Source organism: Oncorhynchus keta, chromosome 19, assembly GCF_023373465.1.
Source record: "Oncorhynchus keta strain PuntledgeMale-10-30-2019 chromosome 19, Oket_V2, whole genome shotgun sequence".
Classification (NCBI taxonomy): domain Eukaryota; kingdom Metazoa; phylum Chordata; class Actinopteri; order Salmoniformes; family Salmonidae; genus Oncorhynchus; species Oncorhynchus keta.
In genome coordinates, this window is record NC_068439.1 from 69914425 (window position 1) to 69986513 (window position 72089).

Below are 72089 nucleotides of genomic sequence, written 5' to 3' on the forward strand. Positions count from 1 at the left end.
ACATAATATGACATTTGAAATGTCTTTATTCTTTTGAAACTTTTGTGAGTGTAATGTTTTTTTAGTTCATTTCACTTGCTTTGGCAATGTAAACATATGTTTCCCATGCCAATAAAGCTGTCACGCTTGCTCCCGCTCCCCCTCTCTGGCGCTTGAGGGCACCAGGCTGCCCATCATTACGCACACCTGCCACCATCAAAATGTCCATCAGCGCTCATTGGACTCACCTGGACTCCTTCACTTTGTTGATTGCCCCTGTATATCTGTCTATTTCCCAGTTGGTTCCCCGTGTCAGCATTGTTGTCGTCATGTCGTTGTGTTCCCCCTGTCTAGATGCTGTTCTTGTTTTGTTATATGTCCGTTGTTTCATTAAATGTTCACTCCCTGTACTTGCTTCTCGTCTCCAGCGTCAGTCCTTACAGAATGCTGACGCTACTATTTGAAACATCAGGGAGTTTGTGTTCTCGGTGGTGACTGTGGTGTCCGGGTGTCACCACGGATGGAACCGGGGGTTCCTCAGCTGGCTCATCGGGCTTCCACGCCTTAGCTGGCTCGAGAGGTTTCCTTGGCTCGGCAGGCTCCCATCCCACGTCATGCCTCAGCTGGCTCATCGGGCTTCCACGCCTTAGCTGGCTCGAGAGGTTTCCTTGGCTCGGCAGGCTCCCATCCCACGTCATGCCTCAGCTGGATCATCGGGCTTCCACGCCTTAGCTGGCTCGAGAGGTTTCCTTGGCTCGGCAGGCTCCCATCCCACGTCATGCCTCAGCTGGCTCATCGGGCTTCCACACCTTAGCTGGCTCGAGAGGTTTCCTTGGCTCGGCAGACTCCCATCCCACGTCATGCCTCAGATGGCTCGTCGAGCTCTGACACCTCAGCCGGCTCTTTGATACGTTGACTAGAGTGAAAGAGTGTTCCACTAGAGTGTTCCGTTTCTAGAAGGGTAAGAAAATAACCACACAGGTTGCTGACCATAAAAAGACAAAGAAGTGTTTCCAAATTTCGTTATTTTCACAAGAAATCTATGATTAAACTTGTTTGACGCTTTGCTTGTCATTCTGTGTCAGTTTTTCCAATGAATGTTCACTTTTAGCCATGTTATGGAGGGAAGGCACTAATAAAATGCTCATAAAAAGTGAAATATGTTATAAATATGCTCGTTATAAGACCATGGGAATGTGGTTTGGGTTCACCAGCTTGTGAGTGGAGTGGAAGAGGTCAAGCTTGATGTGTTTACATATCGACTGCAGTCACTTGAGCTCTCTGACTGCCCTCAACAACAGCTGCAGGGAAGGTGAATGCCATGTCTCTGGAACGGCTTTCCTCTGACCTAACTGGCTCCAGAAACATGGTATTTGAAAAGTATTGCTCAAGTCCTTCAGCCTACCAAAACAACAAGGATGAAAAATGATTACACACAAACAAACATTGACGTGTAATACAACCCAGGCGAGACGGAGAGAGGTCCTTTGAAGAAGTTTAACAAGAACAAGATTTGTGTGTTAGAGTCACAGATGTATCAGCTGAAATAACTAACAACTTCAATTGATACTCCAATTAGGAGAAAAGAGAAATTGCTTTCGCTGACCTCTAAGTTTATTGAAGTAAAGTGAAACTTTTCATCTGTTCTGTACATTGACCAGAACCATCTTGCGGACGGCGTCTGAGGCCACAGAGGAGATGGGGATCTCCCCCAGGACCAGTGGCCTGATGGGAAATAGGACAGAGGTTCCGTTCTGACTCCCCACAGACACTGTGTGTGTACTGGCTTTAGAGAGATCCTCATTGTCCGGTAAGACAAACTTAAATGAGTGAATCTGAGCAAATATCACCATGACCGAGCAGAACATAAGAAAAAGCAAGGAGAAAAATAAAGAGACGAGAGGGAAGTCACCCAGATTAAAATACATGGAATGTATGGACAGACAAATGTAATTGTTCTTTACCCCATATGATAAAAACAACATGACGTGTCGCAACAATATTACAGATTAGAACTATGATAAAATGACTGTCTCGTGTCCTGCTCCACATAGTGGTGATAGTGCTGGGATAAATCCATGTTGGATTAATGGGCTCAATGCTTAGATACCTCTAGCACGACCCAAGAGGTGTTTAGTGCCGGTGATCATTATAAAGATAATACAAACTGACCAAAAAGGGTTCATTCTAGTTCTGAATGCTTCTCCACTACAGGAGGATAACATTTGTGAATATGTTACAGTAAATAATATCAAAGTGGCTATGCCAGACAGACATCTGAGAGCGACATTGACTACAGTGAAGGCAGCAACCTCAAGCTCCTCTTCCAGGTAGTTGAAGAAGGTGACCTCCACAAGCAGCAGCTTGCCTCGGATTATGAACACAGGTAGATTCAAGGACAGGAAGATGTCCTGGAACATGTTGAGCTGAAAACACAAAAAAGAGTACATAGAGTAGAGTAGAAACAGTGACTTTACAGGGTGCCAATGATGCAGATGCGTGTGTGTGTGATGACCTCAGCAGGGATCTCAGTGATGCCCATGCCCAGGTCAGCAGACATGATGAAGGCAGTGGCTACACAGGAAGTGATGCAGTCTGGAACAGTTAGAGGGAACTCAGCCGTGGCAGAATCTCTGTTGAAAAGACAAAGTGAGGCATGTAGTCGGTAAACGTAGGATTAATGCATGTACAGTATGTTAAAATGACTCATTCACATGTCTCTTTGTCCCCTTGCTACAGGAGTGTGTCCACCCCGGGTGTATGTGTTATAGAACATGGCTCCTGTCCATCACCCTGTGTTGCTGTCTAGCCACAGTCATGTCTCGGGGAAGTCCCTGCGTTCCCGAGGCTCCTGGTCCTGGTCCATATCATCAACCTCACCACCAAAGAGTTAGTGAAATCCACTAAGCCCTGCACAGCCAAGACAAGTACTGTATTAAAACAAGAAGCAAACAGTATATTACTGATTTACACTACCGTTCAAAAGTTTGGGGTCACCTATACGTTTCCTTGTTTTTGAAAGAAAAGCATTTTTTTGTCCATTAAAATAACATCAAATTGATCAGAAATACAGTGTAGACATTGTAAATAATAATAATAATGTTGTAATTGACTATTGTAGCTGGAAACAGCAGATTTCTTGAGGGAAAATCTACATAGGCGTACAGAGGCCCATTATCAGCAACCATCACTCCTGTGGTCCAATGGCACGTTGTGTTAGCTAATCCAAGTTTATAATTTTAAAAGGCTAATTGATCATTAGAAAACCCTTTTGCAATTATGTTAGCACAGCTGAAAACTATTGTTCTGATTAAAGAAGCAATGAAACTGATGGACCAGACTTGTGGAGGTCTACCTTAGTATCTGGAGCATCAGCATTTGTGGGTTCGATTACAGGCTCCAAATGACCAGAAACAAAGAACTTTCTTCTGAAACTCGTCAGTCTATTCATGTTCTGAGAAATGAAGGCTATTCCATGCGAGAAATTGCCAAGAAACTTGTCATACAACGCTGTGTACTACTCCCTTCACAAAACAGCGCAAACTGGCCCTAACCAGAATAGAAAGAGGAGTGGGAGGCCCCGGTGCAATACTGAGCAAGAGGACAAGTACATTAGTGTCTAGTTTGAGAAACAGATGCCTCACAAGTCCTCAACTGGCAGCTTCATTAAGTAGCACCCGCAAAACACCAGTCTCAACGTCAACAGTGAAGATGGAGACTCCTCTGTCCAGTGTCTGTGTTATTTTGCCCCTCTTAATCTTTTCTTTTTATTGGCCAGTCTGAGATATGGCTTTTTCTTTGCAACTCTGCCTAGAAGGCCAGCATCCCGGACTCACATCTTCACTGTTGATGTTGAGACTGGTGTTTTGCGGGTACTAGTTAATGAAGTTGCCAAACTTTTGAACGGTAGTGTCTGTGGCAGTCACTTTCACTCCTGTTTTTAATGCTGTTTTTTTGGTGATGTCATGGTGTGAGTGTGGCCAGTGTGGCCTTATTCACCACCAAGATCCCCATCAGCGACCCGAGCTCAGCCACAGACACCTTGAGGGACACCTCATCAGCAGGCCCTCTCCTCACTCCAGCTCAGAGACACCTGACAGACAGAGGTCACAGGTCATACTATCACACCTCAACATACTGGGACAGGATAGCAAAGTAAGGATAATGAATGACTATGCCAGAAGAGGACTGGCCACCCCACATAGCCTGGTTCCTCTCTAGGTTTCTTCCTAGGTTTTGGCCTTTCTAGGGAGTTTTTCCTAGCCACCGTGCTTCTACACCTGCATTGCTTGCCGTTTGGGGTTTTAGGCTGTGTTTCTGTACAGCACTTTGAGATGGGCTGTTTACAGATGGGCTATGTACAGGTGCAGTGATCTGTGAGCTGCTCTGACAGCTGGTGCTTAAAGCTAGTGAGGGAGATGTGTCTCCAGCTTCAGAGATTTTTGCAGTTCGTTCCAGTCATGGGCAGCAGAGAACTGGAAGGAAAGACGACCAAAGGAGGAATTGGCTTTGGGGGTGACCAGTGAGATATACCTGCTGGAGTGCGTGCTACGAGTGAGTGCTGCTATGGTGACCAGTGAGCTGAGATAAGGGGGGGCGTTACCTAGCAGAGACTTGTAGATAACCTGTAGCCAGTGGGTTTGGCGACGAGTATGAAGTAAGGGTCAACCAACGAGAGCGTACAGGTCGCAATGGTGGGTAGTGTATGGGGCATTGGTGACAAAACGGATGGCACTGTGATAGACTGCATCCAGTTTGTTGAGTAGAGTGTTGGAGGCTATTTCATAGATAACATCAACGAAGTCAAGGATCGGTAGGATGGCCAGTTTTACGAGGGTATGTTTGGCAGCACGAGTTAAGGATGCTGTGTTGCGATATAGGAAGCCGATTCTAGATATAATTTTGGATTGGAGATGCTTAATGTGAGTCTGGAAGGAGAGTTTACAGTCTAACCAGACACCCAGGTATTTGTAGTTGCCCACGTATTCTAAGCCGTCCAGAGTAGTGATGCTGGACGGGCGAGCAGGTGCAGGCAGTGATCGATTGAATAGCATGCATTTAGTTTTACTTGCATTTAAGAGCAGTTGGAGGCCACGTAAGGAGAGTGGTGTTTATACTTGCGTACTATTGTTTGTACAGATATAACATGGTACCTTCAGGCGTTTGTAAATTGTTCCCAAGGATGAACCAGACTTGTGGAGGTCTACAATGTTTTTTCTGAGGTCTTGGCAGACTTCTTTTGATTTTCCCATGATGTCAAGCAAAAAGGCACTGAGTTTAAAGGTAGGCCTTGAAATACATCCACAGGTACACCTCCAATTGACTCAAATGATGCCAATTAGCCTATCAGAAGCTTCTAAAGCCATGACATAATTTTCTGGAATTTTCCAAGCTGTTTAAAGGCACAGTCAACTTAGTATATGTAAACTTCTGACCCACTGGAATTGTGATACAGTGAATTATAAGTTAAATAATCTGTCTGTAAACAAATTGTTGGAAAAATGACTTGTGTCGTGCACAAAGTAGATGTCCTAACCGACTTGCCAAAACTATAGTTTGTTTACAAGATATTTGTGGGTTTGTTAAAAAACTAGTTTTAATGACTCCAACCGAAGTGTATGTAAACCTCCGACCTCAACTTTGGGTAGGGGTAAGGTGACTAGATAATAAATAGCGAGTAGCAGCAGAGTAAAAACAAGCTTTCCAAAAGTGTATTTTCTTTCAAGGTCTATGGAAGTACACAATCTGTATAGGCTATACAGTTCAATCACAGCATATTTAGTTACAGTCTAAATGTACCAAATTGACTGTGTTTGGTTTGTGTAAATAAATAAATGAACAAAATGTCAGGGGAAAGAGTTCACCTGTAGTCCAAATGAGGCTGAATAACAACCAGGTCCATGGTAGAGATGTCAGTGAGTGTCCTCTGGTGGGTCCTCTAACTACAGTTGAAGTTGGAAGTTTACATACACTTAGGTTGCAGTCATTAAAAATAGTTTTTCAACCACTCTAAATCGACGTAACCTGAAAGGCCGCTCAGCAAGGAAGAAGCCACTGCTCCAAAACTGCCATAAAAAAAAAGCCAGACTACAGTTTGCAACTGCACATTGGGACAAAGATTGTACTTTTTGGAGAAATGTCCTATGGTCTGATTAAACAAAAATAGAACTGTTTGGCCAAAATGACCATCTTATGTTTGGAGGAAAAAGGGGGAGGCTTGCAAGCCGAAGAACACATTTTCAACCGTGAAGCACAGGGGTGGCAGCATCATGTTGTGGGGGTGCTTTGCTGCAGGAGGGACTGGTGCAATTCACAGAATAGATGGCATCATGAGGTAGGAAAATTATGTGGATATATTGAAGAAACATCTCAAGACATCAGTCAGGAAGTTAAAGCTTGGTCGCAAATGGGTCTTCCAAATGGACAATGACCCCAAGCATACTTCAAAAGTTGTGGCAAAATGGCTTAAGGACAACAAGATATTTGAGTGGCTATCACAAAGCCTTGACCTCAATCCTATAGAGAATTTGTGGGCAGATCTGAAAAAGCATGTGCGAGCAAGGAGGCCTTCAAACCTGACTCAGTTACACCAGCTCTGTCAGGAGGAATGGGCCAAAATTCACCCAACTTATTGTGGGAAATGTGTGGAAGGCTACCCAAAATGTTTGACTCAAGTTAAACAATTTAAAGGCAATGTTACCAAATAGTAATTGAGTGTATTTAAACTTCTGACCCACTGAGAATGTGATGGAAGAAATAAAAGTTGAAATAAATCATTCTTTCTGCTATTATTCGGACATTTCACATTCTTAAAATAATGTGGTGATCCTAACTGACCTTAGACAGTGATTTTTTACTAGGATTAAATTGAATTGTGAAAAACTGAGTTTAAATGTATTTGGCTAAGGTGTAAACAGAGATGCTTGTTCTAGGTCCCAAGAAACAAAGAGATCTTCTGTTGAATCTGATAATTAACCTTAATGGTTGTACAGTCGTCTCAAATAAAACTGTGAAGGATCTCGGCGTTACACTGGACCCTGATCTCTCTTTTGAAGAACATATCAAGTTTGTTTCAAGGACAGCTTTTTTTCCATCTACGTAACATTGCAAAAATCTGAACATTTCTGTCCAAAAATGATGCAGAAAAATTAATACATGCTTTTGTTACTTCTCGGTTAGACTACTGCAATGCTCTACTTTCCGGCTACCAAGATAAAGCACTAAATAATCTTCAGTTAGTGCTAAATACGGCTGCTAGAATCCTGACTACAACCAAAAAAATTGATGATATTACTCCAGTGCTAGCCTCCCTACAATGGCTTCCTGTCAAGGTAAGGGCTGATTTCAAGGTTTTACTGCTAACCTACAAAGTATTACATGGGCTTGCTCCTACTTATTGCTCTGATTTGGTCCTGCCGTACATACCTACACGTACGCTACGGTCACAAGACGCAGGTCTCCTAATTTTCTAAGCAAACAGCTGGAGGCAGGGCTTTCTCCTACAGAGCTCCATTTTTATGGAATGGTCTGCCTACCCATGTGAGAGACGCAAACTCGGTCTCAACCTTTAAGTCTTTACTGAAGACTTCAAGTGGGTCATATGATTGAGTGTAGTCTGGCCCAGGAGTGTGAAGGTGAACAGAAAGGCTCTGGAGCAACGAACCGTCCTTGCTGTCTCTGCCTGGCCGGTTCCCCTTTCTCCACTAGGATTCTCTGCTTCTAATCCTATTACAGGGGCTGAGTCACTGGCTTACTGGTGCTCTTTCATGCCGTCCCTAGGAGGGGTGCGTCACTTGAGTGGGTTGAGTCACTGATGTGATCTTCCTGTCTGGGTTGGCGCCCCCCCCCTGGGTTGTGCCGTGGTGGAGATCTTTGTGGGCTATACTCGGCCTTGTCTCAGGATGGTAAGTTGGTGGTTGAAGATATCCCTCTAGTGGTGTGGGGGCTGTGCTTTGGCAAAGTGTGTGGGGTTATATCCTTCCTGTTTGGCCCTGTCTGGGGGTGGCCTCGGATGGGGCCACAGTGTCTCCTGACCCCTCCTGTCTCAGCCTCCAGTATTTATGCTGCAGTAGTTTGTGTCGGGGGGCTAGGGTCAGTTTGTTATATCTGGAGTACTTCTCCTGTCCTATCCAGTGTCCTGTGTGAATTTAAGTATGCTCTCTCTAATTCTCTTTCTTTCTCTCTCTCGGAGGACCTGAGCCCACGGACCATGCCTCAGGACTACCTGGCATGATGACTCCTTGCTGTCCCCAGTCCACCTGGCCGTGCTGCTGCTCCAGTTTAAACTGTTCTGTCTGTGATTATTATTATTTGACCATGCTGGTCCTTTATGAACATTTGAACATCTTGGCCATGTTCTGTTATAATCTCCATCCAGCACAGCCAGAAGAGGACTGGCCACCCCACATTGCCTGGTTCCTCTCTAGGTTTCTTCCTAGGTTTTGGCCTTTCTAGGGAGTTTTTCCTAGCCACCGTACTTCTACACCTGCATTGCTTGCTGTTTGGGGTTTTAGGCTGGGTTTCTGTACAGCACTTTGAGATGTCAGCTGATGTAAGAAGGGCAATATAAATAAATTTGATTTGATTTATGTAAACTTCAGACTTCAACTGTATCTTATGAAGAATATAGGGAGGAATCAGAACTTAGGGAAAAGGTCAAGGCGCCTTAACTATCATTTAACATTGATGAAAGCCCCCTTACCATTGTGATCCACATGGAATTGCTTTTCACTCACAAGTTCCCGTAACACAGAGAGACAATGCGAGGGATAACCACATTTCAGCACACTGACAAATCAACTCTGGTTATTGTTTTTTTCTGCCCCTTCGACAGTAAGACTTAAAACTGCTGGACAGTTTGCGTTTGGTTTTAGTTATCTACTCTATAATGATTAAAACAACAAAAGAAGACACGTTTCACAGTAGACGATTTTAAATAACACTAATTCATAGTTAGTTTTAGTGTCAATTCTTCCTAATGATGAAAACATTTCCAGACAAAAAAACACATTCAAACCCCAAGGCTATCTGTGAACAATGGTTTGTAGAATTGTCCAGATGAAATGTAGCCAGCATCATCCTGAAAAACTTTAATGAAGATATAATAGCAACTCAATGTGTTTTTAAGCAGAAATATGTTGGCATGGTCCTTTCAAATTTAATAGGAGTCACATTGATGGAAGTCACAATGGTCCACTTGCCAAGGGGTGGATATTCAGACAGCTGCTGAAACTCTTTGGACAAAAGCCCCAGAACTCTGCCCTATGACATCCACTGCCAGATTATGTTTGCCTTGGGATCCTGGCTCGCGCAATTTTAAAAGGAAATGAGAATTATCAAATGTCCATCACAGTTCCATTTCCCAAGGTTCATTCATCTGGCTGCTATCACTTCCACACTGAATGTTCATGCAATACCCCCTTGGTATGTTACCTTGTAACATACACCTTAATGATAATATTGTACTTTTATTCTTATTTACAATGACAGCCTACACCGGCCTAGTTAAATAAAGGTAAAAAAATATATACATATTGTGTTCTACTAAAGTTAGTCTGCTATTTTCTCAGTCCAACAGCAGATGGCAGTAAACAGTCAATGACACCTCCCTGCCGAAGGAGGGCGTCATTGTTCTTGTTGATGCTAAAGTTGAAGGGTCGCAGACACTTTTGCCATGTTCGTGTACTAGTTGGAACTCAGACATTTCCGACTAGTTATAAGTGTTTGTAATATAGTTATACACGTGCCGGAAGTGCAATATTTCCGAGAGTCCTTGTTCCAACTAGGATTGAACGCGGCAACTGTACAGGCAAAATGACAACATTACGAGCTTTCACATGCGATGATTTGTTCAAATTCAACAACATGTGAGTTAATTTCGATATTTTTGTATAATAATGTTGAATTAGGTTACCCATCTAGCTACACCGTCATTATGTTTTAATGAACAATAGCAATTGTTTGTTGGCTAGTTGCAAGTATAGCTAGCTAGCCAGAAGTTAATTATCATACAGTGCGATGCATAGTTTGAGACTATCTGCTAACGTTAGCTGGTTTACACTAGTCAACTCTTGATTATAAGATACATTATTTGGTATATTTCATGGACCATAATAGCTCACTAGCTAGCTACGCAAGATTTCCAAGATTAGCTGGCTAACTAGAGCCAGCTAGCTAACAGTTAGATCGATAACGTTGGGCGTAACGACATCTGATTCAACTGTGTAGTCTGCTGCACCTCATAGGGGCATTGCATTGAATGCACGAAACATCTCAGTATTTGTTTGTCTCTTCACAGAAACCTGGATCCATTGACAGAGACTGTATCCTTTCAGTACAAATTGTTCCCCAGCATTGTAATAACATACCACCGTCATGCACAGACACCCCAGATAGTGCAACGTTAGCCTTTGTCTTGTTATCAGGAGAAGACAAGCTTTCCTTAACTTTCTTTCACAGTACGGAATCCCATTTTACCTACAGTACCTAGCCCACTGGCCAGAGTACTTCATTGTTGCAGAGGCCCCTGGTGGTGAATTGATGGGTTACAGTGAGTAGGCCTACATGTCATACACACCTAGCAATGTGATGATTGCTTTAGAGAAAATGCAATAGCAAACATAATTGCAATAGCAAAGGCATACACTCTGTGTAGCTTCCATCAAAATGACACTTCTGACTATCCTCAGTCATGGGGAAGGCAGAGGGATCAGTGGCGCGAGAAGAGTGGCATGGCCACGTCACAGCTCTCTCTGTGGCCCCAGAGTTCAGAAGACTGGGACTGGCAGCCAAGCTTATGGAGATGCTGGAGGAGATCTCAGAAAGGTGGGGCTGACTTCTAATGCTTCAGGTTACTAAGATCAGGGTTGTGTTCATTTGGCAATTTATTTATTTTTGAACTGAAACAGAGGTAGTACTTCAGCGTTTCCCAAACTCTGTCTTGGGGCCCCGACTCAGTGCACTTTTGGGGTTTTGCACTAGTACTAACTACACAGCTGATTCCACAAATCAAAGCTTGATGATGAGTTTGTCATTTGAATCAGCTGTGTCGTACCAGAGCAAAAAACAAAATGTGCACCCCTTGGGGTCCCCAGGACGGAGTTGGGGAAACACTGGACTACCTGGTCCAATAAGAAACCCTTTGAGTTCTTGTACCCTACTGAACAATAACCATGTTAGAGTAGAGCTGGGCGACATGGACAAAAATCCATATTGTGCTAAATTGCCTGAATCGATGTGATGACGATAAATATAACGATAGTTTTATAACACTAATGTGCACCGCTTTTTTAAATATTATCCTTTAAACTACTACTAATAATTTGATGGTTGTAGCCATCAATTGTCCCATTAACAATCCCCCATATTAGCAAACATATTTAATTTAAAGCTTCACATTTCTCTAGTATAGACTACTTCTCGTAATGAACGATATCAACAAAATGTCTGCGGTAAGTGATCGGTGTTGATCATTTTCAGTTTGTCGTACCAGCAAAGATCTACTTCTTTGCCTCACTGTTGTTTAGGAAGGGTGGGTTCTTTGTTGATCTGTTTGTGCGAGTCTCCAATCAAGTGGCGGTGAACATGTACAAACAGCTAGGCTACAGCGTTTACAGGACCGTGATAGAGTACTATTCTGCTAGCAATGGAGAACCGGATGAAGACGCCTATGGTAATATGAACCCCTTCAAATCAATGTAAACATTACTGTAACTCAGACAATCATTATGTGGATACGTACTCACTCTTTGTCCTTTTCTGCAGATATGAGGAAAGCCTTGTCAAGAGACACCGAGAGGAAGTCCATCATTCCTATACCACATCCTGTCAGACCAGAAGATATAGAATAACAGTAGACGGTGGCTCTGACACTTTTGAAAACAAATACATTTATATTTCTCAGTTATCTCTAGTTACCACAGCCACAAAGTCAAAATTGGCTATGGTAAAAATTAATGACAACATACATTTGCTTTTTGGTCTTAATTTGAGGTTATGGTTAGGCAGGGTTAAGAAATGGTAAAAATCAGTAGGGTTTACGATATTTCCACACAGTCTACATTAGAAAATTAAGTGAGAAAAGTGTCATTAGGACTTGTTTTATTTTTAGGGTGTGATGTGTGAAAGCTTAGAGAATATCATTGTACATAATATTGGCAGATCTAAGTTATCCTTTGTGAAACTATGATTTTTGATGACAATGAGTCAGTCACTGTTTGATGTGAAATTTGAAATGCAATATAGAATTGAAAGGACTTTAATCCAAATTCAATAAATGATTACTTACCCGGGTAATGATACTGTATCTGCTGCTTTGTTACAACAGTCAGTTCTATGGTTGAAATAAATAAAAAGTTGGATAAGTGTTTTTTTTTTTATTTACACTGTCATTGCACCACAGTAAATTAATAAAACAAAGACATGGAAAAATAATCACTTTCTTTTTAAGCAATAGAAATTACCCGATGAGGTCCACAACTTGTCCCTATCTGTAATGAGTAAAACATTTTTTTTTTCTCCAGACAAGCTAATCTTTCACTGAGTCCTTATTGCTCTTCCTTGGCTGTTTCTCACCACCATCATTGTCGCTGCTGCTGCTGCTGCTGCTGCTTCCATTACTGCTTTCATCAGAAACATCTCTGTCATCGTATGTGCTCTCCTTGAGGACTTTTTCAGGCACAGGCTCACTGACTATAGGCTTTTCTGATGATGGTGATGCTAAATCTTCTGTCATTTCTTTGTCTATTCCTCTCTCCCCTCTTCCGTTTTCTTCTCCCTCCATTTCTTTGCCCCTGACTTCTTCCACTTTACCCCTATCCAGTTCTCCATTGTTTTCTTCCTCATCCTCTTCATCGTCTTCTTCATCATCTTCTTCATCATCTTCTTCTTCTTCTTCTTGTTGCTGCCTCTTCCACATCTTGGCCATGGCAAGCAGCTTGAGGTTGGGCTGGTTCGCTGCATCCTCAGGGAAGATGTAGTCGTAGTACTCCTCCCACCCTGCATCTGACTGATGGATCAAAATGAAAAGTAAATTAGTGATCAGCCGAACCACAACACATAAACAAGGGTAATGAATTGATGTTGGATTGGTATGATAAGACGAAGAGAAACACTACTTACCCCGTCCTCTGCCGTGAGCTTTCTCCTCTTCTTCACCTTCTCCGGCAGCAGTTTCTTCACCCTTTCCCTGGTTGTGTCTGAGCCAAACTCCTGCTCAAACTCCTTCCAAGACTCCAGCAGCATCAGACGCTCCTCCTTCTCCTCACAGCTCCTCAGGCCCTTGTTGGCCTCCTCAAAGATCCCCCTACACCTCTGCAGCCGGTCAGAGGTATCTATGGACAGCTCATACTGGGCATAGCTGATCCAGACCTGCAGGGTAACACATTTGACAAAATGATCAAATATTGTTTGATGAGTTACTGCGCCACAGTGAGTATTAGGCAGGTGAGTAATGTAGTATGGGACCGTTGGTAGCAAGACAGTTACTAAGGTTAAAGGGACAGCTCTCACCTTGACGTGCTGTGTGCGCTGCAACAGTCTCTTGTAGAGACCTCTGGTGTTGTCATACTCTTCCTGCTCGATTTCAAAGTCGATGTAGGACTTCCACAACACCTAAGATGTTAAAATAAAACATTTGAAAGTAAAATACTGTTCAGTGGTATTTCAATTAGTTTTCACTACAATACTTTTCACGTGAAGGGTGTCTTCAGACATGCTGAAAGTAGAAAGCCAATACAGTGCGTAAATAAATGCCCAGGGTGAACGTTTTTGAGCCTGACCTCTGGCATGTCCAGTCGTGGCTGTCCGATGGCCAGCTCGAAGATGGCCCGGGCTCTCTCTGTGTCTCCCAGGATGGTCTCCAGCTCAGAGAACTTGATCCAGGTGGTGCAGTTCTCGGAGGCAAACTCCAGGTACTTCTCATAAAGCTTCCTACATCGGTCAAACTCTCTGAGCTGCAGTTCCAGTTCAATGTAGCCCTTAAACAGCTTGTTCTTTGGACATTTACCAATGGCTGTGCCCTGGGGAGAGGGACAAGGCCAAATGACAGAACATTTCAAGTTTGAAGTATCACAATGAAAAACATAAATCATCAACAGTAGGAACCTTACCAAGCCTTGTCTAGCAGCTTGGAGGTTCTTCTGGCGGATTTCAAACTGTCCGTAGAGTAGCCACATCTTGGCAAACGTGAACTATGAGGAAAGAAACAAAGTAATAAGTTTGATGATTTGTTGATGAATGTTTTTTTGTTCCATATCAAATGTTTTATTAAACCCCATTTCAGAAACAGAGGTGCCATTGATCGTAAACATTGAAAACTACCGATACCTTTTTGTGAGGGATGAGATCCAGACATGCCAGGTACACCTGCCTTGTTCTCTCTGGGTCCTGCCAATCAACACAATAAGCACTGAAATCCACTGGCTATGCACAATGTCACACTTAGCAATGTGAGAATCACAACCAATAGGGATGTGCATCTTTCCCTTTCAAGAGGATTCGATACGTATCTAGGTACAGGAATGATACGTTTTCGTTTGAAACAATTTGGTTTGAATAGAGAACGAATTGATGTGATTCGGTTGGATGCACTATCATTTGTTGCATAAACACATTCATTTTCCATTCTAAATTCATATCTGCTGCTGATGAAGCTCATGAGCTGGGCATATCTGAGCTGACTTCTCTGTGTGTGTAAATGATGTATGTCCACAGTCTATACTAGTATGTAGGCACCTGATCTGAGCCATAAGGGAGACTAGGCATCAACCACCCCACTACCACTATCGGATTGGGGTCATAAAAGAGACCAGACATCAACCACCTATCGGATTGGGGTCATAAAAGAGACCAGACATCAACCACCTATCAGATTGGGATCATAAAAGAGACCAGACATCAACCACCTATCAGATTGCGGTCATAAAAGAGACCAGACATCAACCACTTATCAGATTGGGGTCATAAAAGAGACCAGACATCAACCACCTATCAGATTGGGGTCATAAAAGAGACCAGACATCTACCACCTATCAGATTGGGGTCATAAAAGAGACCAGACATCTACCACCTATCAGATTGGGGTCATAAAAGAGACCAGACATCTACCACCTATCAGATTGGGGTCATAAAAGAGACCAGACATCTACCACCTATCAGATTGGGGTCATAAAAGAGACTAGACATCTACCACTATCAGATTAGGGCCATAAGGGAGACTAGACATCTACCATCTACCAATGCCAAGTGTTGGCTGGAGTGGTGTAAAGCTCGCTGCCATTTGACTCTGGAGCAGTGGAAACATGTTACACGTTCTCTGGAGTGATGAATCACGCTTCACCATCTGGCAGTTTGACGGACAAATCTGGGTTTGGCGGATGATAGGTAGGGAAATCTTAACGCTGCAGCACACAATGACATTCTAGACGATTCTGTGCTTCCAACTTTGTGGCAATAGTTTGGAGAAGGCCCTTTCCTTTTTCAGCATGACAATGCCCCCGTGCACAAAGAGTGGTCCATACAAATATGGTATGTCGAGATCAGACTCTGACCTCAACCCTATCAAATACCTTCGGGATTAATTGGAATGCTGACTGTGAGCCAGGCCTAATCGCCCAACATCAGTGCCCGACCTCACTAATACTCTTGTCGTTGAATGTAAGCAAATCCCAGCAGCAATGTTCCAACATCTAGTGGAAAGCCTTCCCAGAAAAGTAGAGGCTGTTATAGCAGCAATGGGGGACCTCTCCATATTAATGCCCATGATCTTGGAATGAGATGTTCGATGAGCAGGTGTCCACATACTTTTAGTCATGTGTATTTTTGGAAGGTAGAAAGAAAGTTATATGAGAGAAAAAACTGTTAATGAATCAGTGATTCGTAACTTTTAGATTGATTTTCTGACCGATGCATGCTACATTTGGATCGGGACCGATGCATACTGGTGAATCGTTACATCCCTAATAGCCATTATTTAAACACAGAGGATGCAATGTAGGTCTACCTTGACCTCCAGTTCTTCATATAGAGCGTAGTTTATCCACAGGTAAATGTATCTTCTCCAGTGCCTCTTCTCCTGTATAGGAGGGATATTGGCGATGGCTCTCTCATAGACCTCCCTGGCAGTGTCAGGATCCGCGTCACTCTCCACCAGGCGTAGGTAATCAAACCATGCGTCATAATTGTGTGGGCTTGCCTATACAGGAAGAAAAACCCAATCCAATAACAAGCCATTAGTGGATAGATATTGTTTTAATGGATTATTTTGGGATGAAATCTTTGTGAATCTCCATAGGTTTAATTTACCTTGACCTCCTCTTCATACTGAAATCTCCTCTTGCTGACGATGACGTCCTCGATTCCCCTCCGGTCTCCAAACTTCTTCTCAAACACAGTGTAGAACTTGAAAAGCTCCTGAGCCTGCTGCTTGGGAATTCTGTCCAGGGCGTATTTGTAGATGACTCGAACTCTCTCAAACTAAGACACAAGGGGGAGAAAAGTTGTGTTGTTCTGTTGACCACAGTTGGAGAACACTATAAACATGTGGGAATAAAACTGACATGGTTAAAAGTGTCAGATTTACAAACCTCTTTCTGTTTCTCTTCAAATCTGGCGAAGGCCACAAAGAGGTTCTCATCAACATGCTCCTCGCCAAAGAACTCCACTGATCTTTCAAACACCTTCCTTCCATGGGCGATGTAGCCATGCTTCTCTTCAAAACGGGCGTACTTAATCCAATTCTTCACATCAGGGTGGACAATCACAAGTGCACTGGAGTTAAGGAGCTTAAAAAAAAAAAATTAAAAGAGAGAGATGCACTCTACAGGCATGAAGGTAATACCACTACCAAAGGCAATGCATCATTACAAATGTTAGATGAGTCTGTTAGAATAAAACACCTGTTAATGAATAATGCATATCTACAGTCAGCAACCACAACTCATTTGCTAATACATTGTAGAAAGTAATTGCTTTAAGCACTTCCCATCAAAAGGATATATCTCTCATAGATGGAGCGGGCCTTGTCGACTTCCTTGTAGCGCAGCTCAAAGTTGATGTAAGAGTGCCAGGCTTGTTCCTCTGGTTCCCACTCTGTCCAGCGCTCAAACACCTGTCTGCAGCCAGCGATGTTGCCCAGCATTTCTTCCATGTAACTGTATTTGTACCTGAAAGGGGGAAAGCAGCAAAAGAACAGATGAGCGACAAAATCATGCTTTTTTTTAATACCTAAACTTTTTTTAACCAGATATGCTCAGTTTAGGAGAGGTAAAGTTGTTAAGTACCAGAACTGGTTGACACGGGGCAAGATGGTGATGGCTCTGTCCCAGATGTTGCGGGCGTGGTTCACCTGCCGGTTCTTCATCTCCATCTCGGCATACTTCAGCCACAGAGCTATATTTCGGTGGTCTACATCCAGAGCACGCTCGTAAATAGAGCGAGCCCTGGGGCGTGTATAAAAAAAAAAGAGCTCAGATAACATGTATCCCAGTCAAACTCCATCTATAACATTCACATCGGATTCCATATACAACAATTATCCCTGTCAAAATCCATCTACATTCACATTAGACCACATATGTATGAATCACAAGAATCAGCTTCACAGCGACATTGACAAGCATTAACTTACCTCTGGACTTCTTTCAGGCTCTCCTCCCATTGAGCGTATTTTATCCAGTTGCTGATAACAGTACGGTTCTTTCTGATGTTGTCTTCAAATCCCTAAGAGAAGGAGTCAAGTCCAGTTTGTATCTGATTAGATCAATATATTTACTACTGTGCACTACACAAGATTTGCAGACAACTGAGAATGTTGAAACTGTCTGGTTGGCACACCCAACAGAATACCAACAGTAAGACTGAAGTCTGAAGTGTAGTTCATGTGTCACTTGGGGTCTTACCTTCCTCTTCTTCAACTTGTAATCGTTCAACTCCTCTTCATCAGTGATCTTTTGCTTGGGTGGCGGTGGCAGAAGCTCGAGCTCCCTCTCCTTTGCCTCCCTGAGCAACTGCTCAGCTGTGATTTGTACCTCTGCAGGAGCTTTGTTTTTCACCTTCACAGCACAAATTAAGAAGTTATTTTGGAATTGGATGAAACTAGTTGATTGAAGACAATACTAGTTGGCTACATAGGTAGTACATGTTCCAAATGTAAACAGTTCGTTTAGTTAGCTGGCATAAACTTTAAATAATTAGCTAGCTAGCCCTTCCTCGCACACAGTTGGGTCAGATTTCTCGATAGAGTAATCTACATTAGTTAAATAAATACAAAATAGCAGTTCTTACATAGCATGCTACCTTTTCGTTCGTTTAATGTAGCTAGAAGTAACCTACATTCGTACCAAAACAAAGCACTTGTCTTGTTATGGTTAGCTAGCTAACGTTACCTGGCTAGGCCATATTATAAGTTCCCTAGCTAACGTTAGCTGTTTTTAAACTTTTCGCTACCTTCGCTACTTTCGGTATCCTCTGTTTCCCTGCCGCAGTAGATGCCATTTTACTGGATTGTATGGTAGAGTCAATTAGAATAAACTATTACAACAGAATCGATCCGTTTATAATATTTTCACAGCGCGCCTGTGGACTCCGCCATGACACTTTCAAACGTGCGCGCGTTGAACGTAACATGTGAACTGTGACTCTTCACCCCAAGACGTCACCGAGCGTTGTGTTTCTATGGTAACATAGCTAGTACTAGTTTTATTTTATTTCTAACTTTAGGTTGAATGCAGGAGAACAAACTGTTATTGACACGGTGTGTTTCGATAATGAGCTAGCTAAGCATGAAATAGAAACCCTGATTTGAGTCATTTTTGCAAATTCGGAAAAATATATATCAGAACTGGAAAAGTTCTTGCATCCACCAGGTGAGTTAGCATGATAGGCTAATTTGACAAGAAGAATGCTACCGGAGTGGATTCCAATGTGTAACGTTAAATACTTGATGTGATACCCCCTAGCTAGTAATGTCATCATTACAATAATGCATTTGTTGTGTTTTGGTCAAATTTGTATTGGAAAGCCATTTACGTTTATTCGCTTCTCATTTGCTTTTCTCTTCCAAAATCAGAGAAAGATGAGGACCATAACTTCCTCGGGTGGCAAAGTTGAGACTGTGACTGTGAGGAGAACAGAGTCATCGGATGCACATGCGATCAATAGCCTGATCAGTCCTGCCACAGTAGCAGTATTTGGAAGAGTAAATGTCATTCATCTACTGTGAGTATGCATAGCCTTAAGTCTGTCAAATGCATGAAACAGATATTCACACTCAAGGTTGAAGAATATTTTTTGTTACATGTCAGAATGCATGAACATGCAAGCGTCAATCCATTTTAGATGGACCACAATCATTTATCCTTGCTTCACTGTCTGTATGTTGGTATCCTCAGAGAGAAGGCCAATCTGGCAGTGACCCTGAGCAATGCGAAGAATGAGGTCTTGGCCCATGCTGCCTTCTCTGATCACCCCATTGGAGACATTGTGGATCAAGCTTGTTGGGAACCATTCCTGCATGACAATTACAGTGCTGAAAAATACACGGTTTGTATCAACTAGAGAGACTTGTTCTTGTTTCCTTTCCTCTTCTCTGGGTTTAACCATATTTTCTCGTCACAACAGCCTCTGAACACACTTTTCCTGCACCTCTTCGTGGCACAGCCGATCTTCTCCATTGGGAGTGCCAAAGAGATTGTAAGGTAGGAAGCACAGGAGGCTGGTGAGGGTAGGATGGCTCACAATAATGTCTGGAATGGAGTGAATGGAATGGTATCAAACATGGAAACCATGTGTTTGATACCATTCAATTTATTCCATTCCAACCATTACTATGAGCCAGTCCTCCCAAATTAAGGTGCCACCAGCCACCCTTGGTAGGGAGATTATCAATGTTTTCTTTGTATGCAATCAGCAAAAAGCGAGTGAGTGTCAAAGTGAGCAGCACTAACAAGTTATGGCATGGCATTGCTCATAATCATGTAACAACCCCTTTCATAACGTAGGCTCAAAAATATAACATGTTCAACTTTTCCATAATATAATAAGACCAGGTTTGAATCCTGTTTGTGGCAACTAGTGATACAGCAGTCTGCCATTCCTATACCACATATGCTTTTCCAATTTGATTCCACAGCCATTCCATAAAATTTCAGCATGAGAAATTAGATTCTCATGATGTGATATGGCATGCACTGTAGGTTCTTGACAGGGTGATGGATTGTGCAATAAGAAAAGTAAACATCTTCTTACAGAACTGTGTTCAATGCTATCACAGAGCTGCAATACATCTGCTTGGTCACCCCAACTAGTCGATGTTTAGGTAAGTGTGTAGTCCTTTTTTATAGAATATGTATTACAACATGTGTTGTAAGGATTCACAGTATGCCCACTCCCACTGTGTGTTTTCAGAGCGTGCACTGGAAAAGATCTTTGAGCCCATGAAGAGTCTGAAGGATCCAGGGCCCCAGTGTTCAGCATTTGTGTGCCACAGACACAGCTATTGCCCAAGGCTGCATGTCCGCCGAGCCAGGTCCTCATAGTCATTTTAACACACCTGCGTTCTGTACCATAGCACTTTTGCTTTATACTCTCAAATTTGATTTTGCAGTTCACTGTATGATAAATTACTTTTTGGAATTAAGGAATTCATTGTTTAATTCCAACCTGGTCTCAGAGCATATCATATTATTCTGTACGTACATCTGAAGAAACGCAATTTACTATATGTTAGGTTTTGTATTGTATGTATTAATTTGTGGATGTCCATCACCCATTTCGTAAGATATGTTAGAAATTACAATTCGTATTATTAGTTACGAATTTGCAAAATGTACAATATGTTACGAATGTTCTAAATGTATATGTTACGAATTCTAGCGAGGCGTCTAGGTGGCTAACGTTAGCTAGCGGGTTATGGTTAGGGTTAAGTATAGAGGATAGGTTAAAGGGTTAAGGTTAGGGTTAGCAGACGGGTTAGCTAACAGGGTTAAGGTTAGGGGTCACCAGGCTGCTCATCATTACACACAACTGTCGCCATCATTATGCACACCAGCGCTTCATCGGACTCACCTGGACTCCATCACGTCATTGATTGCCTCCCCTATATCTGTCACTTCCTGAGTTTCATTGTCTGCATTGATGTAGTTTTGTTTCTCTTGTCAAGATGCTGTTCTTGTTTAGTTTAATGTTTATTTATTATTAAATCTTCACCTGTACTTGCTTCCCGTCTCCCACCGTCTGTAGTTTCGGAAGCGATACAAGGGCCAGGGTTAGCTAAAAGGGTTAAGGGAAGGGTTAGCCAACATTCTAAGTAATTCAAAGGTAGTAAGTAGTTCAAAAGTTGCTAATTAGCTCTAATGCAAAAGTTGTCAATGATGAGATTCGAACAACCTTTGGGGGCGTAATACGCCCACCCATCCACCCCGACCAACCACCCTACTTTCGTTTTTACTTTAAGTAACCATCATTCTTATGTAACCATACCAAATGTAACATATCATACTAATTTCAGAATCCCGGATTTACATTTACCATGTTTACCATTTACATGTACCATATCTAGTCTATGAGACCAGGCTGTTATTGCAATACGTTCACATGTATTTCTATTCTAATTTTAGTGAGGGATGATCCTTGGGTTGCTCATGGCTTTCATCAAGTGATTGACGCTTCTGTTACAGGGTGGAGGATCATGATGACCTCACACACATCTTTGCGGAGCAGACAAAGGCCCTCACAGGATCCTATGGGACTTACTTTCTGGCTGAACTCATTGAGGCTCAGGACGACGAAAATCATGCAGCTGTTTGTGAGGTCAGCTATGTTTACAGTTCTATTTCTTTGTTGTCATGAGAATATATTTATTTCTCCTTAATGCATTCCAACTTCAGCCAAAACCACGGGAAAGGAAAAAACGTTAGCCCTTCTGATTATTAAGCTTTGGATCAAGTCAGCCATTTTGTTCTTTCTGATGTTATCTGTCTCTTTGTTTTATCATTGGCATCGGTAATCTCTGATCCACTGTCAGAGAGTTCAGTCCATTTAAAATGTAATAGCAGCAGTGCAGATGCTTTTTCCTGGTTCACAGAAATCCTGCTAGGGTGAATTCCCCCAGGACTTAGAATATGACAGATCTTTCCTCCCCTCCCTGCAACTCAAGCTGACACGTGTTCATGGCAGCATATGGTAGATGAGAGTTGACACTGCCAAGACAGGCTCTCACTGAACATATTGTGTCCAGACATCTGTAGCATTTTTTTTTTTTGCCTGTATGTGTTCTCCATTCAGAGAACAAACAGCACAACACTTCCCAAGAGGGTTGTACCATTCTGCACTCTATTTTAACAGCATTGCCAATTATTTACTTATTGTGTACTTTTTTAAAGTTATAGCCTAGAACAAAATACTGTAATTGGTCAAGTTTGATAGTATGCACATGTATATTACTAGTGTTGATACACTTGATTTAATTACAAATGGCTTTACAGTCAAATTACTGTGTCTGTCTGTGTTCTGTCTTCACAGAATGAGGGGACTGCTGTGGGTTTCATCAGTGTGAGTGGTGACATCAACTTGAAGCTGCTCAATGAATGCTTTGAGCTTGGGCCCTTCAACGGTCTGTATAAGCCCAGTCCAGAGGACCTGACTGAGACTGCCCCTGAGCCAGAGGGAGAGGGGACTTCAGGGGACACCAACACCATCAGCCCACAGGGTAGCACTGGAAAGGTGCAGTATGAGATGAATCTGACCCAGAAGGACCCATGTCCAAAATCCAAAATCAACGATACTGTAAGGCTATAACAGATATGTAATTGTTAGGCAAAATGTGACATATTGGTTTGATTAAATGAATTGCAAGGTATCATCACAGGACATGGACCAGACAAAGGATTTTGATCAAGGTGGCATTACAGAAATACCCAGTGAAGTATCAGAGGTAAACCAATTATGAATTCCTTATGGTATTTCCTTCATGTCCACCTAGCTATGGGCTCTCATTCATCTCCTATTGATATATTAACACTGTATTGATGTCATTGCAGCCAGGGGACAGCCAGGCTTGTGCGGCAAAGGCTCAGGGTTCAGAAGTGACTCTGAAACCAAGAGTCTCAGTAACACCCAATGCATTCTGTATTCAATTATTTGTCATCTACAAGAATTTTGAAATGAGGTAAGTTCAGGAGTAAGTCACAAGCATAACGTTGCTGTCTGATGAAAACCTTGTAACTCAATATTTGTACGTATTTATTTAAAGCAATAAGTCCCCTCAATGTACTCTGAACATTTCATTACTCTAGGACTAATAAAAGGTATTCAAAATACCTTCTGAAGTTTCATAATTGTTGGTTCATTAATGGGAAAATATGTTTAAAAAAGAAAAAAATCTTCAATGTTTCTGTTTTAAGAAAAACAGCGACAATAATTTGATTACTAAGTCATTCATTGATTAAGTAATTACCTAGTAATTATACTGGCATTGTTTGGATGAGAGTTTAACTAACCCATTTGAAAAAACGATTCTGTTTTGGATAAATACAGAGGAAATACATTCCCGTTAATTGAAGGTGATCAAATGTAGTTTTGCTTTCTCCAATTTCACCACTTCATGAATCTGTGGAAACAACCTTTCACTAGTCATGGCAGCCCTCCAGTATGTATCTGTCTTTAGCTGTGTGATTGTTAGCTGGCTCCCGCTGCGTCTCTCTCTCTATCGCCTTACTGCCCAGCTGTCCTGGAATATGGAAGCCAGTTACTCCCCACCGAGAATGAGCATGTAATTAATGAGTATGGTGCATAAAGTGACAGCAACTTGAAGGAGAGAAGTACTGAGATGTGCAGATTGCTTGGCCAGTTGTTCCACTGCTGTGATTTCCATGTTGGCTCTGATTAGAGCTTTGGCAGAGACACAGTTTCACTTAACTTCCCTCATTCATCTCCTCCTACAGATCAGTGGACTTCCTGCCCAATATATTTAAACTTTTCCCTGTAAGTACCCGCTAACAAATCTTATTACTTAACCATTTTTGACTGACATACTCATTGATTTCCACATTGTGAAGGCTCTTTGAAACTGAGGTTACTGCATGTGATAAGCATGAAGCCAATCTCCTTGTTTCTTCCACAGGACCGTGATTTCTGCATCATCTCTGTGCCCAAGCTGGCCCCTGAGTTCCCCCTCCTCCAGAGCTTCCTCAGGGTAGTACCACACCACACCAGCAGCCTGCCCCAGGAACTCTACATCTTCCACCGCTCTGGCCTGCTCAAGTGGGTATTAGTATAGTCCCCAACAGAACATTTCAGTAGTTTTAGCCATTGACATACATCTAAGGGTTTAGCATGAATGCGTCTCCTTATCTAACTTACAATGATTAAATTGAGATGGATGTTATTGGAGATTTGAAGAGAGACATGTTTTTGGGGCGAGAAATCCCTGGATGTGTATATACAATGGAAGTTGCTTGTTTAATGTCAATCATGGTCTTGTTGTCTCATCAGGACATTTGTGGTGAGTCTGGCAGTGTCTGCAGACAGGCCTGCAGTCTGTGACATGGTGAAGAGACTCAGCCTGCATGAGAGCCTGCTGGAGGACCTGGACATGTTCTACCAGGCCCATAGAGACAAGGTCAGTCACAGACACACACAGGACATACTACTGCCAATAGGACAAGGAATAGTACAACCACTAGTTCCATTTATCTTGTTGTTATATAGCTTGTCTCAAGTTTATCAATCAATTACACAAAAACCGAACCAGATTGATTCAAATTATTATGTTGGAAGACTTGGAGTATCTCTGATTGATTGATGGTTTTTGCAAGGAGCAGTCAAGCATAACTATGACAGAGCTCCAACACAGATAATTACTTTGGATATGAAAATGGAATCCTCAAGTGTAATATCTCATCTCTTTCTCTGTGTCTGTCTTCCAGGATGGAACACCCTTGCAGGCATTTGTAGCCCAAGTTCAGAACCAACTAGTCGGGATTGTAATTATCAGAAATGAGGAGGTAGTTTTCTCATTTACAGACTTCAATGGTATTTTGCTTTCATATATTCAGTACTACTTAATCTCTCTCTCTCTCTCTCTCTCTCTCTCTCTCTCTCTCTCTCTCTCTCTCTCTCTCTCTCTCTCTCTCTCTCTCTCTCTCTCTCTCTCTCTCTCTCTCTCTCTCTCTCTCTCTCTCTCTCTCTCTCTCTCTCTCTCTCTCTCTCTCTCTCTCTCTCTCTCTCTCTCTCTCTCTCTCTCTCTCTCTCTCTCTCTCTCTCTCTCTCTCTCTCAGGATATAGATTACATCCGAGCCAACTACAACATTGAGAACTTCATCTACTTCAGCCACCACCGCTATGAGGAGCACGGCCAGCTGTGTCACTTTGCCCTCAACCCCATCTTCCAGCACTACGCCAAACACTTCCTAAAGGAGGTCCTACGGCTGGCCCACAAATCCTGCCTCTACTACCCAATCTACCCCTCCTACCACAACCAGAAGGTGAGAGAAACAGCCTGTAAAGCTCATATTGACTTCTCACCATGCCCATTCCACTGTGTGTGTCTGTGCATGTGTTCGTGCGTGCGTGCACATTGTGTTAAGTACCAGATATTCATAAGTGCAGTGTTCCTCAGTCCTTGCCCAGCCACTTTTCACCAACTCTCTCTGGGGTTGGAGAAGCAGGTGCTGATATAGGACTACCAGGACTTTTAGAAAACATTTCCTCACTGTGTAGAGGCCTTCTCCTTGTCCTCATCCTCCTCTTTCCCCTCTGCTAATTAACTTCTACAAACATGCACCAGATGGTGAGGTGTAAATAGAATAATGGAATTATGGAAAATCTAATGGGAGAGGGAATCATCATTTGGGCAGTGGATGCTGGGGCATAGGGTTGGCCAGCCATGACCGAGGCAGTGGAAGTTATATTCAGTAGAAGTGGTTTCTATTCAGGAGCATGTTGATGGTCGTGTAAATCGTATAAAACAACCTCTTTATCAGAGCTAGTTATGTCTGCATCCCAAGTGGCATCCCCTACAGAGCTCTTATGGGCCTTGGTCAAAAGTAGTGCCCTATTTAGGGAATATTTTGAACCTGTTAGTCACCCCTTCCTTTGCCTCCATCAATGGTATAGCTGATAGGCATCACCTCCCCTGACCCTGCCCCTTTTCTGCTCCCCTCAGAACTCATGTGCCCATTACCTGACCTCTGTTCTTAACTGCATGGTTCCGGTGCGCCCGCGACGCCAGATTGTCTACCCTCTGGAGGAGCTGGGCATCAACGCGCCATCCAAGCAGATCACTAAGGACCAGGTGGGCACAGCAGTAGCTGATGAACAGGCTGGTTGGTGGTTTAACATGCCTGGGAATGCAGTTGGGCAAGTACCCACTGTCTCCAGGTTAACAGAATGAGAGGCAGAGGGATGATATGAGAAAGAAGACAAATATATTTTGTGTGTAATTTACGTGCCCACAAGGGGGTGCTGCTTTAAAGTGAACGCATTCCCCTCTTAGCATGGAGTGTAGATAATATAGATATTTGTTTCAAAGAGTAAAATATTGTGATGGATACAATTGGAAAGTCATTTTATGTTAAAGGTAATTATTCCATCAGGGGTACGGCACTCCATGGACAAATAGCATTGCAGTCTTGAACATTGCTTTTAATTAGTTGTAAAGCTTTTTCAGTTGTATTGTATATGCACAACTTTTCTTTATTAGTCTTTCCACACCCAACTCCTCAGGCTATTTTTAAAGTGCTTGTATTAGTGTAGATGAGGGCAGCAGATGGTTGCTCTGACAGATGGTTAGGAATGTTTGCCTCTGCTGTTTAACAGGTAAAGGAGCACAGACCACTTACCACACAGTCAGTCATAAGCCACTGTCTGCCGCACCTGGTCTGTGTCTCAATAGTTGTAACTTCGTCTCCTTGTGTCCTCTTCCTCCATGATCACTGATGTGGGTGATGGGAGACAAGGAAAGGAGACAAGGAAAGGAAGGCATTTCAGACTTAATCAGACACTCATTTTGGATATGCAGCAAATGTAATATTATACTAAATCAGAACTTTATTAGGTAATACTTTCACCATATGAGTGTCACTAATCACAGCATATATTCTTAAAGATGCACTATGCAGAAATCGCTCCACTATTTCCTGGTTGCTAAAATTTTATATCCTAATTTCAGTTTATGTGATAAAACAAGCAAGTGTAGAGTGTAGAGAATCATTGTACCATCTAAACGTTGTGAAATATATTTTCCATAACAAATATAAAGCTGATGTACAAAATTAAAGTAAAATATGTTAAACAAAATTTAAGAACAGAAAACATAGAAATAGTGCTCATAGAACAGATCTACCACTTCTTAGACTTGCTTTCAATGAGAATGACAGATCTATAATTGACATGTCTATGTGAATTTGGTCGGGTCACCCAAAATGTTACATATTGTAGCTTTAATATTTTATTTATAAAATTAATAGATCAATACATCTATAGCACACAGCAATATAGCAACATGTTCCTATATGTGTCACGTGTACCGCGTGGCACTCCCCTCTCCCTCAGTGTATTAACAGATACACCTGCATTCGCCCGTTCCAGGCCATCCAATTTAAAACCTCCATTTAGTAACACGGCAACCATCATATCCAGGCTGCCATGTAGATAAAAGGATAGCAGAGCGATGCCTCGCAGCTTTGTCTCTTAGTGTCCAAAATAGCACCCTATTCCCTATATAGTGCATTACTTTTGACCAGATCCCATTTGGTGCCATTTGTGACACAGCCTCAGCCTCGTAATCTAAGTCTGGTGTCCAGCACAGATGTATTAATCAGATTTAAAGCACCTGTTCCCTCTCTGTCAATAACAGATCGTATTACCCAGTGCCATGGTCACAGCACCCGGCCATTATGTTAGAGAAAAGGTTAGGCACCATTTCCACAAGGATAGGGAATAAAGACAGCTGCACTTTCCCACACTAGTCTATACCTACCTGCACAAGACAGAGCATGAATCAGACCTGCATCGTGTTGTTTGGTTAGCTGGAGTATTTCAGGTGATTATTATTTAGGGGGTTCGTTACAAAGCAGAAAAAAATATGTAATTAACTGAACGGAGAATGTTCTTGCACTTTAATTACATAGGTTTGGTTACATTTGGTCATTTTCACATGAAGTCAGAGTTTGAACTTATATGTGTTCTTTTAAGAACAGAGCAGGCACTACTGAGAATAGCTTAAATATTACTTGAAGATTAATTCCAACCGCCTTCCTTTGGGGTGTGCTGCCATTTTCCATCCAACAGGGAACCAATGTAACTAATTATGAGTGCTCTAGGACCAATTAGCGCACTAAAACAGTTTGATTATTGGTGAGGAGATTCTGTGGATAACACAATGTTCTCTGTGTTCATTGAATGCTCTGACATGTGGACATTTATTTTCAATAGGGCCAGTACTCATAATAAAATAGTTAGTATTTAAGTAGGCGCATTGGCACTTATTACGTTTCACTCAGCGTTTCCAGTGGAACATCAAACTTTAAGACATTTCCATATTTTTTTGTATAAACTCTGCTAAAATAATATTACAATTTTTTTTCTGACAACTGGTACTCTCTTTTCTGTAGTTAAGTGCTCTGATAAATGCCAGTCTCTGGGTTTTAGGCCATTGTCATTCAAATAAACTCAAATGGGAAAATGGTGTGCACATTAATACACTTTTTAGGAATGCAATAATTATGTTTGTCATCTACAGTACCAGTCAAAGGTTTGGACACACCTACTCATTCAAAGGTTTTTCTTTAGTTTTACTATTTTCTACATTGCAGAATAAAGTGAATGGAATCATGTGCATTTCACTGTAAGGTTGTATTCGGCGCACTTGACAAATAAACTTTGATTTGATTTGAATCATGTAGTAACCAAAAAAGTGTTTAATAAATCAAAATATATTTTATGTTTTAGATTGTTCAAAGTAGCCACCCATTGCCTTGAGGACAGCTTTTCACACTCTTGGCATTCTCTCAATCAGCTTCACCTGGAGTTCCCACATATGCTGAGCACTTGTTGGCTGCTTTTCCTTCGCTCTGCGGTCCAACTCATCCCAAACCATCTCAATCGATTGTGGAGGCCAGGTTATCTGATGCAGCACTCCATGACTTACACAGCCTGGAGGTGTGTTGGGTCATTGTCCTGTTGAAAAACAAATGATAGTCCCACTGAGCCCAAACCAGATGGGATGGCGTATCGCTGCAGAAGGCTGTGGTAGCCATGCTGGTTAAGTGTGCCTTGAATTCTATAATAAATCACAGACCGTATCAGCAGCAAAGCACCCCCACACCATCACACCTCCTCCATGCTTCATGGAGGGAACCAAACATGCAGAGATCATCCATTCACCTACTCTGCGTCTCACAAAGACATGACGGTTTGAACCAAAAATCTCAAATTTGGACTCATCAGACCAAAGGACAGATTTCCACCGGTTTAATGTCCGTTGCTCGTGTTTCTTGGCCCAAGAAACACGGGTGGTTTCTTTGCAGCAATTCGACCATGAAGGCCTGATTCACACAGTCTCCTCTGATCAGTTGATGTTGAGATGTGTCTGTTACTTGAACTCAGTGAAGCATATATTTGGGCTGCAATTTCCGAGGCTCGTAACTCTAATGAACTTATCCTCTGCAGCAGAGGTAACTCTGGGTCTTCCTTTCCTGTGGCGGTCCTCATGAGAACCAGTTTCATCAAAGCACTTGATGTTTTTTGCGACTGCAATTTTAGAAACTTTCAAAGTTCTTCAAATTTTCCGCAATGACTGACCTTCATGTCTTAAAGTAATGATGGACTGTTGTTTCTCGTTGCTTATTTAAACTGTTCTTACCATAATTGGTCTTTTTCCAAATAGGACTATTTTCTGCATACCCACCCCTACCTTGTCACAGCACAACTGATTGACTCAAATGCATTAAGAAGGAAAGAAATTCCACAAATTAACTTTTAACAAAGCAGACCTGTTAATTGAAATGCATTCCAGGTGACTACCTCATGAAGCTGGTTCAGAGAATGCCAAGAGTGTGCAAAGCTGTCATCAAGGCAAAGGGTTGATCTTAAATATAAAATCTTAAATATAAAATATATTTCTTTAACACTTTTTTGGTTACTACATGTGTTATTTCATAGTTATGATGTATTCACTATTATTCCACAATGTAGAAAATAAAGAAAAACCTTTGAATGAGTAGGTGTGTCCAAAATGTTTGACTGGTACTACAAGGACAGACACTGGGAGATGAGAAGCAAGTACAGGGAGTGTACATTTAATGAATAACGGACAAGAAACAAAACATGGACAGTGTCTGGATGGGAAACAAAATTACATTAATGCTGATCCGGGGAACAAACTGAGGAACAGACAGATATAGAGGGAGCAATCAACAAAGTGAAGGAGTCCAGGTGAGTCCAATGAAGCGTTGATGCGCGTAATGCTGGTGACAGGTGTGCATAATGATGGGCAGCCTGGTGCCCTCGAGAGCCAGAGAGGGGGAGCAGGAGCAGGAGCAGGCGTGACAGGTACTGTATATTGGTTAGATTGCTGGAGAACTCTTCTGAAGTAATCAAATGGATGAATCTGTGACTTTTACACACGCTGTCTCTCTTCTCCTCAGGTCTCGTATGCTCTCAACCACATCAACCGAAAGCTAACCATGGAACCAAAAGTCACCATCAATGCCAGGATCGTGGTAGTGGGGGCATCAGACACTGGCTTAGCATTTCTGGAGGTGCTTGCTTTCTGGTATTGAGAAATTGTATACATGGCATTCATAAATTGCATTTAGAATTGTGTGTATTAGAGGAAGCTCAATGACATCCTCCTCTAGATGATTGTAATTAGTGGGAGAGACTGGTAGGTATTAGAGCAGCAGTGTGTGCAGCTTTAGCAGCAGTGATTAGTAGTAATATGAGTATACCCACCCAGAGCAATATGTGAATGCACAACCATCCCTTCTCCCACCAAGGCAATCTTACAGCTTAGTATTGGCCTGAATTCATGGTTACCTTCAAACAAACACCAATACCACACCTTTTGCTATTACAGTATGTTTTGCATAGGTTAAGAAAGCTTATTTATGACTATCTACACATGCGGTGTGTAGATTCTTGCTTATCAAAGTCTTGATGTTTAGTTGATTTGATGAATGAGTCATTATAGCTGTAGGCTTGGATGAAAGCCTGCAAACACGACAACCCTCCTTGACCACGAGTAAAAACACTTGTCTAAAGTGTATGTCAACAGCATTCACTTTCAGAATGACTTTTCTCCTGAATTTGTCTTTTATTCCAGGCATCCAATATCTGGAAATGTTGCCAGACTTTTGGTTGGCTAGAAAAAGGAGGCACTGCTTGTATTCTTTCCGTCTTTGAGATGAACTGTTCCTCCAAACAATATGGCGTCTAGGTTCTGCTCATTCGCCGCCAGCCGATAACTACCAAGCAACCGCGTCATTGTGTGTGGATGTGAAAGCAGCGTGGAGGGAGGGAGCGTGCATAACTCAGTGAGGGGGTTGGCAGGCAGGGGCGGCGATGCAATGGGCACACAGCTGCCTGGGGCTGGCATTCAGGAGGGCCCGGAGCTGGCCCTTTAATTAGACACTCCACTGTTCTCCTGTCAGGGATCTTCTGCAGCGATCTGTGTTTGCTGTCACTAATCACTTGACTAATGAGGCAGTTAGTGTCCACTAAACTAATGCTGAGGCGGTGCTAGCAGTGGGCCGGTTGAATGATGGGTCAGATTGGGCCCTACTGGGCCCCCTTATCAGGCCAACTCAAACGGCTGGCTTCCAGCTTTCCATCCCCCTCCATCCAGCCCACCCCCACTCCTCAGTGGGACAGGGTCAGATCAGGGGGATAAGATAAACAGATAAAGAGCTGGTGCGGTGGCTCGGCCTCTCTGCCTGGTGGTCAGTGGGGTGGGGGGAGTGGAGCATCGGGGTCACAGCGGTTGTCTGTCAGCGCCTGATAATAGACAGACAGAAAGCCAGGAGGTCACGTCCAGAACCCAATAACAGGCCTTAATGCCTCAGTGCTGGGCGTTAAACCCACCTTCTGGCTCAGATTAACACTGAAAGTTGGATTAAAATGAGCTCTGATTATTCTCTGTTCACCAGAAAACACACTGGATTAGGCTACCATTTTTAACAAAGACTGTAGTTGAAGTAGTTTCTCTATACAGCAAGCCAAGTGTCAACATTAAAGGGTTGTATTAACTATTGTGTGTTGAAAAAACAAGTTTGTGTTGCCTTAAAAGGTATTTGTTCACTTCCTACACACATTTGTGACTTAGATGCAGTGCATTCATTAGCCAAAATCAATCAATCACTTTCCCTCCCAGAGAGAGGCAGCAGACTTGCAGACGATCTAAAGCTTGACATGACATGGCTCAGCTCAGTGTACATCTCCTTTTCACACAACACCATTGAGGCTTTCTCTGTTGTATCACCAATAGGGATAATGTCCATTTGGCACAGAACAAAGGAGGACATTTACATCACAAGAGACCTTTTACACTCCTGATAGTAAACGCATAAGAGGAACACTACAGACTGGGGACAAAACCAGACAAAACAAAAGGAAGGGCTTTTACTATGAGGTTTAGAAAATAAAGGATTTTTAATGCATACCGATGTAGATGAAATGCAATAGGGGTATTATATGGAACCATTCAGCTGCATCTGCGCCCCCTCACTCAGCTCTCAGAGAATAACAGAACACTGCAGACAGAAAGAGCCTGTGCTCATTTCTCTGTGATGTCCTCTATTCTTCCTGGAACCCATGTATACAAAAATGGAACAGGAACGCTGAAAGATAATTATTGGCGAAATACAACGTTTTGATCATCAGGTCAAGAGCATCTGTGCTTAGGTAGGATGAGGTCATCATTTCTGAGAAAATAAACGTTCTCCTATTCTGCAATGCACAGTATCTGCACTCATGAGTCAGGGTTATCTTCCCAGTAAACAGTATGTTCCTTTCCTTCTCCAGCCCACACCTGAGGTTCAATAACATGACTCTGATCTCCACGCATGGCTTCCCAGGCTACTACACCAATGAAAAGATGAGATTCTTGTCCACGAGGTGAGACACCTGCAGCTCCTCTTGTTGTCATTTGTCCTTCGTGGTGGACTGTGGTCGTCAATGGAAAACTCATTAACGCTTGTGCATTATTTAATCTTTCGAGTTCGAGGATGTCTTTCAACGGGCTCCATAATACGCTAGCATGCAAAACATTTTACCTCTGTGCCCCTGTCCGCTGCCCACAGTCATAGCTCCAGCGACAGGGACCATGCCCAGATGTCTCTGCGCTCCTGGATCAACGTGGTGACAGGCAAGATGGTGGGCATCGACAGGGCAGCCAAGCACGTACTGGTGTCTGGGGGCAGGAAAGTGCCTTATGATCATCTCATCCTCTGTACAGGCCAGCAGTACCAGGTTGGAGGGACATCCTGCATATAAGATTATAATTAGTAGTAGTATATGTATAATATGTTTTATGTCACAGTGTTGGGGGAAATTAAAGCACGATTTCTATAGTGTCATTTATTTATTTATTTTGTCACAATAGTCATCATTTAATAATCACATGATTCTGTATTGATGTTCTAAAACTTGAATGATTGCTGTGAGGATTTCTGGGTTCGTCCCTGCTAGGTTTCCTGTCCCACTGGTGTGGACGGCAGCCATCTTCCCCCCAAAAGCCAGCTCCCAGCCCAGCCCCGCCGTAGATACACCGGGCCCGTCCCATCCAACCTCTTCACCCTCAACGACCACCACGACTGTGTGACCGCTTACCAGTGGCTGCTCAACAACTTTGTGGAGCTGAAGGGTATGTATGTGACCTGGATACCAATCTGTTTCTGCCATCATGCCACTCCTTGTCATGAGGATTGTCACATACTGGCTGTTAACCAAGTGAGTATGTACACTGAGTGTACAAAACATTATGCTCTTTCCATGACAGACTGACCAGATGAATCCAGGTGAAAGCTAGGAACCCTTATTAATGTCACCTGTTAAATCCACTTCAATCAGTGTAGATGAAGGGAAGAAGACAGGTTAAAGAAGGATTTTTAAGCATTGAGACCATTAAGAAAAGGATTGTGTATGTGGGCCATCAGAGCGTGAATGGGCGAGACAAAAGATTGAAGTGCCTTTGAACAGGTATGGTAGGAGGTGCCAGGTGTACCGATTTGTGTCAAGAACTGCAACACTGCTGAGTTTTTCACGCTCAACAGTTTCCTGTGTATCAAGAATGGGCCACCACAGACTTTTGGTGACGCAATTTAGGAAATGGCTGCCTGATTTTTCGTACTGCACATCTGTTGGGTATTTCGCCCATAAATTCAAGTATTTACTCTGAGTATTATAGTAACTTATGCTACAATAGAAAAGGGGGAAGCAGGAATAGGTTGTGGAGCTACAACGATAGTCCGTAACAAGGTAGAAGAAACTAAAATTGTCGACGAAACAGAGATGGCTTATGCTAGCACAAACGAGCTAACAGCAGCAAAATATCCCTCATTCCGTGAGGTGATAAAGGAGGAATTCCCCTTTCGAGAGGCACTCCGAGAAGATGTACGAAAATAACTACATGAGTTCGAGAAGGACATTAACCAGAAACTTGAAGAAAACAAAGAAGAACTTCACCGCATATCTTCAAGAATGGGAGATGCAGAACAGCACATTGGGGAAACGTATACATAGGACACTGCAATAAAGGACGCGCTTGTGCAGTCTTTGAAAAGCCAGCACGCACTACAGTCAAAGGTGACAGAACTCAAAGGTTTTTCCCGTCGTAATAACATTAAACTTTATTCTGTGGTCGAGGGAACAGAAAAATACCCAATGCCCAAATTCGTGGAGGGTGTATTCAAATAAATACTTTAAGACGAAACTGACTTGGGAATCGAGAGAGCACACCGAGCTCTGGCCTCAAAATCCCTCAGTGGTGACCTACCAAGATCCATAGTGCATGTGCACTTCCTACAATTCTTAGTCAAAGAGAAAGTCCTCCGTGTAGCCTGGAAAAAGCCTGTTAACTTCCAAGGCCAACGAGTGTTCTTTGATCATGCGGGAGAGATCCTGAAAAGAAGGAAGGAATACTCCCCTATTAAGAAGGTACTAAAAGAGAAAGACATTCGCTTCCAAACAACATTCCCGGCAAAGATGTGAGTATTTCTGGATAACAACCCGGTTTCATAATAGCATGCAGGCTGCTGAAGGCCTGAAGTCAAGGGGTGTCCCAGTGGAGTATACCATCAGGAGACAGGCATCTTCATTGGCTGAAAGACTCGAGCAGCTCCTCCCATGGACCACGGTCGGCGGGCAGAGTCACAGAGAAAGAGGGAAGTCACCTTGGCGAGAGGACGTTCACATTCGAGAGAGACTCAGGCATTTCCAACGAAGATAGAAACTAACGAATCGGATTTTACGGACTTAATAGTCACGGCGAGATGTTAGGCTTATTGGACCATTATGGTTGACATTGCAAGAGGTAAAACAGCTCTCATATTTTCCTGAGGTATGTCGCCTACATGGACACATTACATATGGTCACGTTATTAACAGATCTATTAGCTAATGTTATCCTGGCCGTGTGGTGCCAGGACAACAACCTTTCCCTCAACGTGATCAAGAGAAAGGAGATGATTGTGGACTACAGGAAAAGGAGGACCGAGCACGCCCCCATTCTCATCGAAGGGGCTGTAGTGGAGCAGGTTGAGAGCTTCCTTGGTGTCCACATCACCAACAAACTAACATGGTCCAAGCACACCAAGACAGTCATGAAGAGGGCACGACAAAACCTATTCCCCCTCAGGAGACTGAAAAGATTTACCATGGGTCCTCAGATCCTCAAAAGGTTGTACAGCTGCACCATCGAGAACATCCTGACTGGTTGCCTCACTTTCTGGTATGGGAACTGCTCGGTCTCCGACCGCAAGGCATTACAGAGAGTAGTGCATACGATCCAGTACATCACTGGGGCTAAGCTTCCTGCCATCCAGGACCTCTATACCAGGCGGTGTCAGAGGAAAGCCCTACAAATTGTCAAAGACTCCAGCCACCCTAGTCATAGACTGTTCTCTCTGCTACCACACGGCAAGCGGTACCGGAATGCAAAGTGTAGGTCCAAGAGGCTTCTAAACAGCTTCTACCCCCAAGCCGTAAAACTCCTGAACATCTAATCCAATGGCTTCCCAGATTATTTCCATTGCCCCCCTTACACTGCTGCTACTCTCTGTTATTATCTATGCATAGTCACTTTAATAACTCTACCTACATGTACCTATTACCTCAATTACCTCAACTAACCGGTTCTCCCGCACATTGACTCTGTACTGGTACCCCCTGTATATAGTCTCGCTATTGTTATTTTACTGCTGCTCTTTAATTACTTGTTACTTTTATTTCGTATTCATATTTTTTAAACTGCATTGTTGGTTAGGGGCTTGTAAGTAAGCATTTCAGGTCTACAGGTGTATTCGGCGCATGTGACTAATAAAATTTGATTTGATGACACCGACAACAAGGCGACAGAAGGACATATTATATCATGGGGAAGATTCAATGAATGAACTGCATATGGTTGATGGCTTATATAGGCTATTCTAGGATATAAGATATAGACCCGACTGTTACTGTTCCATTATCTATCCTCTACATTACACTCCTATTTTGCTCTTGTAATTATCCGATGTGTGTCGGCGACAAAAAGGCGGCCTTTTTATTTTTGGTTCCAACAGGTTTTGATTCAGACTGCTTTACGCATTTTGATACTTGAGCAAGGGACTTTCCAGTGGTCAGGTTCATTCCCTCAAACTCCAGAGGCAAGGGACAATCCTCTGACATGAGAGTCCTTATAGCAAAGTCTCTTCCCACTTTGGTTTACTTTTCTGTTGTTCTTGATTTTTCATATTTTTTTTTAGGTTCATGTTAAGCAGGCTGTTATGGTACACAGGTTTTTGGGTTTATATTTAAGGTCCTAAGTCTCATTGTAAACGGACTGGGGAGTGACATCAAGAGAAGTAAGGTAATAGCAAAGATGAAACGGGAGAGAGTTGACATACTATTCTGACAAGAAACTCACTTATCCTATCCTGAACATGAGAAAATGGGCTATAGGGATAGCTTTTTCTCTTATAAAACGGGTAGAAGGGGTGTTGCAATTTTTATCCCAAATTCAGTAAATGTTTTGTTTATGTCATATATAAAAGACAAGGAGGGTAGATGTATCCTTGTTAAATGTAAACTGGATCACAAGGAAGTTACATTATTGAATGTACATTATACGTGTCTCCGGGGAGTGACATGGTCTTCTTTAGGAAGGAAACGTCTGGCACTCATATCTGTGGAGGGGATTTTAACAGGATTTCAAACTCAAAATTGGACAGCCCACATCAAAATAGGTAAATAAGTCTGGTTGTTAAAAATATCAATAGGATATTACAGGAATGATGTATTGCACAACTTCCATATGTCAGGAAGGGAATATACTTTTTACTTTTTCATGTACAGAGCAGATTGGCACAAGTCTAAAGATGTAGGATCGGGCAGAAGGATCATAATGGAGTTAACCTAACTCTACACCTTAATAGCAAACCAAAAAATACTCTATGGAGTCTTAATTCAAGCAAGCTGAATAGTCCAGCATTCAAGGAATCAATAAAGACAGAATTGAATGTCTATCTGGAGAATAATGATAACAGGGAAGTATCTCCTACATTGTGGGATGCAGCTAAGGCGGTTATTAGAGCAAAGATCATATCCACATCATCTCTCAAGAAAAAGATACACGCAAAGAAACTGCTGAAATTACAGGAAACTTTAGGAAGCTTAGAACAATCTCATAGTCATCTCAAAGACCCTCTTATATTACGTGAGATTCAAAAGGTAAAACAGGAAATTGATCAGATTTATAGTGAAGAAGTTGAGATCAACAATGATATTATGAATCAGGCTCAAAGGCAACACAATTTCTAGCATGGAACGAATTGCAAAAATCGCTGAAGTTGGAGACTTTTATCTCCCTCACCAATTTCAAACATCTGCATCTGAGCAGCTAACCAATCGCTGCAGCTGTACATAGTCTATCGGTAAATAGCCCACCCAATTTTACCTACCTCATCCCCATACTCTTTTTATTTATTTACTTTTCTGCTCTTTTGCACACCAATATCTCTTACCTGTACATGACCATCTGATCATTTATCACTCCAGTGTTAATCTGCAAAATTGTAATTATTCACCTACCTCCTCATGCCTTTTTTTCTACTTTGTTATTGACTTGTTAATTGTTTACTGGCCTTTTTTTGCCTTTACCTCCCTTATCTCACCTCATTTGCTCACATCGTATATAGACTTGTTTCTACTGTATTATTGACTGCATGTTTGTTTTACTCCATGTGTAACTCTGTGTTGTCTGTTCACACTGCTATGCTTTATCTTGGCCAGGTCGCAGTTGCAAATGAGAACTTGTTCTCAACTAGCCTACCTGGTTAAATAAAGGTGAAAAAAAATGTACTCAGAAAACAACAAGCACATAATACAATTTGTGCGTGAAATACAGAATGTTTGGATGCAATACAGAATGCATTTGAATCATACTATACAAATCGGTACAAGCAACCAGAGAAGGTAGATGCACAGACAATAGTATTGTTTTTAGCTCACTTGATCTCCCCTCATTGAGATAGACTTCCTTCAGAAATAACTACTGAAGAAATGAATAATGCAATGTCTAATCTAAAAGTGAACAAGTCTCCAAGATCTAATGGCTTCCATTCAGAATGGTTCAAAGCCTTCAGAGAACAACTAACACCTCTACTTCAGGCCTGTTTTAACTGGACTCTGCAGGAGGCGGATCTACCACCACTGTGGAGAGAAGCCATAATATCTGTAATTCCAAAAGAGGGTAAAGATAAGTAGGAATGCAGTTCCTATAGACCTATCACAATTTTTAACATGGATTATAAACTATGCATCATTAACAGCCAAAAGAATGGAGGACATAATCCCAAAATTGATTGATGGGGATTAAACTGGGTTCATACAGAATAGACAGACAACATAAGGAGAACATTACATGTCATGGACCACGTCAGTCAGGAGAAGATAAGTGCTATATTAATCAGTCTAGATGCAGAAAAAGCATTTGATTCAGTGGGTTGGGATTATCTATTTCAAGTTATGTATCGATTTGGTTTCAACAAAGAAGTGATACACTGCGTCAGAACACTATTCATGTCCGACTGCCAGAATAAAGATGAATGGACATTTGTCACTAATGATCATTTTAGAATGTGGGGCAAGACAAGGCTGTAATCTTTCACCCAGACTCTTCTCCTTGAACATCGAGCCATTAGCCCAGGCAATAAGACAGGACCCATATTTAAAGGGAGTAACAGTAAGAGGCAGTGGACATAAGATTTGCATGTATGCTGATGATGTTCTCTTGTTCTTTAAAGACCCAGGCAGTAGATTGATGGATGTTTTACAAACATCTGGAAGATATTCAGGGTATGTGCTTAACGTACACAAGACCCAAGCCCTAGTATATAATCATATCCCACAGGAAGCACTGAAGAGCAGGTATAACTTCCAGTGGACCACTTCATCCATTAAATATCTTAAAGTAAACCTACCAAAAGATACACCCAAACTTTATGACATGAATTACGTTCCCATCAACAAGAAAATATATGATGACCTGGACAGGTGGAATTCACTTCCTTTGGATCTTAGTAGTAGAATCTAAACAATCCAAATGAACATCCTGCCGAGGTGACTGTATTTGTTCCAATCACTGCCCATAGAAATCCCACCTAAACAGTTTAGGGAATGGGACAAACGGATATCAAGGTTTGATTTGATTTACGACTCAATTAAGCTCTACTAACTTGAGGTATGGGGAAAAAATCTGTTGAAAGGATGTTATATGTTTCTTCACCTAAACACCTAAACTGAAATCAAATAGACTATTGGAGAGAATGTGGGCTATCAAGGGCGGATCACACTCATATATTTTGGTCCTGCCCTGCTGTTTAATCCTACTGCGGAGAAATAAGAAAAAAACTAACTGGTTTTGACATAGAACAAGCTTTCATCAAACATGAATTTCTTTGTCCTTGGATGAAATACCTGATAACTTACACAATAGAGAAAAGTACCTGTTGAAGGTCCTACTGGCAGCCAGTAAAAAGGCTGTCACTAGGAAATGGCTACAAAAAGACCTCGTGACCCAATGGGTAGACATTGTTAAAGAAATACACTATATGGAGCGTATTACCTTTAAGAACACATGGAGAGACCAGGAATACTGGGAAAAATGGGTTTTGTACATTGTCTAATTCAAAGATGATGTTACTGTTGTACGCATGATGTACGTATACTGTACCTGCCAGACCGTTTTTTGTCTATGTGTTCTTCAATTTAAAAAAAAGTATAAAAATATATATAATGGTCCACCATCCAAAGGACATCCAGACAACTTGACACAACTGTGGAGTCAACATGGGACAGCATCCCTGTGGAACGCTTTCGACACCTTGTAGAGTCCATCCGCCGATTAATTGAGGCTGTTCTGAGGGCAAAGGGGGGTGCAACTCAATATTAGGAAGGTGTTCTTTATGTTTGGTATACTACTGTATGTAGGAAGTGCTAAAGGCATGATAGCGCCCTTACATTAATTTCCACGGATGTAACATTATTCAAAAGTCTGAATAATTAGGGTCTAATTAGTGAGAGGGAAATCTTTCATTTCTCTCAACCAGGTCTGCCTCCTCCATCTCCCTCCATTTACAGGGTGATACTAATTTCTGAGAGGCCAGCTCCCTAATGGTACCCTATTCCCTATATAGGGGCCTGGGCAAAAGTAGTGCACTATAAAGGGAATAGGGTGCTATTTGGAATGTAAGGTTTTCTGCTGATGAAAAGACTGATGTGCTTAAGTAGAATTCATATTTTTCATCTGAAGAAATATGAGATGTGCAGTGATTCAGATTACGCCTATTAATTAGGAGATCTGTTCATTATGGAGGAAATCATTTACTAAATGCAAATTACTTCTACTATGAATCTAATGTAGACCAAAAAAAATATGTTAAAGACATATTGGTTCAAATCTAATCAAATTGTATTAGTCACATGCGCCGAAAAAATACAGATACGAATAAGAGATAAAAGTAACAAGTAATTAAAGAGCAGCAGGCTATATACAGGGGGGTACCAATACAGAGTCAATGTGCGGGGGCACCGGTTATTTGAGGTAGACTTGGCGCTCCGGTTCTGCTTGCCGTGCAGTAGCAGAGAAAACAGTCTGACTAGGGTGGCTGGAGTCTTTGACAATTTGTAGGGCCATCCTCTGACACCACCTCTTGAAGAGGTCCTGGATGGCAGGAAGCTTGGCCCCAGTGATGTACTGGGCTGTTCGCACTACCCTCTGTAGTGCCTTGCGGTCGGAGGCCGAGCAGTTGCCATACCAGGCAATGATGCAACCAGTCAGGATGCTCTCGAGAGTGCAGCTGTGGAACCTTTTGAGGATCTGAGGACTCATGCCAAATCTTTTCAGTCTCCTAGGTTTTGTCGTGCCCTCTTCACGACTGTCTTGATGCGCTTGGACCATGTTAGTTTGTTGGTGATCTGGACACCAAGGAACTTGAAGCCCTCAACCTGCTCCACTGCAGCCCCATCGATGAGAATGGGGGCATGCTCATTCCTCTTTTTACTGTAGTCCACAATCATCTCCTTTGTCTTGATCACGTTGAGTGAGAGGTTGTTGTCCTGGCATCTCATGGCCAGGTCTCTGACCTCCTCCCTATAAACTGTCTCGTCGTTGTCGGCCTGGCCGTGCAGTCATGAGTGAACAGGCAGTACAGGAGGGGACTGAGCACGCACCCCTGAGGGGCCCCTGTGTTGAGGATCACATCGGCTGCGGAGAGAGTCTTTCGGAACTGTCATGTATGTTTCAGTGTTATTTTCCTTAAAGCGAGCATAGAAGTGGTTTAGCTTGTCTGGTAGGCTCGTGTCACTGGGCAGCTCCCGGCTGTGCTTCCCTTTGTAGTCTGTAATGGTTTGCATGCCCTGCCACATCCGACGAGCGTCAGAGCCAGTGTAGTACGATTCGATCTTAGTCCTGTATTGACGCTTTGCCTGTTTGATGGTTCGTCTGAGGGCATAGCGGGATTTCTTATAAGCTTCCGTGTTAGAGTCCCGCTCCTTGAAAGCGGCAGCTCTAGCCTTTAGCTCAGTGCGGATGCTGCCTGTAATCCATGGCTTTTGTTTGGGGTATGTACGTACAGTCATTGTGGGGACGATGTCATCAATTGACTTATTGATGAAGCCAATGACTAATGTGGTGTACTCCTCAATGCCATTGTTGAAATCCTGCAACATATTCCAGTCTGTGCTAGCAAAACAGTCCTGTAGCTTAGCATTTGCTTCCTCTGACCACTTTTTTATTGATCTAGTCACTGGTGCTAGAATCAGGAGGATAGAATCATGGTCAGATTTTCCAAATGGAGGGCGAGGGAGAGCTTTGTATGTGTCTCTATGTGTAGAGTAAAGGTGGTCCAGAGTTATTTTCCCTCTGGTTGCACATTTAACATGCTGATAGAAATTTGGTAAAACAAATTAAAGTTTCCCTGCATTAAAGTCCCCAGCTACTAGGAGTGCTGTCTCTGGGTAAGCATTTTCTTGTTTGCTTATGGCGGAATGCAGCTCATTCAATGCTGTCTTAGCCTCTGACTCTGGTGGTATGTAAACAGCTACAAAGAATACAGATGAAAACTCTCGGTAGGTAGCGTGGTCTACAGCTTATCATGAGATATTCTACCTCTGGCGAGCAATAGCTCGAGACTTCCTTAGATATCGTGTACCAGCTGTTTTTTACAAAAATAAATAGACCGTCGCCCCTTGTCTTACCAGATGCCACTGTTCTATCCTGCAGGTACATCGTATAACCGGCCAGCTGTATGTTGATGATGTCATCATTCAGCCACGACTCCGTGAAGCATAGGATGTTACAGTTTTTAATGTCCCGTTGGTAGCTTAATCCTCCGCGTAACTTGTCGATTTTATTGTCCAAAGATTGCACGTTTGCTAGCAGAAAGGAAGGTAGTAGGGATATATTCGATCGCCTACAAATTCTCAGAAGGCAGCCAGACCCTCTTTCTCCGCCTCCTCTTCACGCAGATCACGGGAATCAGGGCTTGTTTCCAAGGAAGCAGTGTATCGTTCGCTTCGGCCTTGTCAGAGTTGTGAAAGGAAAAGAGGATTCTGCTCGTCCGTGGTAAGTAATCATGTCTAGAAGTTATTTTCGGTCATAAGAGACAGTAGCGGCAACATTATGTACAAAATAAGTATAAAAATAAGTTACAAACAACGCAAATAAACAAAACAAAAAAACACAATCGGCTGGGGGTACGTAAAACGTCTGCCATCCTCTCCGGCGCCATCTTGTTCCTTATTCCTTTTAATTTCAGCAAAATAATTTTAGAAAGGAGGAATAATAATGATTTACTTCATAGAAATATAAAAAGCATTTAAAGTGTACTGGCAGCATTGTCCTCTGTAGTGGCACTGCTGTAGCCGTCCACTTCAGCACCATGGACAGAGAAAGAAAAGCAAAGCCCTGACTAAAAGTGGGGTGCTTCATTGAACAGCTTTAATTCCACATAAATGCATCAACCTTATAAATGATGATTACAAAATTTGGGATGATCTCTAGTTTTTCGACCAGAATGATGCTTACTTGAATGTATACTATTATACAATTCTTCTCCTTTTATCCCCCCCAAAAAAGAGTACAATACTTTTTTATACAGGCCTTAGAAATTATTTTATTCAGGGACAATATCTACATTACTGTCTCAAATCAACTGGAATGCGGCAGCCATGGTTGTTCTTCCCATTTAGGATAATAAGCCCAAGGTTAGGGATGGCTAGATCGAGGAGAAAAGGGCCACTTCTGAAACGTGTGCATCAAAGGACACATTCACTGAGGCTAAACTCATTTAGATCCTCCTATTACCGTCATTATTAACATCAGTGAGTTTCATCATCAGGAGAGGCTGAGCTGTAAGAATTCAGAGGTCACTCAAATAGCTGCTCTCATCTCATCCCTCCTCCACAGCTCTTCACTGACAAAGAGAAGATTAGGCAGTCTTTGTGTGGTTGCCATGCCCCCTTGTTGCCAAGTGACCCGATCTTCTCCATCCACATAGCATCTGAGTAATTTGAGAAGGCTGGCTGTAATACATTTCAACCAATCCTCTTGTGATTGTAAATTGCATCAAGCTCGCTATTCATTCAATCTGTTTTTGGTTGGAAATCTTGTTTTTGTGGCACTACAGGTAATGCCATAGTGTATGGCAACACCATTGACGTGTACACCTGTGTGGAGACTCTGTTATGCCTGGATGTCCAAGGCTATCGCATCCACCTGGTCCATCTGCCTACCACGGAGGGCTCCAGCTGCAGCCCCAGATCGTGCTTCAGCAACCCCACAGTGGAGAAGGCCATGAAGAAGGCCTTGGAGAAGAGTGGGGTCCATGTTCACCACAACTGCTTGCTGGCCCAGATTAATGACGGACAGAACCCTGAGCCAATCACCTCCTTGTCCTTCACCAGTGACAGTCAGCCTCTCCGGCTGGAGTGCTCTGTAAGTCCAAATCACCATCTCTGAGAGAAAAGAGGCGCTCTTACTAGGGTGCAGTAGCTTCATACTTGATTCAGTGAATTTGTAACAGGTCTCTAAAATGGAATGTATATCAGAGGTGTTGTGGGCTTCAATCATTTTTGGTCTCTTATTGTCCATTTTAATTGTGGATTTCATAATCGTATGAGCAGAGTAAAATAGTTGGTAGCAGGATCATTTAATGTAGTAAAACTGCCTAACCATCCTTGATTTCTCTGTAGGTCTTTATGAACCTCTCCTCCAAAGGTGTGGACTACGATGCCTTTAAGACCATCAACGACGCCTGTCTGGTGTACGACGGCCGACTGGTCATAGACACCACATTCCATACGAACGACTCCACCATCCGCGCAGCCGGGCCCCTCACCAAGTTTGCCCGGCGCTATCTCGCAGACCAGTGGTCCCACTCCAGCTTCAACTCTAGGGAGGTAGGCCAGGAGCTGGCTGCTGCTCTGCTGCCCTTCTTCGACCCCACGCTGGAGCCGGCCGTCAACTCTCCAGCCGACCTGGACCGCCTCATCCCCATCTACACACAAGCCAAGATCCAAGGTCTGCTGCCGTCCAACACAGAAATAGCCAGAGAAATGATCTTCATCCATGTGTTATAGTTAAGCAATAAGGCCTGAGGGGATGTGGAATATGGCCAGTATACCACGGCTAAGGGCTGTTCTTAATGACGACGCCGCGCGGAGTGCATGGATACAGCCTTTAGCCTTGGCATTCGGGGCCCGAATCACCCAGTTTATAATACTGATTGAGTCATAATTCTAATTATAACTAATTGCCATTTTTTTTTCTATCATTGTTGATTTATTCAAAACCCAAAGGTTCGCACCTTGTATGTCCTGTTATCCTGTCTGTTCAGGACAATGTACTCCATCTCACATTTTTATGTAATGCTACATTGTTCCCTAGTAATGGAATCTCTGAGCTACTCGCTTCTTTCTCGTTTTACTGTTTGATCATCAAACAACAATGAACCATAACAATGGCCGATTCTGTATTTGTTTAGTCACAGGGTAAACAAGGTCAGGTGAAGAGCTGTGCTCACAAAACAACCACTTATTTTTGTCCGTTTCAAACAAATTGAAAAGCCTTGAACGATTTTCCTAGTGGTAGAAATACCTTATCACCCGGCATTATTCTACAGCATTGTCTGTTAAACTGTGGTAGTTATCCACACATATACAATTCTGTTCATTTGAACATAAATATTGTACTGTAACTATTTATTGCTCATCAAGTTACCATTTGTTTTTATCAATATTACACTAATTAGGTATTTCAAAGCATCCCACAGTTGGAAACATTATTTTCAGACACTGTAAGCAAGACATGTCTGTGACTTGGGAGTCATGCCTGGGTTTTCATTGTTTATTGGCATCAGTAGACCCACAAAACCCAGTTCAGCTGTTCTATCTGTACACACGGTTTTTACCAAGGTGGTAGACTGCCAGGAGGATACAGTTATCTCCATGCTACCAAACCAGAGCAAAGACCATCTGCAGTTCACCCTGTAGAGGTAGGTACCATTTTAAATCTTCACTAGAAAGTGCATGGCTTGATTATTTTGTCACATAAGTATGCATTTCTCTTTGTGACTGCTCATTTTGAAATGCAAGTTCTGAAAAAGATCGAGATTATTTTTCCAAGTTCTCATACAAGTTGTGATGTTAACAACAATACTGAAATCCCTGTCTGATTTGTCCTATTCTCCCCAGGGAAGAGAGATCCTGACTGGCCGCATTGAGACTGGCAACTATTTCCACCTGCACCTGAACCAGTACGGCATGGTGGAGACAATCACCTGTCTGTCACTGAAGCCCTTACCAGTCTCCAACTACCTGTGTCTCTATGGGAAACATGAGCTGCTGCTCAACCGCCTGTGTTCCCGTTATGATGAAGGGCTGGTTCACGACCTCTACAGGTAGGTAGCTGCTGGGGTGGTTTACATTACAGTACACCACAGAGAGGAGGGAGTGGGGAGATTCAGGTCTCTGGAAAGATACACTAGATGGCCAAAAGCATGTGGACACACCTTCAAATTAGTGGATTCTGCTATTTCAGCCACACCTTGTATAAAATCGAGCACACAGCCATGCAATCTCCATAGACAAACATTGGCAGTAGAATGACCCGTACTGAAGAGCTCAGTGACTTTCAACTTGGCACCGGGATAGGATGCCACCTTTCCAACAAGTCAGTTCGTCAAATTTCTGACCTGCTAGAGCTGCCCCGGTCAACTGTAAGGGCTGTTATTGTGAAGTGGAAATGTCTAGGAGCAACAATGGTTCAACCGTGAAGTGGTAGGCCACACAAGCTCACAGAGCAGGACTGACTAGTGCTGAAGCGCATTGCGTGTAAAAAATAATCTATCCTCGATAGCAACACTCTTTGTAAACCATGTCAGCACAATAACTGTTCGTCGGGAGCTTAATGAAATGGGTTTCCATGGCCAAGCAGCCGCACACAAGCCTAAGATTGTCATGCACATTGACAAGCGTTGGCTGGAGTGGTATAGAGCTTGCCAACATTGGATTGTTTCAGCATGATAATGCCCCCGTGCACAAGCAAGGTCCATACATAAATGGTTAGTCGAGATCGGTGCGTAAGAACTTGACTGGCCTGCACAGAGCCCTGAACTCAACCTCATCGAACATCTTTGGGATGAATTGGAACGCCGACTCCGAGCCAAGCCTAATCGCCCAACATTAGTGCCCAAACTAACTAATACTCTTGTGGCTGAATGGAAGCAAGTCCCTGCAGCAATGTTCCAACATCTAGTGGAAAGCCTTCCCAGAAGAGTGGAGGCTGTTATAGCAGCAAAGGGGGGACCAACTCCATATCAATGCCCATGATTTTGAAACAATGTTTGACAAGCAGGTGTCCACGCACTCTTGGCCATGTAATATATAGTTACATTTAAAATGTTTACAGACAATACAAGTATGGTCAAGGAAAAAAGTAAATCGACACACTGTCTTTATGTAAATCTGCATTTTGAGTAGGCAGCTCTCTCAGAAGAAGTATGTCTTCAAGATACTGTTCCCTGTCAGTGTTTGCAGGTAGGCCAGGTTGGAGGTTGGAGATTGGTGTTTGAGTGACCTTGTTTCTGATGTTTCAACACGCCATATATAGGAGCCATTGTCACTGGGTCTAATCTATTAATGCAGGTCCCCAATCTGCTTCTTCTGCTCTGTGGAGAAGCGTAGCCACCCTGCCGTGTTCATAAAGCTGTCTAACACTTACTACATCTGGATTCATCACTGGCCCTTGTCATGGCTCTGAATGAGGCCACTCTCAATGTCATTATTGGAGCTGACTGAACACATCATCAACTGTTAAAATAATGAATTGTCCATGCTGTTGCTGTTCTGTTGGGAGTTCTTAGGTGAATGCACTAAATGTGTGTGCATGTGTGTGCGTGCGTGTATGTGTTTGTATGTGTGTGTGTGGGGGGTGTTGGTAGTTATTTCAGGGAGAAATGGTGCCTGGCGATATATCATGATCGCTTTGCAGACTTTGAGCAGGAAATGCATCAAATAATGGAATCAACTAAAGTGCAGGTTGGATTTGTCTCATCTTTCTCCATTCACATGTTTGTCTACCGATACTATTTGTCATTGCTATGGTCTTTTTTGAGGGGGGGGGGGCTTTTAACGAAGGCCTTCTCTCTTTCTCCAGGACCACAATGATGTGTCCATTTCAGAGCTTGTTCAGAGAATGGTAGATGAGAAGCTGGACATTATTGAGGAACCGAACGTGTTTCTCGAGAAGGTGTTTGAAACAAGTGGGGGATTGGCTTCCCTGAAGACCAGCACTCTGAATTACCTGAGGTACAACAGGTACCACCTGACTATGTATGCCCAGCCTGGACTACTGTAACTGCTCCAACATCTTATTTTACCTCAACCCACATTTTAAATGACATATTCATCACAAATAAATATTCCATTGTTTTTATTTAATTTAAACGTTGTAGAATCATCCAACTGTAGTAAAAACATTGACATTCAATTGAGTTCATTTGAACAGAAAATACAGTAGCCAATGTTTTTAATAAATGTACTTGTGATTTTAGATAGACAAGGATATTAGGCTATGTACACACTTTTAGCATGAACAAGAACACTAACTTGTAGTTGTCTTAATTTTATGAGAAGTTAAAGTTGACTGATTTGAGAAAACAGAGAAAACAAAACAATCCTCATTAAGTGTTATAATAAAGTCACAACGAATTGTCAAATTCTGCTTTCTCACATAACAGTTTTTGCTCAAATTCGCATTAAAAGGTCGCTTGTAATTGTAACTGCAAATGTTATTGGGATGACTGATACGACCTAGGCCTAGATGAAAGTGGATTTAGTGAGTGCGAGGAGGGGTTCTATATTCTACAGCTGTATGGTAATGAGGCTCAAATCTTCACTGCCTCTCTTTGCGCAGCACACGCCAATGAACAAATAGCCGCACACGCGCCTCAAGGTATGGGATCGTTCAAGCGATTATCAAATAGCTCGGTAAGATAAACGTTAATTGGTACAATATATGAATCTATGAAATGACATGGCTCAATGACACCCAATGAATTGTGTCATCCCCTGGCTATTGAATAATTAGCCATTTTAATGCAAACAATTTCCCAGAGGAAGGCAATTTTAAAAGTGTTTGAAAACATGGTATTCTAACATGACCTATAGGCCTATATTATAGGCTTATACTGTAGGTCATGTTAGAATACCATTTTTTCAAACACTTTTTAAAGATTTTACGTACTGAAAAATATCTTAAATTATTATTTGCATCATTGTTTGGGCCTTGGATAATTACTTTAATTACAATAATTTCACGTAGCCCTATTTCAGATAAGTTTGAGCAACTTTATAGTTATATACATGTATATGCCTATTAATAACCGGAGAGGCCTATGCCATTCAAATATCATATTCGGTGAAATTCTGTCAAAAGAAACAAAAAGACTTGGTCAGACATCTGGCATGCGGTTTATCGCACAAATTATTATGGAATGAAATCTTGACGCATTAACCAAACTTGACAAGTCTTCTCGTTCCTCGCCATGGTGGTGGATAGCCTTTAGGCTATATTTTAGAGATGGGATATGTCCCTAAAGGAATTGGGTTTGGCTGTTTTTAACGGAGAGATAATCAGGGTAGGGCCCGTTTGGAGACGGTCGGCTTTGTTCAAACCACACTGATCACGCACAGCACGCGCCGAAAGTATCTACTGGCCAGATTGCTTTGTTGCACATTTTACCGTGCAATTTCCTTTTCAATCACAAGCGGGATACAGCTTGCAAAAGCGCTGCCATTGTAATGCAAAGCAGGGAACCCTGTTTCATTAATTATGTATGCGTAAAATGACTGATTCATATGTCCAGAGTTCAACTGTCGTATCCAACACATGTCGCTATGGATGCCTTGAAATGTTTCTTTGTTGCTTTTTTTTCTTTCTCTCCAATAGAAATATTTGCTTGTTTGGGGTTTTTAAATGTGGTGTTTTAAAGGAATAGGCTATAGTTTAAACTCTGTATTGGTTGAACAATTTGTCGATTTTCTTTAGCCTTGAATAAAGCTTAATAATTATGCAATTGAAGCAGATTAAAACATGCAACTCAGCAATGTGTGTGTGTGTGTGTGTGTGTGTGTGTGTGTGTGTGTGTGTGTGTGTGTCTGCACAGACGATAATATTTTGGGTAGGCCAACTAATAAATAACACCAACCCCAACCATCTTTGTCATTGTCCGATAAATCAGGCACCCCTGCCTAATTTTTATTTTAGATTCTAATGGTTGTTGTGCAGTAATGGACATCTCCTTTTTGGCAGATCTTTGTGTGCCCCCCCGCATAAAGGAGGGACACAAAGCCGAGGCACGTGTGCATTTCTATGCAAACTCATCAGACCGTAAAAAGAGGAGGGTCCCGGCGTGTGCCTTCGATGGGACGAGGTTATGGGGGGGCATTGCGTGCATAGTAATTTATTTTTTTTCAACTCAGGTACATCTGCTTAGCAAGCTGCAAATCCTCCTTTATTTCCACCCGAAACCAAGCCCTTCTCTCCACCCTCCCAAACCAACTCCGCAAATCCATAGGGATCTTAGTTCCATCTGATTGGTTGGGGATGAGGCAACAAGGGGCGAGAACAATATCATAATTTCCCCTTAAAACGAGTGCAGCTATGTCGTGATGAAAGCATCTCGGGAGGAGAACGAATCAATAGCAGCCAGGGGAACGGTGAACAATCAAAGTGTCCGATGTGTCTATAATAATAACCTGAACCTGGATTTTATTTCAACATAATCTGTGCGTCAACAGTGCCTTAATCTGTTCCGTCCATCGCAAAAATGCCAAGAGGATTTTTAGTGAAAAGGAACAAGAAACCAAACCCTATGTCTTACAGGGTCCGCTCTGATGAGGTGGAGCAGGGACAACAAATACAAGCTTTCGCATCCTCCCCTGAGCGCGCAGATGCAGCATCCCTGCTCTGCGAGGCATCAGCAACAGCAGCAGCCCCCGGACAAGATGCTAAACCTGTTCAGTTTGGGAACCCGGAGGCATTGTACCAGGTTCTCTACAGCCCCACCCGGCCGGCCAGTAAAGACCATGAACAAGGATATTTAGAGAGACATTTCAATCTCGGCTCACCGGTGTCTGCTGAATCCTTTCCCACACCTGCATCGCATACCACTTTAGATCCCCTCTTTGCCCCCGTGGACCTAAAAATCGGTACTAGCAACTGCAATCGGACCGGGACAACCACGAACCCAAATCTACCCGCTGTCACCGGGAATGGCACCAAAAGGCCTTCAAGCGACACCGAGCGTAAAAACAAGCCTCCATCAAAAAAAAACAAAGCTATCAAGAAACTACATTTCGAAGACGAGATGACCACATCACCCGTGCTTGGGCTCAAAATTAAAGAGGCTCCCGTCGACCAAAAACCCAGACCACAGCCGGCAGCAGGTGACAAGCCTCTCGGTGAGTTCGTCTGTCAACTGTGCAGAGAAGCATATGGCGACCCCTTCGCGTTGGCCCAACATAAGTGTTCCAGGATAGTGAGGATTGAGTACAGATGCCCTGAATGTGATAAGGTTTTCAGCTGCCCGGCAAACCTAGCCTCCCACAGGCGCTGGCACAAACCAAAACCTCAAAATAACGCGTCAATGTCTGGTGCACAACATATTAAATCAGAGAGTGATAAGATGTGCGCGCTCGACAAGGCTGTGTCTGATGAAATAAAGGGCCGGAGTGATAGAGACACACCCAGCCCCGGGCTGTCAGAGTCGGGATCAGTTGGATCAGAGGAGGGTCTCTATGATTGTCATCACTGTGGGAAAAAGTTTAAACGCCAGGCATACCTAAGAAAGCACATAATATCTCAACATGCCACAGCTTCCCACAATACCAGCAGTGAGGTCCACGATGCCTATCCCTTATCCCAAAACGAAGGAAAACCGAGTGACAAAACTCCAAGCCACGCACCATTGAATCTGAGTTCCTCAGGGTGCCACCTGTGCCCTGTTTGTGGAGAGGACTTTCCCAACAGAGTCAACCAGGAGAGGCACATCCGTCTCCTCCACTCCTCGCAGGTCTACCCATGCAAATACTGCCCTGCCATGTTCTACAGTTCTCCGGGACTTACACGGCACATCAACAAATGTCATCCCTCAGAAAACAGGCAGGTTATACTCCTTCAGATGCCTGTGCGACCAGCCTGTTAAACTGAAGAGATACCTGTGCCTTTACGTGTGGACGTCATACAGTATGCGTGAAGTTTGTCTCCGTCCTCGACCACTGCATTTACTAATGGGGATTTAAAATCCCGTTTGGAGCTTGAATTATATATTTTTCAGACTCATCTTAGTTTATCTAAAGTACGTAAAGCATTAGACTGTTAACTTTATTTTTCTAGGATCTCTGCACAAGTGCTTTTGCATTAGCTTCTAGACCTAAGAAAGGCATATCCTAGCTGTACTGTTGTCATACAATTGCCTTTTAATTCACAGGCTGGAAATGTATCTATCACTTTATTAGCTTGTGAATCTGTGGACATTCAATTTTAGCTTTGTCTCTGAACATAATACAATTTGAAAGGTTTGCCCTAGTGTAGCCATCAATGCCTTGGATTAGAGCTCATGTACACACACTCCTGCTGTAAAACTGCCTTAATTTATATGTCGAATAATGATTGTTTTTAATGTCTTATTTATCATTGGCCAGATATTGTATCATTATTGTTATTTTACACGTGTATTGCCAATATACCACACATAAAACCATCATGGTTATTTTCTATTTATTTATTTATTGAATTGATCTTATGTAAATGATGTTTTGTGTGATTTATGTGAGACTTATTCATGTGTTTTTTCATTGCCATAGCCAAATTATCCTTTTGACTTATTTATTTCAAGTTTACATAGATACTGAGGATGGTGTATAAGTAATCGATCGACCCTGAGTTTATAAAACATTCTCTTCAATGCTCTTAAATGCAATCCTGGTTTTTGCTCTGATTGTTTTATAACTATTAGCTATATGTCTAAATAATAAAAGCAAAAAAATCTATATTGTTTGACTAACTTGGATCCAAGAAAATTCTGTTTTCTGAGCTTGTAGCTTCAGGATCATGCAGCCACAGTGGTGGTGTTATTATAGTGCATTTAACTATTGTCAGAAAGTAAAAGGACATGGCCTGGTCTTGGCCCTGCATGGTCAGTCAGTGAGGGAGTACAGGGTAGTGCAGGTGTTCAGCAGGTTGAGTTTGTTTTGTCTGTCTTCCTAAAAGGCTCCCCCTCAACACATTGACTCTTTGACTCAGGCTATCATCCTCACACCAGAGGCATCCTCCATTAGCAACATCCTATAGTTCAGCAGCACAGAGCAGACCAACAAGAAGCAGAGATGGCACTACTGCACCAGAGAGTGTTTATTTCTCACTGCATCCAGTGGAGGCTGCTGAGGCGAGGATGGCTCATAATAATGGCTGAAATGGAGTGAATGGAATGGTATCAAACACATGTTTTGGACACCATTCCATTCACTCCATTCCAGTTATTATTATTAGCCGTCCTCCCCTCAGCAGCCTCCACTGACTGCATCCCATCTCATAGTGCAGCACAGGGCAGAGTATAGTTGGAGGGAATACTGGTTCCTGTCACTCTAGGGCTCAATTGAAGTCACATACATGTTTAAGACATTTTGTTTGTTGTAATAATCCTTCAGTCCATGCAACTATAATGAGAATCCACATAATATTACGTTTTTAATTACACTGGAGCTGGCTTAGTGACAATGCTGAGTATAATGCTATAAAGTAATGAAGGGATTTTTTTTTTCACTACTAAGGGTAAGCTCTCATAGCCACCTGGGCTCCACCTGGTTCTCCATGGCAACCAGATCTCTGGAGGAGTAGAAAGATGTGACGGACGAGCCAGCCACACCCTTACACAGTAACTGCTGCTGGTGGTAGAGGACTGCAAGCTGTCAATTGCACATATTATGCTCACTGTCACTAAGAGTGGCATGGTCAGAAACCTAAGACATGGCCCTATAAGCTTGTAAATAATCAGAACCCCCCAAAAACTTGATTGAGCTGGATGATAAAAACAGAAAATGAATACAGTAAGAAATTAGTATGGATATACCACTGAAAATGGAAAAGGTTTCTAAACTGGAATGGGTAGATGTATGTGAGTTCGTTGGTGGGCCGCTAGGAATTTTCAATTGACTTTTGCTAATTACAACAAAAAAAAATACCGATGTTACGTGGTGGATTTCTGTTTTTAAAAAAGGCACCTAAAGTTCTGAGGTTTAGAGAGAGGAAATTCTTGGACTCTATTGGACTTTTATTTTACACGGAAGAGGAAGTGTCCTCAACTGCACTTCACAAATGCTCTGCGGTGACCACAAAATATGTCCTCACTAACCTCAACACATTCCTTCAGTTCCCCTGAACCCCAGACCCCTCTCCTCACATGGTGATGGCCTGGCTAACAGTCCTCATGCACCTTTCAGCCCACACCACCACACACATCACGCTTCCGCACGGCCGGCGGTACCGGTGCCTCAATCTGACACTAACAGGCTCCTGAACAGCATCTATCCCCAAGCCATAAGTCTGATAAATACAGTAGCTAACAGAATGGCTACACGGACTGTCTGAGTTTACCATTGTATTTCATGTTTTATCTCCATGCACACTCACAGGAATCTACAAACTCATACACACATAACATGCAGACACATTTATTCTGTCTCTACACAAAAGCGCATGCGCGCACACACACACACTCACACTCACACTCACATACACTCACACTCACATACACTCATCGCATACGCTGCTGCTACTCTGTTGATCATATACCCTGATGCCTAGTCACCTTATCCACATTGCACATTGTAAATATGGTATTGGAACTGATCCTGTATATGTCTTCTTACTTTCTCCTGTTCTTCTTATTTCTTGTTTTTATTTCTCATTTGTTTCCGTTCTACCTTGTTATTTTTAGTACTAATCACTGTATTGTTGGGTTTGGAGCTTGCAAAAAAGGCATTTTACTGTACTTGTTCATGTGACATTAAAACCTGACACACACACACCTCCTCTCGGCGGGTATCCCAGACAGGTGTGCGGCAGACAGGCAGCTGGGGAGCGGGCCAAAGATAAGAGCTTCAGATAAAGCCTTTCCCACCAACAGTACCGACCGCTGCTGCACTATAATGGAGCTGCCTGTGGCAGTCCAGTTCTACACCACAATGAGAAAGAAAAATGTGGGAAAGGGAAATGCATAGCATTGGCAAATAGGTTGAATCTTTAATAGTGTACCATTCAAATATGACAGCCAATCTGAACTCCATGGAAGGAGAGAGCAGGGAGTATGTGTTAATATGACAGCCAATCTGAACTCCATGGAAGGAGAGAGCAGGGAGTATGTGTTAATATGACAGCCAATCTGAACTCCGTGGAAGGAGAGAGCAGGGAGTATGTGTTAATATGACAGCCAATCTGAACTCCGTGGAAGGAGAGAGCAGGGAGTATGTGTTAATATGACAGCCAATCTGAACTCCATGGAAGGAGAGAGCAGGGAGTATGTGTTAATATGACAGCCAATGACAGCCAATCTGAACTCCATGGAAGGAGAGAGCAGGGAGTATGTGTTAATATGACAGCCAATCTGAACTCCATGGAAGGAGAGAGCAGGGAGTATGTGTTAATATGACAGCCAATCTGAACTCCATGGAAGGAGAGAGCAGGGAGTATGTGTTAATATGACAGCCAATCTGAACTCCATGGAAGGAGAGAGCAGGGAGTATGTGTTAATATGACAGCCAATCTGAACTCCATGGAAGGAGAGAGCAGGGAGTATGTGTTAATATGACAGCCAATCTGAACTCCATGGAAGGAGAGAGCAGGGAGTATGTGTTAATATTACAGCCAATCTGAACTCCATAGAAGGAGAGATCAGGGAGTTTGTGTTAATATGACAGCCATTCTGAACTCCATCAAGGGGAGAGCAGGGAGTCTGTGATAATATGACAGCCAATCTGAACTCCATCGAAGGAGAGAGCAGGGAGTCTGTGATAATATGACAGAAAGTATACTGTATATACACTACATGACCAAAAGTATGCAGACCTGTATGTCGAACATCTCATTCATGGGCATTAATATGGAGTTGGTCTTTCCCACTTGAGCCATTCAGCCACAAGAGCATTAGTAAGGTTGTGCACTAATGTTGGGTGATTAGGCCTGGTTCGCAGTCAGTGTTCCAATTCATCTCAAAGGTGTCCGATGGGGTTGAGGTCAGGGCTCTGTGCAGGTCAGTCAAGTTCTTCCACAACGATCTCAACAAACCATTTCTGTATGGAATTCGATTTGTGCACGGGGGCATTGTCATGCTGAAACAGGAAAGGGCATTACCCAAACTGTTGTCACAAAGTTGGAAGCGCAGAATCATCAAGAATGTCATTGTAAGCTGTAGTGTTAAGATTTATCTTCACCGGAACTAAGGGGCCTACACCAAACTATTAAAAACAGCCCCAGACCATTTTTTATGCTCCACCAAACTTTACAGTTGGCACTATGCATTCGGGCAGGTAGCGTTCCCCTGGCATCCGCCAAACCAGGATTAGTCTGGACTGCCAGATGGTGAAGTGTGATTCATCACTCCAGAGAACGCATTTCCACTGCTCCAGAGTCCAATAGCGGTGAGCTTAACACCACTCTAGCTGACACTTGGCATTGCGCATGGTGATCTTAGGCTTTTGTGCGGCTACTCAGCCATGGACACCCATTTCATGAAGCTCCAGACAAACAACTGTTATGCTGACGTTGCTTCCAGAGGCAGTTTGAAACTCAGCAGTGAGTGTTGCAACCAAGGACAGACGATTTTTACGCAATACTCGCTTCAGCACTCGGCGGTCCCGTTCAGTGAGCTTGTGTGGCCTACAACTTTGCGGCTGAGCCATTGTTGCTCCTAGATGTTTCCACCTCACAATAACAGCACTTACAGTCGACCGTGGCAGCTCCAGCAGGGCAGAAATGTTACGAATTGACTTGTTGGAAAGGTGGCATCCTATGACGGTGCCATGTTGAAAGTCACTGAGCTCTTCAGTAAGGCCATTCTTCTGCCAATGTTTGTCTATGGAGATTGCATGGTGGTGTGCTCGATTTTCTACACCTGTCAGCAATGGGTGTGGCTGAAATAGCCAAATCCACTCATTTGAAGGGGTGTCCACGTTCTTTCATATACAGTGCCTTGCGAAAGTATTCGGCCCCCTTGAACTTTGCGACCTTTTGCCACATTTCAGGCTTCAAACATAAAGATATAAAACTGTATTTTTTTGTGAAGAATCAACAACAAGTGGGACACAATCATGAAGTAGAATGACATTTATTGGATATTTCAAACTTTTTTAACAAATCAAAAACTGAAAAATTGGGCGTGCAAAATTATTCAGCCCCCTTAAGTTAATACTTTGTAGCGCCACCTTTTGCTGCGATTACAGCTGTAAGTCGCTTGGGGTATGTCTCTATCAGTTTTGTATCCCAAGGCAGTTCTACTCTCTGGTCTGGTTCAAAGACACCTTCATTTTATCCTGTGAGCTGACTTGATATCTCACATTAAAGCAACACAGAGTTATTCAATTTTCCTGATGTAATCAGACATTCAGCAGAGTCTAATGCAGTTAACCAGACCTTGGGAGTAGTGTTACGTGGTTGGACGTGTTGTCCTCTGTGTGAGGGTGTACGTGTGCACACACACAGATGGTGGAAGTTACACCTGCCCTTTGCTTGTCAGCCACACCCACAACCCCAATTTCCTCTCTTCTCTTTTCTATTCACATCCTTCACCTGTCCCTCTTTAAAAAAAAAGACAAGTCAACAGGCAGTCTTTCAGCTTAGTCCACAGCAGAGTTCAATACAGCCCATGCCTTCTCTTATCTGTACCACTCAGAGATAAAGAAAAAAATAAGAAAAGTAAACTCTCCACCCTTGGGTTCTCCCCCCTGAGCTCACTCCCACTGGGCTCTCTCCCCCTGGGCTCTCTCCCCTTAGGCTCTCTCCCACTGGGCTCTCTCCCACTGGGTTCTCTCCCACTGGGCTCTCTCACCTTGGGCTCTCCCCCCTGGGCTCTCTCACCCTGGGCTCTCTCCCCCTGGGCTCTCTTCCACTGGGCTCTCTTCCACTGGGCTCTCTCCCACGGGGCTCTCTCACCCTGGGCTCTACCCCCTGGGCTCTCTCCCCCTGGGCTCTCTCCCCCTGGGCTCTCTCCCCCTGAGCTCACTCCCCCTGAGCTCACTCCCCTGGGCTCTCTCCCCCTGGGCTCTTTCCCCCTGGGCTCTCTCCCACTGGGCTCTCTCACCTTGGGCTCTCCCCCCTGGGCTCTCTCACCCTGGGCTCTCTCCCCCTGGGCTCTCTTCCACTGGGCTCTCCTCCACTGGGCTCTCTCCCACGGGGCTCTCTCACCCTGGGCTCTCCCCCCTGGGCTCTCTCCCCCTGGGCTCTCTCCCCCTGAGCTCACTCCCCCTGAGCTCACTCCCCCTGGGCTCTCTCCCCCTGGGCTCTCTCCCCCTGGGCTCTCTCCCACTGGGCTCTCTCCCACTGGGCTCTCTCCCCCTGGGCTCTCTCGCCCTGGGCTCTCTCCCACTGGGCTCTCTCCCCCAGGGCTCTCTCCCACTGGGCTCTCTCCCCCTGGGCTCACTCCCCCTGGGCTCACTCCCCCTGGGCTCTCTCCCACTGGGCTCTCTCCCACTGAGCTCACTCCCCCTGGGCTCTCTTCCCCTGGGCTTTCTCCCCCTGGGCTCACTCCCCCTGGGCTCTCTCCCCCTGGGCTCACTCCCCCTGGGCTCTCTCCCCCAGGGCTCTCTCCCCCAGGGCTCTCTCCCACTGGGCTCACTCCCCCTGGGCTCTCTCGCCCTGGGCTCTCTCCCCCTGGGCTCTCTCCCCCTGGGCTCACTCCCCCTGGGCTCTCTCGCCCTGGGCTCTCTCCCCCTGGGCTCTCTCCCCCTGGGCTCTCTCCCCCTGGGCTCACTCCCCCTGGGCTCTCTCCCCCAGGGCTCTCCCCCAGGGCTCTCGCCCACTGGGCTCACTCTCCCTGGGCTCTCTCCCCCTGGGCTCTCTCCCACTGGGCTCACTCCTCCTGGGCTCTCTCGCCCTGGGCTCTCTCCCCCTGGGCTCTCTCCCCCTGAGCTCACTCCTCCTGGGCTCTCTCGCCCTGGGCTCTCTCACCCTGGGCTCTCTCCCCCTGAGCTCACTCCTCCTGGGCTCTCTCGCCCTGGGCTCTCTCACCCTGGGCTCTCTCCCCCTGAGCTCACTCCTCCTGGGCTCTCTCCCCCTGGGCTCTCTCCCCCTGGGCTCTCTCCCCCTGAGCTCACTCCTCCTGGGCTCTCTCGCCCTGAGCTCACTCCTCCTGGGCTCTCTCCCCCTGGGCTCTCTCCCCCTGGGCTCTCTCCCCCTGGCCTGCACATGTCAAGACAAACAAGCCTCCAGGAATTTTCCATTTTGGCAGGTATTGGTGCCAGGGCCAGACAACCATGAAGCGTCAACAAGGATGGACGCTGGAATAAAAGCAGAGGAAGAAACCACCACGCAGTGAAACATTGTTATGAGTACAACAGTGTAGTTTGTTTTGAAGCTGGTATTTAGTGTGTCACTAACAGCCTGCAGCATGTTCTGACCCTGCTAAGCACCAGCACCTCGTAGAATATTGATTTAAGAATATTGTGGCATTCCAGCACCTACATATAAACGGTTCCAGCACACAAAATGAGTACCAACACCTATTTCAGTTCACTTCAAGGACCATATCTATGCCCATCTCCCTTCTCCCCTTCTCCAGCCTAGCTAAAGATCCCTGGCACATCTTTAGGGTGTCAGAGTCTAGTCTTGCAGATGGCTACTGATCCTATGCAGCATACAGGATACAGGTGCCTCTGATATCCATATCTCTCTGTGATTAGCACGCTCAACACTCTAAGCTCTAATCACTCGGTTGACCTGATTGAAAGTCAAAGGCTAATTATTTCAACCAACAGACCAAAGAGGAGACAATTATGTGTCAAGAACCTAATGACAAGAAATGCCTCCAGGACATTTCAGTGACATCACTCCACCATTATGCGATTTTAATGTATCTACTTAATGTAATCAACACATAGCATTTTAGGAACATTTGTACATACTCTTATTTTTTTACATTTGCATAAATGTAGAAACTGTGACATCCTCCTTCAACCTCCGTTCACTACAGATATGAACCCTCCATTCACTACAGATATGAACCCTCCGTTCACTACAGATATGAACCCTCCATTCACTACAGATATGGATCCTCCGTTCACTACAGATATGAACCCTCCATTCACTACAGATATGAATCCTCCGTTCACTACAGATATGAATCCTCCATTCACTACAGATATGAACCCTCCGTTCACTACAGATATGAATCCTCCGTTCACTACAGATATGAATCCTCCATTCACTACTGATATGAACCCTCCATTCACTACAGATATGAATCCTCCGTTCACTACAGATATGAATCCTCCATTCACTACAGATATGAACCCTCCGTTCACTACAGATATGAATCCTCCGTTCACTACAGATATGAACCCTCCATTCACTACAGATATGAATCCTCCGTTCACTACAGATATGAATCCTCCATTCACTACAGATATGAACCCTCCGTTCACTACAGATATGAATCCTCCGTTCACTACAGATATGAATCCTCCATTCACTACAGATATGAACCCTCCGTTCACTACAGATATGAATCCTCCGTTCACTACAGATATGAATCCTCCATTCACTACTGATATGAACCCTCCATTCACTACAGATATGAATCCTCCGTTCACTACAGATATGAATCCTCCATTCACTACAGATATGAACCCTCCATTCACTACTGATATGAACCCTCCATTCACTACAGATATGAATCCTCCGTTCACTACAGATATGAATCCTCCATTCACTACAGATATGAATCCTCCATTCACTACAGATATGAACCCTCCATTCACAACAGATATGAATCCTCCGTTCACTACAGATATGAATCCTCCATTCACTACTGATATGAACCCTCCATTCACTACAGATATGAATCCTCCGTTCACTACAGATATGAATCCTCCGTTCACTACAGATATGAACCCTCCATTCACTACAGATATGGATCCTCCGTTTACTACAGATATGAATCCTCCATTCACTACAGATATGGATCCTCCGTTCACTACAGATATGAACCCTCCATTCACTACAGATATGAACCCTCCATTCACTACAGATATGAACCCTCCATTCACTACAGATATGGATCCTCCGTTCACTACAGATATGAATCCTCCATTCACTACAGATATGAATCCTCCGTTCACTACAGATATGAACCCTCCATTCACTACAGATATGAACCCTCCGTTCACTACAGATATGAATCCTCCATTCACTACAGATATGAATCCTCCGTTCACTACAGATATGAACCCTCCATTCACTACAGATATGAACCCTCCATTCACTACAGATATGAACCCTCCATTCACTACAGATATGAACCCTCCATTCACCACAGATATGAACCCTCCGTTCACTACAGATATGAACCCTCCGTTCACTACAGATATGAACCCTCCGTTCACTACAGATATGAATCCTCCATTCACTACAGATATGAAACCTCCGTTCACTACAGATATGAACCCTCCATTCACTACAGATATGAACCCTCCGTTCACTACAGATATGAACCCTCCATTCACTACAGATATGAACCCTCCGTTCACTACAGATATGAACCCTCCATTCACTACAGATATGAACCCTCCGTTCACTACAGATATGAACCCTCCGTTCACTACAGATATGAACCCTCCGTTCACTACAGATATGAACCCTCCGTTCACTACAGATATGAATCCTCCGTTCACTACAGATATGAACCCTCCATTCACTACAGATATGAACCCTCCATTCACTACTGATATGAACCCTCCATTCACTACTGATATGAACCCTCCATTCACTACTGATATGAACCCTCCATTCACTACTGATATGAACCCTCCATTCACTACAGATATGAACCCTCCATTCACTACTGATATGAACCCTCCGTTCACTACAGATATGAATCCTCCGTTCACTACAGATATGAACCCTCCGTTCACTACAGATATGAATCCTCCGTTCACTACAGATATGAACCCTCCGTTTACTACAGATATGAACCCTCCGTTCACTACAGATATGAACCCTCCGTTCACTACAGATATGAACCCTCCGTTCACTACAGATATGAACCCTCCGTTCACTACAGATATGAATCCTCCGTTCACTACAGATATGAACCCTCCGTTCACTACAGATATGAACCCTCCGTTCACTACAGATATGAACCCTCCGTTCACTACAGATATGAACCCTCCGTTCACTACAGATATGAACCCTCCGTTCACTACAGATATGAACCCTCCGTTCACTACAGATATGAACCCTCCGTTCACTACAGATATGAACCCTCCGTTCACTACAGATATGAACCCTCCGTTCACAACAGATATGAACCCTCCATTCACTACAGATATGAACCCTCCGTTCACTACAGATATGAATCCTCCATTCACTACAGATATGAACCCTCCATTCACTACAGATATGAACCCTCCGTTCACAACAGATATGAACCCTCCATTCACTACAGATATGAACCCTCCGTTCACTACAGATATAAATCCTCCGTTCACTACAGATATGAACCCTCCGTTCACTACAGATATGAACCCTCCGTTCACTACAGATATGAACCCTCCGTTCACTACAGATATGAACCCTCCATTCACTACAAATATGAACCCTCCGTTCACAACAGATATGAACCCTCCGTTCACTACAGATATGAACCCTCCATTCACTACAGATATGAACCCTCCATTCACTACAGATATGAACCCTCCGTTCACAACAGATATGAACCCTCCGTTCACTACAGATATGAACCCTCCGTTTACTACAGATATGAACCCTCCATTCACTACAGATATGAACCCTCCATTCACTACAGATATGAACCCTCCGTTCACTACAGATATGAATCCTCCATTCACTACAGATATGAACCCTCCGTTCACTACAGATATGAACCCTCCATTCACTACAGATATGAATCCTCCATTCACTACAGATATGAACCCTCCTTTCAATACAGATATGAACCCTCCGTTTACTACAGATATAAACCCTCCATTCACCACAGATATGAACCCTCCATTCACAACAGATATAAACCTTCCATTCACAACAGATATGAACCCTCCGTTCACTACAGATATGAACCCTCCATTCACTACTGATATGAAACCTCCATTCACTACAGATATGAACCCTCCATTCACTACAGATATGAACCCTCCATTCACTACTGATATGAACCCTCCATTCACTACTGATATGAACCCTCCATTCACTACTGATATGAACCCTCCATTCACTACTGATATGAACCCTCCATTCACTACTGATATGAACCCTCCATTCACTACTGATATGAACCCTCCATTCACTACTGATATGAACCCTCCATTCACTACAGATATGAACCCTCCATTCACTACTGATATGAACCCTCCGTTCACTACAGATATGAACCCTCCATTCACTACTGATATGAACCCTCCATTCACTACAGATATGAACCCTCCATTCACTACTGATATGAACCCTCCATTCACTACTGATATGAACCCTCCATTCACCACAGATATGAACCCTCCATTCACAACAGATATGAACCCTCCATTCACAACAGATATGAACCCTCCGTTCACTACAGATATGAACCCTCCATTCACTACTGATATGAACCCTCCATTCACTACTGATATGAACCCTCCATTCACTACTGATATGAACCCTCCATTCACTACTGATATGAACCCTCCATTCACCACAGATATGAACCCTCCATTCACAACAGATATGAACCCTCCATTCACAACAGATATGAACCCTCCGTTCACTACAGATATAAACCCTCCATTCACCACAGATATGAACCCTCCATTCACAACAGATATAAACCTTCCATTCAGAACAGATATGAACCCTCCGTTCACTACAGATATGAACCCTCCATTCACTACTGATATGAAACCTCCATTCACTACAGATATGAACCCTCCATTCACTACTGATATGAAACCTCCATTCACTACAGATATGAACCCTCCATTCACTACTGATGTGAACCCTCCATTCACTACTGATATGAACCCTCCATTCACTACTGATATGAACCCTCCATTCACTACTGATATGAACCCTCCATTCACTACTGATATGAACCCTCCATTCACTACTGATATGAACCCTCCATTCACTACTGATATGAACCCTCCATTCACTACAGATATGAACCCTCCATTCACTACTGATATGAACCCTCCGTTCACTACAGATATGAACCCTCCATTCACTACTGATATGAACCCTCCATTCACTACAGATATGAACCCTCCATTCACTACTGATATGAACCCTCCATTCACTACTGATATGAACCCTCCATTCACCACAGATATGAACCCTCCATTCACAACAGATATGAACCCTCCATTCACAACAGATATGAACCCTCCGTTCACTACAGATATGAACCCTCCATTCACTACTGATATGAACCCTCCATTCACTACAGATATGAACCCTCCGTTCACTACAGATATGAACCCTCCATTCACTACAGATATGAACCCTCCGTTCACTACAGATATGAATCCTCCTTTCACTACAGATATGAATCCTCCATTCACTACAGATATGAACCCTCCGTTCACTACAGATATGAACCCTCCGTTCACTACAGATATGAACCCTCCGTTCACTACAGATATGAACCCTCCATTCACTACAAATATGAACACTCCGTTCACAACAGATATGAACCCTCCGTTCACTACAGATATGAACCCTCCATTCACTACAGATATGAACCCTCCATTCACTACAGATATGAACCCTCCGTTCACAACAGATATGAACCCTCCGTTCACTACAGATATGAACCCTCCGTTTACTACAGATATGAACCCTCCATTCACTACAGATATGAACCCTCCATTCACTACAGATATGAACCCTCCGTTCACTACAGATATGAATCCTCCATTCACTACAGATATGAACCCTCCGTTCACTACAGATATGAACCCTCCATTCACTACAGATATGAATCCTCCATTCACTACAGATATGAACCCTCCTTTCAATACAGATATGAACCCTCCGTTTACTACAGATATAAACCCTCCATTCACCACAGATATGAACCCTCCATTCACAACAGATATAAACCTTCCATTCACAACAGATATGAACCCTCCGTTCACTACAGATATGAACCCTCCATTCACTACTGATATGAAACCTCCATTCACTACAGATATGAACCCTCCATTCACTACAGATATGAACCCTCCATTCACTACTGATATGAACCCTCCATTCACTACTGATATGAACCCTCCATTCACTACTGATATGAACCCTCCATTCACTACTGATATGAACCCTCCATTCACTACTGATATGAACCCTCCATTCACTACTGATATGAACCCTCCATTCACTACAGATATGAACCCTCCATTCACTACTGATATGAACCCTCCGTTCACTACAGATATGAACCCTCCATTCACTACTGATATGAACCCTCCATTCACTACAGATATGAACCCTCCATTCACTACTGATATGAACCCTCCATTCACTACTGATATGAACCCTCCTCCATTCACCACAGATATGAACCCTCCATTCACAACAGATATGAACCCTCCATTCACAACAGATATGAACCCTCCGTTCACTACAGATATGAACCCTCCATTCACTACTGATATGAACCCTCCATTCACTACTGATATGAACCCTCCATTCACTACTGATATGAACCCTCCATTCACTACTGATATGAACCCTCCATTCACTACTGATATGAACCCTCCATTCACTACTGATATGAACCCTCCATTCACTACAGATATGAACCCTCCCAATCTCAAGCGTGTACATGTACATGTACATACTTTATGTGAGTCTGTAGGCTACATGTTAACAGCTGGCCTGTTCAGAGAGAGCCGTGGTCTAAAGCTGGCTCATGTCTATTTGGCGATTCTTGAAAACACTGCAACACATTTATCTGTTGTGTTCTTCCAACCAGAAGGCTTTTGTGTAGGGTACAGCTGATTCCAACCACAGCCCACACAAAAGTCCCTGGACCTCCCCCACACATGCTTCTAATGCTGCCCCTCACAATACCCCGGCCCTAATGCTGGTAAATCTACTATTCACACATCCAGGGGCCAAGATAATAACAAGCTGTTCAGAATTAATTTCTAAGAGAGGCAAAAGAGCCCTCTCACATTAGAACCTAATTATGTTGAAGACATGTTCCTGCTTTATAGACAGATGAGGGAGACCAATCCTCAATTTTGGATCAATGCAGAGAAATGTTTATTCTTGGACTAATAGAAGGCTGGGTAGTAGCCATCAAGTCAGAAAAAATAAAGAAAAGAAATCTCACAAAAGTAGTTCACTAGGCCTTTGCTAGTCCTGTATTAGCAGACCAATATATCTGCAAAAAAAATTGAAATAATCTCTGCTCATACAGGAGTAATAAAGGCCTAGTCCACAAATGTATTTATTTTTAAATAAAGTTGTATTTGATTCCGATTTATCATGGGATGCTGCACCCTCAGCATCCCTATAGTTATACGCACACGCACACGCACACGCACACGCACACACACACACACACACACACACACACACACACACACACACACACACACACACACACACACACACACACACACACACACACACACACACACACACACACACACACACACACACACACACACACACAACTACTTTGCGAATTACAACTGAATACTAGAGGTTTTTGGTAACCCCTCATTCTCTCCCTCTGTCCCTGTGCTGTTTAGTATTCCAGTTCATGAAAGGCTGATAGAGGTTAGAACAGGGTTTCTCAATGCCTCTCCAGGAAGCAGTGGCATAATCATGCAGATGTACCTGGCTCCCCTTGGTTCTAGCCGGTCTGCTGGTCTGGCCGGCCCTCTGCTCTGTGAGCCTGTGAAGATGATCTACTGACACACACACACACACATTCATACGCACTCCAGCACAAACACGCTCTCAGGCACACACACGCACGCACGCACACACACACAGCACACACACAGCACACAAATACACAGAACACAGTTATACAGTACCCACATATACGTACACACACACAGACAAGGCACATGCATACAGAACACAGTTATACAGTACCCACATATACGTACACACACACAGACAAGGCACATGCATACAGAACACAGTTATACAGTACCCACATATACGTACACACACACAGACAAGGCACATGCATACAGAACACAGTTATACAGTACCCACATATACGTACACACACACAGACAAGGCACATGCATACAGAACACAGTTATACAGTACCCACACATACGTACACACACACAGACAAGGCACATGCATACAGAACACAGTTATACAGTACCCACATATACGTACACACACACAGACAAGGCACATGCATACAGAACACAGTTATACAGTACCCACATATACGTACACACACACAGACAAGGCACATGCATACAGAACACAGTTATACAGTACCCACATATACGTACACACACACAGACAAGGCACATGCATACAGAACACAGTTATACAGTACCCACATATACGTACACACACACAGACAAGGCACATGCATACAGAACACAGTTATACAGTACCCACATATACGTACACACACACAGACAAGGCACATGCATACAGAACACAGTTATACAGTACCCACATATACGTACACACACACAGACAAGGCACATGCATACAGAACACAGTTATACAGGACCCACATATACGTACACACACACAGACAAGGCACATGCATACAGAACACAGTTATACAGGACCCACATATACGTACACACACACAGACAAGGCACATGCATACAGAACACAGTTATACAGTACCCACATATACGTACACACACACAGACAAGGCACATGCATACAGACACTTACCGATACAAACATTTCAAATCATATGACAAAGCACCCAACAGTACCAATACTGATGTTATTATTGGATGATTGAATCTGTGCAAATTCAATAACTCAATAACCAATCTAATAGCGTTCATGGCTTTGATGTCAGTTTCTTGGTCATGTGATGTGAGCGTACATGGGGATGGACAATGTCCAATGTCACATGAAAGAATCACATTTTAAACTTTTATCATGTATATATATATTTGTTCACATGTGAAAAAAATCATGTGAAATGTCACACTTGTCCAATAACCACGTGTCTGACACGTGAAAATTTCACATGAAAAATAACTATAATATATATATTATTTTTTCACGAGTCAGACACGTGGTTATTGGACAAGTGTGACATTTCACATTATTTTTTTGTATGTGAACAAATTATTTGAAAAATAGACACGTGAGTTGCACATGGATTTCTCACATGACTCAGACACTTGGATTCCCAACATTTCTCCAATGGGAGAAGCCGATTTCTTGACCATTAGACCAAGAGGACCAACGCTAACTTTGAAGTCCCAGGCAGGGCTCCCTCATCACGTGACCAAGAGCAACCATGGCCGACTCATGTCGACTACACTTTCACATGTGCATTTTCACATTTTAATGTACATTTTAACTAGGGCTGTTAAACGATTTCAAAATTTTATTGAGTTTATCAAAGGATAAATCACAAATCACTAATCACAATTAATCACAAATTCAGAATTCACTCTTATTGAACTGTAATCTAAGATTATTAATACAAAAAGCATTACAAGAATATTGGCATCTTGATTTTGACCAAAGTAATGATTAGCTAAATCTAACACACTTTTTTAAAACTCAATGTCAACTTATTTTGACATTGCATTGTTGTTTTTACCTGTATAGATTATGTATTTAGAGTGTTTCGAACCAAACAAAATGTACTTTCCGACAGTGTTTTAAAAAATTGCACTAAAATAACAAAAACTGAACTTGAGTTAGCTGATTTACTCCGTTTATTTTAACATGTTAAACAGGACAAATAATGAGACACTGAAAGGCAGCAGTAACCTTCCGTATGGATGGTTCCGAAATAAAAAATATATTATTTTTTAACAAAGTTGACTTATTATACTCATGTAGGTTAAGTTACCTTTTTCCAGATGGCATCACAGAATTTGAAATTCCATATGTAACATGTTAACACCACATTTCACATGTGAGGAGAATAACACTATTTCACCACCACATGTGGATTTGATATTTGATACCACCACATGTGGATTTGATATTTGATACCACCACATGTGGATTTGATATTTGATACCACCACATGTGGACTTGAGTTTTCTTACATGTGAGACTGCAAATGTAATTTTTACATGTGAAAGTTTTTAACATGTGAAACCTCAAATTTCACTTGTGCAACTGTAAGGTGAAGGTGAAAACATGTTATTCTTTTCACATGTGGAAAGGTGGTGTTAACATGTTAACTATACATTTAATGCATGTGAAAATATGGTTTAAACTCAACATGTGAAAATGCGATTTGTACATGTTTAACTACAAATTTGACATGTGTTTTTTTTATGTAAGGGTGCAGACATCAGTGTGGAATGGACTAGACTGACTAGAGCAGAACAAAGACCATGGATGTGTACCAAATGTTACCCTATTCCCTATTTAGTGCCCTAGTTTTGACCAAGCCCTGATCAAAAGTCGTGCACTACATAACGAATAGGGTGCCATTTGGGAGGCAGCCGATGGAGGGTATGATGATGTTATGCACAGAGCCAGACAGACAGGGGGACGGGCATGTACACCACAAGGAGACCAGCTGGGCGTCATGCCACGTCATGCCGCAGGCTGACACCATACCCAGTTCAGCCAAGAGTCAAATTACTACTCTCTATAAACTGTAAATAAATGCATTAGTTAATTTAATTATTTTTATATTGTTGAGGTTGTTTGTGTTTCGAATTTGCTATCTTGAAAAAAATATGCAATACATTTATTGTTTTGATTGGACTAAATAGATGAAGAACACAGTCAGACCTAGTAAAATCCTTAGTGCCTTCAGAAAGTTTAGTATTCACACGCCTAGACACACCTTGGTCCACATGTTGTTGTGTTACAGCTTACATTTCAAATGGATTCAATTGAGATGTTGTGTCACTAGCCTACACACAATACCCCATAATGTCAAAGTGGAATTATGTTCTTAGAAATGTTTACAAATGAATAAAAAATTAAAAGCTGAAATGTCTTGAGTCATTAAGCATTCAACCCCTATTTCAAGCATAAGTTCAGGAGTAAACATTTGGTTACCTGTCACATAATAAGCTGCAGGGACTCACTCCGTGTGCAATAATTATGTTTAACATGATTTTTTTAATACCTCATCTCTGTACCCCACAATTATCTGTATGGTCCCTCAGTCTGTTTCAGCATGCTTTCCAACAGACACTGGGAGACAAATTCACATTTCAGCAGGACGACATTGAATGTTCCTTAGTGGCCTAGTTACAGTTTTGACTTAAATCGTCTTGAAAATATGCATAGTCAATTCAACCATATCTACATGTACATACTACCTCAATCAGCCTGACTAACCGGTGTCTGTATGTAGCCTCGCTACTGTTTTTCACTCTCTTTTTACTGTTGTTTTTCTCTCTTTCTTACCTATTGTTCACCTAATACATTTTTTTCACTATTGGTTAGAGCTTGTAAGTAAGCATTTCACTGTAAGGACTACACCTGTTGTATTCGGCGCGCGTGACAAATCAACTTTGATTTGAAATATATGGCAAGAATTGAAAATGGCTGTCTAGTAATGATCAACAACCAATTTGACAGAGCTTGAAGAATTAAAAAAAAAATATGAATGTGCAAATGTTGTACAATCCAGATGTGCAAAGCTCATAGAGCCTTACCCAGAAAGACTCACCACTGTAATCACTTCCCAAGGTGATTCTAATATGTATTGACTCAAGAGTGGGAATACTTATTTAAATGAGATATTTCTATATATCATTTTCAATTCATTTGCAACCATTTCTAAAAACATGTTTTCACTTTGTCATTGTGGGGTATTGTGTGTAGATGGGTGAGGGAAAAATCAATGTAATCAATTTTGAATTCAGGCAGTAACACAACAAAATGTGGAATAAGTGAAGGGGTATGAATACTCTCTGAAAGCACTGTATATTTCCTCCTCCAAAAGAAAAGCTCTAATTCAACTGATATGATAAGAGACAGGATTTGAAAGACTGATGCTGTGACCGATCCACCTTAGTGTTCTACTCAGATGGCTGTGTTAATCACCTCAGTGTTCTATTCAGATGGCTGTGTTAATCACCTCAGTGTTCTATTCAGATGGCTGTGTTTATCACCTCAGTGTTCTATTCAGATGGCTGTGTTAATCACCTCAGTGTTCTATTCAGATGGCTGTGTTTAATCACCTCAGTGTTCTATTCAGATGGCTGTGTTAATCACCTCAGTGTTCTATTCAGATGGCTGTGTTAATCACCTCAGTGTTCTATTCAGATGGCTGTGTTAATCACCTCAGTGTTCTATTCAGATGGCTGTGTTAATCACCTCAGTGTTCTATTCAGATGGCTGTGTTAATCACCTCAGTGTTCTATTCAGATGGCTGTGTTAATCACCTCAGTGTTCTATTCAGATGGCTGTGTTAATCACCTCAGTG

At 42.9% G+C, this 72089-nt stretch overlaps 4 protein-coding genes and 1 long non-coding RNA gene across 8 annotated transcripts; 3 read left to right on the top strand and 2 right to left on the bottom strand.

Annotated features, from left to right (window-relative positions):
- Positions 1–1780: 1780 nt before the first annotated feature.
- On the bottom strand, positions 1781–11803 carry LOC127909463 (uncharacterized). 2 transcript variants are annotated; one of them, XR_008071228.1, is made up of 3 exons: positions 11724–11803; positions 2772–2889; positions 1781–2612 (listed from the first exon to the last, which is right to left on the bottom strand). It is a non-coding gene; the product is annotated as an uncharacterized LOC127909463 (long non-coding RNA). The 2 variants fall into 2 exon arrangements; XR_008071229.1 differs by having other exon boundaries at positions 2772–2909.
- LOC118398790 (N-alpha-acetyltransferase 20) lies at positions 9688–12342 on the top strand. Its single transcript, XM_035794499.2, has 6 exons — positions 9688–9845; positions 10277–10301; positions 10438–10528; positions 10668–10803; positions 11505–11650; positions 11743–12342. Exons 1-6 carry the CDS (start codon positions 9793–9795, stop codon positions 11826–11828), a joined length of 537 nt encoding a protein of 178 aa, XP_035650392.1. The 5' UTR covers positions 9688–9792; the 3' UTR covers positions 11829–12342.
- crnkl1 (crooked neck pre-mRNA splicing factor 1) lies at positions 12339–18609 on the bottom strand. Its single transcript, XM_035794496.2, has 14 exons — positions 18424–18609; positions 17877–18029; positions 17606–17697; positions 17259–17417; positions 16975–17141; positions 16563–16741; positions 16282–16452; positions 15980–16171; positions 14305–14364; positions 14088–14168; positions 13758–13997; positions 13489–13590; positions 13099–13347; positions 12339–12985 (listed from the first exon to the last, which is right to left on the bottom strand). The coding sequence occupies exons 1-14, from the start codon at positions 18469–18471 to the stop codon at positions 12506–12508; spliced, it is 2373 nt and encodes a 790-aa protein (XP_035650389.1). The 5' UTR covers positions 18472–18609; the 3' UTR covers positions 12339–12505.
- A 47-nt stretch (positions 18610–18656) lies between these two features.
- cfap61 (cilia and flagella associated protein 61) lies at positions 18657–50336 on the top strand. 3 transcript variants are annotated; one of them, XM_035794493.2, is made up of 26 exons: positions 18657–18842; positions 19046–19194; positions 19368–19518; positions 19597–19673; positions 20226–20293; positions 20383–20503; positions 21654–21786; positions 22498–22698; positions 22832–22909; positions 23016–23143; positions 23919–23958; positions 24098–24237; positions 24469–24595; positions 24903–24980; positions 25254–25460; positions 26141–26269; positions 30624–30751; positions 32998–33090; positions 33276–33444; positions 33664–33838; positions 44361–44668; positions 44926–45253; positions 46147–46226; positions 46426–46631; positions 48174–48270; positions 48389–50336. In XM_035794493.2, the coding sequence occupies exons 2-26, from the start codon at positions 19052–19054 to the stop codon at positions 48587–48589; spliced, it is 3606 nt and encodes a 1201-aa protein (XP_035650386.1). In that variant the 5' UTR covers positions 18657–18842; positions 19046–19051; the 3' UTR covers positions 48590–50336. The 3 variants fall into 3 exon arrangements, with proteins under 3 accessions (XP_035650386.1, XP_035650387.1, XP_035650388.1); XM_035794494.2 differs by having other exon boundaries at positions 22844–22909; XM_035794495.2 differs by lacking the exons at positions 18657–18842; positions 19046–19194 and having other exon boundaries at positions 19481–19518; positions 20249–20293.
- A 257-nt stretch (positions 50337–50593) lies between these two features.
- On the top strand, positions 50594–53286 carry LOC118398789 (insulinoma-associated protein 1a-like). The gene has a single exon (XM_035794498.2). It carries the CDS (start codon positions 51063–51065, stop codon positions 52437–52439), a length of 1377 nt encoding a protein of 458 aa, XP_035650391.1. The 5' UTR covers positions 50594–51062; the 3' UTR covers positions 52440–53286.
- The last annotated feature ends 18803 nt before the right edge of the window (positions 53287–72089 follow it).

Bases quoted from the DNA above. Each gene is read 5' to 3' on its own strand.
- crnkl1 (XM_035794496.2), bottom strand. From the start codon at position 18,471: ATGGCATCTACTGCGGCAGGGAAACAGAGGATACCGAAAGTAGCGAAG. The intron at 17,418-17,605 runs GTAAGTTAATGC...TACACGCCCCAG, and splicing joins AGCCTGAAAGAAGTCCAGAG to GGCTCGCTCTATTTACGAGC. The intron at 16,172-16,281 runs GTAAATTAAACC...CTTCCTGTATAG, and splicing joins AGTATGAAGAGGAGGTCAAG to GCAAGCCCACACAATTATGA.
- LOC118398789 (XM_035794498.2), top strand. From the start codon at position 51,063: ATGCCAAGAGGATTTTTAGTGAAAAGGAACAAGAAACCAAACCCTATG.
- cfap61 (XM_035794493.2), top strand. From the start codon at position 19,052: ATGAGGACCATAACTTCCTCGGGTGGCAAAGTTGAGACTGTGACTGTG. The intron at 24,981-25,253 runs GTAGTTTTCTCA...TCTCTCTCTCAG, and splicing joins TAATTATCAGAAATGAGGAG to GATATAGATTACATCCGAGC. The intron at 33,839-44,360 runs GTATGTATGTGA...GTGGCACTACAG, and splicing joins CAACTTTGTGGAGCTGAAGG to GTAATGCCATAGTGTATGGC.
- LOC118398790 (XM_035794499.2), top strand. From the start codon at position 9,793: ATGACAACATTACGAGCTTTCACATGCGATGATTTGTTCAAATTCAAC. The intron at 10,529-10,667 runs GTGAGTAGGCCT...GACTATCCTCAG, and splicing joins TGGTGAATTGATGGGTTACA to TCATGGGGAAGGCAGAGGGA. The intron at 10,804-11,504 runs GTGGGGCTGACT...ACTGTTGTTTAG, and splicing joins CTGGAGGAGATCTCAGAAAG to GAAGGGTGGGTTCTTTGTTG.